Below are 72,089 nucleotides of genomic sequence, written 5' to 3' on the forward strand. Positions count from 1 at the left end.
GTTTGCTTCCAGAACTCTATCTCCCAGTGAAAGGAATTATTCTGTCATTGAGAGAGAAGCATTGGCAGCTGCTTGGGCGTTGGAGTACTTTCGCACCTTTATTTGGGGAACAACAATTGTACTACACACAGAACATAAACCATTATTTAAGGTGTTAGCACCTGGTGGTGCATGAAAAGGTTCAGCTAGGTTAGCTAGATTGGCCTCAAGGTTACAAGAATACATGTATGTGGTGGAACACCTTTCTGGTTGGTAGAACGTGCAAGCTGATTCTTTGTCTCGTTTGCCAGTTCAGGATTGGAGTGAAACGGATTTGGAGAGTGTTGGAGTAGATATTGTTGTCGCGAGTGTTGAAGATGCTTTTGAGAGTATGCGAGGGGCCATTTCTAAGGATAAGTGGTTGACAAGTTTGAAGGATGATGTTAATTTGGGTGAGGTGGTTGATTTAGTGAAGTGGGGTGCCAAAAGGGAGAGTTGTGTGAGCACATCTACGTGGTTGTATTTGAAGGTTTTGGATGAGCTAACTTTGTGTGAAGATGAGATATTAATGAGAGGCGATAAATTTATTCCACCGTTGTGTTTGCGTTTTGACTTGTTCAGGTTAACGCATGAGGGACATTTGGGTCAGACATTAACTAAGAAAAGGCGGAGAGTACATTTTTGGTGGCCAGGCATGGATAGTGACGTTGAAGCGTGGGTGGAGAAGTGCATTGTGTGCAAGGACAGTGAGAAAAGGTTGAAGGTTGCCAATCAATCCTTTGGTGGTGTTATTGAGAATCCTGGTATGGTGTGGTATAGTGTGTGTGCTGATTTTATAGGACCATTAGCACAAGTTGGTGGTCCGTTGAGGTTTTCAATGGTATTGGTGGATGTTCATTCCAAGTGGTTGGTGGTGAAATTTATGAAGGAGATAACCACAAGATATACTATCAAAGTTTTGGAAATAATTTTTAGGGAAGAGGGCTATCCTTCCAAGATTATCAAGGATAATGGTACCCAGTTGGTTTCAACAGAAATGAAAGATTTCTTGTTGAGGGCAGGAATCAAGCACTCTCGCACAAGTTTGTATAATCCCCGAGCCAATGACATTGTAGAGAGGGCTAATCGTTTGGTGAAGGGGGCAATTCAAATGGCTTTGGTTAGCGGCGACAGCGTTGAATCAATGGTATCGGACATGGTTTGGGCTTATCGCACCACAAGGAACAGTGTGATGGGTGAAGTCCCTTTTGAGTTAATGAGAGGAAGAAGGGCTGGGACTAGAGTGTTTCCGGCAAGGATGAGGACTATGTTGGATAATTGTCTACTTGATGGAAAGGATGGTGTTGAATATTGGGACGTGGAAAGGAAGTATAACGAAAGCAAGAATGGTTGGTCTGGTGTGAGTAGTCCTAACAGGATCCGTAAAGGCGATTGGGTGAAAATTAAAGTCAAAGTAGGTATGTGGAAGAAGTTTTGTGGTCCGTTCAAAGTAAGAGAGGTGCATTGTTTCTTTGTAGTGTTGGAGAATGGTGAAAGGTGGAACTTGAGGAAGGTGGCTAAATATGGTGATGCACATTCTGTACAGGTGGGAGAGAAAGATTGTTTTGCAAATGTTCAGAGCAGTAGTGAGGAGAATGGCTGTAGTAGTTATATGTTGATAGATGATGATTCGTTGATTCATAATAATGTGGATGGTAGTGTTGATGAAGGGTGTGCTTGTCGTGTAAGAGAGAGAGAAGATGAAAACTATATGGTATTACAAAGAACTCAAAGGAATCACAGAACTCCTGCCTATTTAAAGGACTATGTAAGATGAAATTTCTCTATATATTGTGTTTTAGTCGTTATTAGTGCTAAGTTCCTAATGTTCATCTCACATTATTTAGGTTTTTTTTTTCTTTCTTTTGAGGTGGTGTTTTCCTTTTTGCTGTTTAAAGGGGAAAGATGTGTTGTATTGGTTTGTACTGAGGGAATGTGGAATTCAGAGTGTCAGTGGGTGCGGTGTTCCTTTTCGAGGCAGTTGCTCGACTGGCTGGTGAAGGGAAGCCGCACGCAGCCCTACCTCCTTCAGTAAACCGTTTCTCGTACAGTTATTTATGCTGGGTGAGCTTTTTTTCCAGTAGTCACAGCATACTCCCACTTACTTGTTCTCATTTTTGCTTTCAATTTAGTCTCAGTCTACATCTCACTAATTATTTTCACTCACACTGACTCAATTATTCTTACTCACAATTTCAATCATTCATACTCACTTTCCTATCACTTACTCTCTTCTACTCACACTCTATCTCATTTAAATTCACTGATTCACATTCTTACCATCTCCATCAGTCTAACTTATAGTCCCTCATGCCAGCTCACTCATTTTCATTGCAAACAATTTCCTGACACTCTCTCCCTCACAAATACACACTATCATTCTCTCTTACTTTCACTAAATTACATTCATTCTAACACCCAGTGACTCCCTCACACACATACATTTTCACTCACTTATATACACTCACTCTTATTTTCACTCAGTCTAGCTCAGTTTCACTTAGTTTCACTCGCTCTGACGTATTCTCACTCAGTTTGCTCTTGCCCACTTTAGTGTCACTCACTTTCAATCACACACTCTCACTCAAGTTCACGTACATTCACTCCCTCAAACTCAGTTTGTTTCACACCCACTGACTCCTTCACACCCGTTTGTTTTCTCTCAATGACTCTCACTCACACTCACTTGAACTTTACTATTACTTACAACTCACTCAAAGCCTCACAATCTTAGACTCACTTATTCTCACTCACTCTGACTCATTCACAGCCACAGTTTCGGTCACACTCATTTGTTCTAACTCACTTCACTGTCTCACATTTCTATTGATGCACACCACTCACAAATTCTCAGAAATGCACAACATGATCATATGCTCTCTCTCACTCACACATCCACACAATCTCACATGCACATATTATTCCACAGAATGATTTAACTTACCTGAATCAGCGCCTGCTGCTGGTCCATGGCCCATCAGGCAAGCTTATGGATCCTTCGTGTCTTAGTCTCTGAAGGAGAAAACTGAAAGCTGATTTCTGGTCAGTGAATGCACTAAACATTTTTTAGCTTCTTGCTTTTTCACCTCACCCTCTTCCATCTCATTGCGGAGTGAGGTAGAGCCACTGAGGCCCCTGACCAAACTCCACTGTGTGAAGAGATGGGAGAGGAGGGGGAGACATCCTGATTGAAGACAGTCTAAGATGCTGAAGCACGGATGCCTAAAGCACCTTGGGCTATCTGCACGTCATGCTGCAAAGCATCAATTATCAATAATGGGGTGGCACTGAGGTGTGCTGAATGACTGAGACCAGAGCTGGGTCAGCCCTGGACAATATGTCTGATGGTAGTTGCTGATGCTTCTGTACACTTGCACCAGTAATCAGTTAGATTCACTGTTTGCTTGACCCTGCTGCTTGCCTCCTGCAGTGAGGATACACTATTTGTAGTGTATCAGTTGTCATCAAGAGGATAAGATTTATGACCGGTATAATAAAATAGGGTCATAAATCAAGAAACAGATTACTTCAAAAGCCAGAAGTGTGAGTTTCCTCTCCATAAGTATCAGCAATATGGCACAGAGAAAAAAACACCTGACTTTCTGGGTTATTTAAAGTAAAATGCCAAGAAAACCCTCCACTTCAATACTTATGCCTCTAACATCTGTTCTAACGTATGGCTGAATAATATAGACTGAGGTAACTTATGGATCTCCGAAAAGTGTTAACACAATTAACACTAACAACTAACATTTGCACAACTAATTGCTTTCTGTAGATTTAAAGAGTGTCATAAAGCCTTTAAAGATGTAAGACATATTTAAGCCGAGACACACCATTTGCATTATTTGTAGGCTCTTACATTTAACCAAAAACAAAATATAAGGACTTTGTTGACTTCCTATTTTGTATCAGTATATCACGGTCATTGGATATATCATAAGCATCTCAGCTAAATCATGAAATCAACTGTGGCTGCAACCCCTCCAAACCTAAATTCTGGTGTCTTTTCAACCTGTGGTGTTGACAGCATTCTTCACTCCCAGAGTCACAAGTGCAGAGGGATCATTTCATGCAAATGAAAGTTCTATCTTCCACCATCCTAGCAAGAAGAGCAGTGGTTCATCTCCATGGAGAATCAAATTTTGGCAGGTGACTTTAATACAGTTCTGTCCCCTCCCTGGACAGAGCCAAAGCGGACTCAGCACCTTCATTGCCTCTCCTTTAACTCATCCAAGCCTTGAATCACCTTGGACTGGTCAACATCAACATCCTACAGAGAGGATTTACATGGTCCAACAGAATGCACATAGGACCCATTCTAGAACATAATTTTTCCTACTCTCAAACAAACTTCAACCCAGTGTCCTTGACTTCAAGACAGATGTCTGAGCCCTGTCTGACTGTGTCCCAATGTGGCTTCATATTTCCACTATCATATTGCTCAAGTCGACCCTGGAGTCCTGAATACTTAAAGAAATTGTGTTCCAGAACCAGCTCTATGTGAAACCATCAAAGAAACTATTGAACATTACTTTAAATTGAACAATAATGGGGCGGTCGAAGAGGCAACTTTGTGGGATGCAAGAAAGTGGCTATCCCAGGTGAACTGCTCTCCCAGTCTGCATTGCTCAAAGACCGGCAAAAAAGAAACAAGCATTTACAATGCAATCGGTTTCGAGTTTGCTCGAGTTAGAGCTATTAGCATTGTAAATTCCTAAATGGAATTTTCTTGCAACTTAAATTGAAAATGAAAAGTAAAACAGTTGATATAAGCAAGCCGATTCAAAGCACCATGGCCGCCATGAGCATGAGCGGGAAGGAGAGACACAGAAAGAAAAAAAAGTTTGCTCACAGCAAACATATCGGCAATCGTGCAATTATCCATGTAACAGGGGCAGTCTGCAAGGTGGTAACACCACCTCCTCAAGACGTGACAAATGTAAAGCATTTACCAATGATAACAGAGGACTTTTGAAAGGCAACCCCAAGAACGAGTGAAAGTGATGGGTGTGTGTTGGGCGTGGTTAAAAGCCCACAATACTTACAACAGGTCATAGCGCTTGCACGCTCGACCTGAAAAGGGGTCCTGGTGACATCTCTTTGCTGAGCAGAACAAACACTAAAGCAGTGGGAATCCCTCCGGGTAAGACAAGAGATACAAAATCTTCTTGAGGAGCTCCAACAAATTTTAATGAATGAGGTGGAACACAAGTTGCTATATATTGATCAACACTACTATGAAAATGTGATAAGGCTGATAGGCTGCTGTCCTATAATAAAAAATAACATAAATCTAGAAACCGCATTAAACAAATGGATAACAACACTGCTAAACACACCACCACTTACTACATTCTAAAAGTCTTTACAACTTGTAATAAAGCTCTCTTCCAAGGCCAGCAGCTAGATGACTAGAACCAAGGCAAATACTTGAAAAACTGCACCCCACACACCCAACAAGAGGATTTCAGTTCATTCAGGGAAGAGATCATGCATTAAGAGGTGAGAGAAGCCATTAAAGTAATATCAGATTGGAAGGCCCCGGGGCTTGATGGCCTCATAGCTTCTTTTTATAAGGCCTAAGCCGACATCCTCACTGAACCCTTGCCTAAAGTATTAAACTCATTCTTAACAATGTCAGTGACAGATTTAATGTTACAGTCCCATCTTACACTCCTGCTAAAAGAGGACAAGAATCTGAGTGGCTGTCGATCCTCCAGGCCATTAGCCCTCCTCAATTGTGACATGAAAAGCTTTGCTTCCATCCTACCTGCCAAACTCCTCCCCATCTGGCCTGTTATGATCTCCCCACAAAAGGCCAGCTTCCTGAAGAGCCGTCAAGCAGGTAACAACACCACAATGGTCTGTAATATGATTGAAACAGTCTAAAGGACAAAACACCCAAAAGTCTTTCTCAAACAGAGAAGGTTTTTGACTGGGTCATTTAGGAGTTCTTGATGAAGGTTCCAGATCACACAGCAGTAGGGGGAAAGATGACATCCTTCATCCACACCCTCTAGGCTGAATCATGTGGAGAATCAAAATCACTGGTGAGACGTCGGATCGATTCCCAGCTCCAGGGACACATGCAAGGTCTGCCCCTCTCATCCCGTTTGCCTTCTTTATGGAGCCACTGGTTCACTGTATCATGCACAATCGGAACCTCCGAGAAATTTGGGTGAAGATGACTGAACCAAAATGTGCATTATTTGCCAATGACATCCTGTGCTCCATTATTAACCCTGAATTGTCCCCTAATGGGCCCTTCCCACAGGGTCAAATAAGGGTATGGTGGTGGGCTCTGCCTGGTCTGGGCCTCCAATAAAATATCTGGCCATTTTCCTCCCACCAAGGATTACATATTGCTATAGTAGCAATATTCACCCAACACTTTTCAAGGACCTTTACTGATGGGGAAGGCTCAATCTCTCCTGGATGGAAAGGAGAACAGGCTTGAAGATACATCTGTGATGCTGTTCCAATTATGAAACAGGACTGCTCTTGTGGGATTGCAGAATTTTATAATGTGGGGAACTGAGTCCTTCCACACAATCAGAAACTGTCTGTCAGGTTCCTGGCTAGCTTGCATTGCCTCATGTGAGTCCCTACCTTTACAGCTAGAAGGTGATTTGTGGCAACCTGGAACATCACACTCTGACTCCCCAGGGAAGCAGTGCATGCTAAGGCGAAAGCACAAAGAAGATACATTATGAGTTTTTAATACTGTTATACTTGACATCATTGGTATGGTCTCACCTAACTTCCCAGGTTGGTTCTGTGTGCTGGACTCAGGTTTTGCTGTTTTATTTGCTCTGGACACTTTACCACTGCTGACCAGTGCTAAAGTGTAAGTGTTCCCTGTATAAATTATGTGTACATTGGCTTATCCATGATTGGCATGTTTGATTTACTATAAAGTCCCTAGTAAAGTGCACTAGAAGTGCCTAGGGCCTGTAAATCAAATGCTACTAGTGGGCCTGTAGCACCGGGTTTGCCACCCACCTTTGTAGCCCTGTAAACATGGCTCAGACCTGCCACTGCAGTGTCTGTGAATGCAGTTTTAAACTGTCACTTCAATTTGGCAAGTGTACCCACTTGCCAGGCCTAAACCTTCCCTTTTCTTACATGTAAGACACCCCTAAGATAGGCCTTATGTAGCCCCATGGGCAGGGTGCAGTGCATGTTTAAGGTGGGACATATACTAATGTGTTTTATATGTCCTGACAGTGAAATACTGCCAAATTCGGTTTTCACTGTTGCAAGGCCTATCTCTCTCTTAGGTTAACATGGGGGCTGCCTTTAAATATTCTTAAAACGCCGATTCCCTTTGGTAGCAGATAGACATGTGGAGTTTGGGGTCTCTAAACTCACAATTTAAAAATACATCTTTTAGTGAAGTTGGTTTTTAAATTGGGCGTTTGAAAATGCCACTTTTAGAAAGTAGGCATTTTCTTGCTTAAAGCATTCTGTGACTCTGCTTTTTTGTGGATTCCCTGTCTGGGTCAGTTTGACAGTTGGGCTGTTTGCACTTCTGCTCTAGACAGTAACACAAAGGGAGCTGGGGTGTAGCCTGCATATCCTGATGGGCCATCTGGGCTGAGGTGAGGTGAGGGGAGGAGTGGTCACTTACACCTGAAAGGGCTGTGCCTGCCCTCACACAATGCAGTCTCCAACCCCCTGGTGTGTGTCTGGGGCCTGGCCTGGGCAAGGCAGGATCTTGAAAACAACAGAGACTTCTCCTTGAAGTAGACCTACTTCAAAGGCAGAAAGGGGTATTAGAAGAGCACCCAAAGCCCCTGAAGATCACATTACATCTGAAACCAAGAGGAACCTCTGCCAAGGAGAAGACCTGGAAAAGCAGGAGCAGTAGTACTGCCCCTTTGCCTGTGATTGTGCTTTTCTGGGTTTGCCTGCAGTAGCTGCTTCTACCTGAGAGAGGACAAAGACTGATTTTTGTGTGACTTCCCACTGGCGAAGAATCTCCAAGGGCTTGAAGCTGAGCTTGACTCAACTGTTGTTGAAGTCTCAGGGACAGCAAAGACTTCTCTCTGCCAGCACTTGGGCTTTCTGCTGAGAGTCCAGCCTGCCAAGTGGTGTCCTAACCTGTCTCTGGGCCCTAGAAAGGTGCAGCTGGTGGATGAGGACAGAAATCCACGCAAAGACCGCTGTGCGGTGAAACATTCAATGCACCACCTGCTTTGTGGCTGAAAAAGGACATGCTGCTGGCATCGCGGCTAAAATCGATCGTCGACCTGCATCGCGATGGGAGATCGATGCAACGCGGCTGAAGAAATGACACGCAACACCAGCCACGGCTGCTATTAATGATGCAAGCCCCATGCAGAGCAGTTTCTTGACACCGTGCGAATGGATTGCGATGCAACATCGCTGGGTGCAGAAAAATCAACGCAAAGCCTGCCCGGACCTGAGGTGCCTGTCCAAATCAACACATCACTCTCTTGCGGAGAGAAAAACGATGCGCACCGACCCGACCGGAGGAGGATCAATGCACAGTCTCACTTGCAAGTGAGAAATCAACACCTCGCTGGCCTTTTCCAACACACACTCGCCCGTGCAGTGTTATTTTGACGCAACCCAGGTACTTTTTCATGCCAACAGTGTTCTCACTGTTTTCTAAAGGGTTTAAGACTCTCATGCCTTCATTACAACCCTGGCGGTCGGTGATAAAGCAGTGGTAATACTGCCAACAGACTGGTGGTAAAAAAAAATGGAATTTTGACCACGGCGGAAAACGCCAACACAGACAGCCACTTTAATACACCGACCGCCATGGCGGTAGCAACAAGCACTGCAGCGGTAACCGCCAACAGCCAGACGGAAGACAATGTACCGCCCACTGTATAATGAGAGGCCAATCCGCCACCTTTTCTGGGGAAGTACCAGCGCCATCAAAAGCATGGCAGAAACAGTACACAGAAGGGAAACGTCTCACCTCTCGACATTCAAGGAAGAACCACGACGCCACGGAGCCTGAGTTGCACATATTTCCCATGCTGGTCTACCTTCTCCTACACCATGAACATGAACAACGGCGAAGACGACCATGGTGAGTACTGCATCTAGCACACAACATGCAACACCCCCACCCCAACACAATACAGACAAATAGATGCAACAACATTACATATCCATTTAGGTAAATACGTCCATAAAGCACAAAACAGTATCTACAATATATACAAATGGAGGGACAATGCCCAGTCCAAAATGTCCGTGACCATACACATAGGCAAAGGCCACACTTGACTCTTGCCTCAATACGGAGAGAACACTGCTGGGGCATCAGGCCGAAGATACACAGGCACCTCAGGGGGAAGGAGAATCCCCAGCCAGAAGATGGTACAACACCACTGCTCCTGGAGGGGGCTACATGCCCTCTGAGATGACATGGGGAGTGCAAAGCCGCAGTCTCTCTAGTGGGTGGTTTGCCCACTGCTTGGTCCTGGGGAGTGCAAAGCCACAGTCTCTCAAGTGGGTGGTTTGCCTGCTTCTTGGTCCTGGGGAGTGCAAAGCCAAAGTCTCTCTAGTGGGTGGTTTGCAGACTGCTTGTGCATGAGGAGTGCAAAGCCACAATCTCTCAAGTGGATGGTTTTCTCACTGCTTGGTCCTGGGGAGTGCAAAGCCACAGTCTCTCTAGTGGGTGGTTTGCCCACTGCTTGGTCCTGGAGAGTGCTAAGCCACAGTCTCTCAAGTGGGTGGTTTGCCCAATGCTTGGTCCTGGGGAGTGCAAAGCCACAGTCTCTCAAGTGGGTGGGTTGCCCACTGCTTGGTCCTGGGGAGTGCAAAGCCACAGTCTCTCAAGTGGATGCCTTCTTCTACCGCTTCTGGACGGGGCCTTGTGCTTCATCCTGGCAAGGAGGGGGTGAGTGGATGTCTTCTTCCACTGGTTCTGGATGGGGCCTTGTGCCCAGTGTGCTTCATCTTGGCAAGGAGGGGGTGAGTGGATGCCTTCTTTCACTGGTTCTGGAGGGGGCCTTGTGCCCAGTGTGCTTCATCCTTGCAAGGAGGGGGTGAGTGGATGCCTTCTTCCACTGGTTCTGGAGGGGCTTTGTGCCCTGTGATGAAGATCCTGGATAGTGCAAAGTCACAGTCTCTCACCTGGGTGTCACACCTACAGTTGTTGCAGGTGCCAGGGCGCACTACAGCCCATGTAGTCACAACTACACACTGCTCACCGGCAGTAACGGCTGCTCAGTGGTGGCAGTTGCAGGGCTGGCGGAGGTGCTGTCAGTGGTGGGGGGAGGCTCCAGCCCTTCCCCTGCAGCCTCGGATGGCTGCCCACTGGGGCTGCTGCTGCTGGCAATGGTGCAGGTGGCTGTGCTGGCGGTGGTGCAGGTTGCGGTGCTGCCAGTGGTGGTGGGAGGCTCCAGCCCTTCCCCTGCAGGCTTGGATGGCTGCCCACTGGGGCTGCTGCTGATGGCAGTGGTGCTGCTGGCAGTGGTGCAGGTGGCGGTGCAGGTGGCGGTGCTGTCGGCAGTGCTGGTGATGGTGCTGCCAGCGGAGCCCTTCCCCTGCAGCCTAGGGTGGCTGAAGTGCCATGGCTAGTGTTTTTGCCCAGATATTGCTGCTCCAGCCCCAGGCTCCAGATCCATCCTGCCTGTGAAGTCTGTGCCTTTTACACTGGCCTTGACAGCTGTTGTTCCCTTCCTGCCCTTGGCAGCTGGTGGTGCATCCTTGCTTCTGCCAGCTGGTGTTCCCTTCCTGCCCTTGCCAGCTAGTGGTGCCTCCTTGCTTCTGCCAGCTGGTGGTGCCTCCTTGCCCTTGCTATCTGGTGGTGTCTCCTTGCCCCTGCTAGCTGGTGGTGCATCCTTGCCCTTGCTAGCTGGTGGTGCCTCCTTGCCCTTGCTAGCTGGCGGTGCCTCCTTGCCCTTGCTGGCAGGTGTTCCCTGCCTGCCCTTGCTCGGTGGTGGCCCTTTCTTGCCCTTGGAAGGTGGTGCAGGCACACTGGCAGTGCTGACGGGTGCCTCCTTGGAGCCTCTCACACATGCAGTACCTGCAGAAACTACAGTGGCAGTGGACTGGGTGGCTGAGGTGCTGGCCTGGGTTCTGTCCACCCTGGCCCGAAGTGAAGGGTGGAGAGGAAAAGCCTTTTAGAGACACTGGGGCTGCAAAAGGGTGAAGGTTTGGGAGTGGAGGAAGAGGGAGTGGTTGTAGGAGGTTGAAGGAGGTGTCTGTCTGCTGTGTTTGGGTGTAGGTGCATGGGCTGGATGCTGTTGTGAAGTGGATGGCTGTTGGGTGTCTGAGTGCTTGCCTTTGTGTACTTTGGGAGGAGAGGGCACAGACACAGTGGAGAGGACACAGGGGACATGTGCATGGATGTGGGGGTGGTGACTGCCAGTGAGGGGCGTGTAGTGATAGGCGTGCTGATGATGGAGGTAGTGGATGAGGATGTAGTGCATGCAGGTGTGAGTGGAGATGCTACTGGGAGGGAGGTGGACGATGACGAGGAGGGGGACACAGTGGAGGCAGTGGATGCTGTACTGTCTGCATCTGGATGGTGCTTGAGTGAGTGCCTGTGGGATGAAGTGTGGTGCTTGTGTTTGCCTGAGCCACTTCTGTGTGTTGATTTGGGCGCATGCTGGTCTGAAAGTGTGCTTGGGATAGGCTGGGGTTGAAGGAAATGGGACTGGGTAGAGGAAGTTGGAGCTGGGAGGCTAGAGATAGGGACAATGGCTGAGTTGGCCAGAGCCTGGAATGCTCTCTGTTGGGCCGCCACGCCAGAGTGAATGCCCTCCAGGAATGCATTTGTTTGTTGAAAATGCCCTGCTAGACCCTGGATGGCATTCAATATGGTTGACTGCCCAACAGCGATGGATCTCAGGAGGTCAATAGCCTACTCACTGAGGGCAGCAGGGCTGACTGGGGCAGGGCCTGATGTGCCTGGGGCAAAGGAGATGCCCACCCTCCTTGGTAAGCGGGCACAGGCAACTCACTGAGGGGCTGCTGGTAGGGCAGTGCTGGTCCAGGGGTGGCGGCTGTACCTGTAGTCGGGGTGGCCACAGAGGTGTCTGTCACCACCAGGGAGCTTCCATCGGAAGAGGTGTTGCTGTCAGAACTGTCCCCTCCAGTCTCTGTCGTGGCGCTCCCCTCGCCCTCCGTCCCATTGGGGCCCTCAACCTCGGTGGAGTCTGCCTCAAGGCCCATGTGGGATGCAGCTCCCTCTGTCACCGGTGCCTCTGCTCCTCCGCCACATTATGCTAATGAACACAAGGAAAGGGCGGCAAAACAAAAAGGGGAGGCGAAGATACAGAGGATACACTTGGTCAATGCCAGCAACAACACCACCGTTGGCGTACACAACTCACAGGAAACAGCCCTATGCACTAGGCCATGAAATACCAGTTACAATGCTAGTCACCAGGCCATGGGGTACAATGCCTAACGCCATTAGCAGCACACTTGAAACCCACAGGACCTTGCCCAGCAGTAGATACCCACTAGCATTATTGGGGTTGGAGTGCATCTGAGCCTGCCCATCATGGAATCTACCCTGCCATGTTCGTCGTGGCCTAGGGGCACCCACAGACCCACATCCCCCACCCAGGAAACACCTCAACATGTGGCTGCTGTGATGCCTTCAAGCACCCATCCAACTCACGATAGGTCACCACCTTGATGCGGCGCATCAGGGGGGTCAGGGTATGACGGCACCCCTTCCTTGTTGGGAGGCCATCCCCAGCTTGGCCTCCGCCATCTTCCTTGCCCATCGGTGGAGGTCCTCCCACCGTTTGCGACAGTGGGTGCTTCGCCTGTCAAAGACCCCCAGGGTCCGCACCTCCTTGGCGGTGGCACACCAAATACCCTTTTTCTGATGGGCGCTGAGCTGCAGAAAAAGATACATAAGAAAAGGCATTAGTCATACGTCTGGACTGTTACACTCATGGCCCACCATATCCCTCCCATCCCCTTACGCACAGACATTGCCCACCAAACAAGCAGCACTCTGCTGCCTAGGACCCCTCAGCCCCCCCCTCCACATGAGGCTTACACACACAGCACTCCATACATTCATGCCCCACGCATCATGCTCACAGTGTACTCACCTGTTTGTCTGGAGGACCATAAAGTAAAGGGTACTGGGGTAGGACCCCATGCACTAGTCTCTCCAACTCCTCCGAAGTGAAGGCAGGGGCCCTTTCCCCAAACACTCGAGCCATGGTCGCTTCTAGACACAGGTCTCAGCAGCACTTGCAGTGTAGATCCTATCCTGTTGAAGGTCAGGTAGCAAGTGAGTGAACAGATAGAAAATGGCGGTCACATCTGCGGCGGTGCGTACCGTCACCGATGGCGTGCATCACCATTGGCTCCTGGAACCCTTAGGTCCCAATGATAACCAACGATGTGTTGCACGGCGGTCACTCTCTGAGTGTGCGTGGCGGACCAGTACATCTCCCATGTCAATGCAAAGTATCCTGGGTCTGTGCATGATGTCTTCATTTTGAGGAATAGCAGCATTCCATATGTGATGCCTCAACTCCAGAGGCACAGGGTGTGGCTAATAGGTGAGCCCATGGTCCCCACCCAGTGTTTGTTGGCATATGGGTGTGGTTTGGCCCTAAGGGTGAGTGTCTGGCTAACAGGTATCCCTCGATATTTACAGGTGACTCTGGTTATCCCAACCTCTCATGGCTACTGACCCCAGTGAGGAATGCCAGGACAAGGGAAGAGGAATGTTACAATGAGGCACATGGGCGAACAAGGAGGATCATTGAGCGCACCTTTGGCCTCCTGAAGGCCAGATTCCTGTGCCTCCATCTGACAGGTGGATCTCTGTGCTACTCACCCAAGAAGGTCTGCCAGATCATCGTTGCATGTTCAATCAATCAATCACAGACATTTATAAAGCGCGCTACTTACCCGTTAGGAACAACCAGGCCTTGAGACACCAAGTGCCTTTTCTGCAGGAGGATGAGGCTGGAGATGGTCGTGTGGCAGCGGTGGAGCCTGTGGACAGTGACGAAGAGGAGGCAGATGAAGAGGATGTGGACAACAGAACAACTATAATTCAACAGTAGTTCCAGTGACACACAGGTAAGACACTGTAATTTCACCTTCCTTTGCAGTTTTGTGTTGGACATTGTCCATGGCAGCCTGATTTTCCAAATTCTATGGCCACTTACTGTACCATTTGGTATCTCTATTTTCAGATATCTGTGCCCCACTCTGGCTTCTGGTGAGTTTACTGCTGCCCACTACAGGTCATACCTATGTATATATAACTGTACATTTGAATTGCAATGTTTACAGCTTGTTACACTAATACATATTTCAATCAATTGACAGACTCCATGCTTGTATTAGTTCCAAGGGTGTTTATTTATGTGATAATAAGTGTAAGGGGTATTGCAATGGGCTGGATTGATGATGGAGGAATGTCCAGGAGAGAGTCCAGTCTATTGGTATCACAGGTGCATTGTCCAAGGGGGCACAGGGAGTGGGGCAATGGCGGTTCAAGTGGACAGGGTAACAGAGTGGGACACAAGGGTGACATTCAGGGGAGTCTTATTTCCTGGCCGGGGTCTTGGTAATGTTCTCTGGCTTCTGCCTGGATCGCAGGGACCTTTTGCGTGGTGGTTCTCCTTCTGCAGGGGGAAGGGTACTGGTGGCCTGTTGTTCCTTTGGCAGGGCCTCCTGCTCACTAGCGTCAGCGGAGGTGGAAGGCTGTTCATCGGTGTGGCTAGTGTCAGGGGCCCGTTGGTGTGCCACTGCCTCCCACATGGTGTTGGCCATGTCTGCCAGCACCCCTGCAATGGTGACCAGGGTGGTGTGGATGTCCCTCAGGTCCTCCCTGATCCCCAGCTACTGTCCCTCCTGCAGCTGCTGGGTCTCCTGCAACTTGGCCAGTATCTGGCCCATTGTTTCCTGGGAATGGTGGTATGCTCCCAGGATGTTGGTGCGTGCCTCGTGGAGAGTCGGTTCCCTTGGCCTGTCCTCCCCCTGTCGCACAGCAGTCCTCCCAGCTTCCCTATTGTCCTGTGCCTCTGTTCCCTGACCCATGTGCCCACTGCCACTGACCCCAGGTCCCTTATCATCCTGTGTTCGTGGGGTTGCCTGAGGTCCCTGTAGTGGTGGACACACTGCTGATTGACGTGTCCTAGGGACAGAGGGATGGGCCCGCTGGGTGGGTGCTGTGCTGGTGTTTCCTGTGGGGGGAGGCTCTGTGGTGGTATGGGACTGTGCCTGGGTCACCGACTGTCCAGAGGTCCCTGATGGGCCAGGTGGGTCATCCTGATCCAGGCGTGCTGAGCTGCTGTCATCACTGTGGGCCTTTCCGGGGGGGGGGGACTGGATGTTGCTGGCACCTCCTCTCCGGTGCCGTTATGTGGGGGTCCTGTGGGGATGTAAATGCAGTGTTATTGTTACACCATGTGACATCTTGTGCGTGGTATGTTTACCCCTATGGTTGTTATTACCAGGGCAGCTTTGGCTTGTGTGAGTTGTGATTTGGTTGGCTAAGTGATTGTCACTAGTGTGCATGCTGTGGTGATGGGTGTCCATGCAGGGCTGTGAGTGGTGTCCATGCATTGGTGGTGCATGCAGTGCTGATTGCTGGGATGGGTGGGTTCTGATGGTGGGGTGTATGTGAGGTGGTGGGGTGATGGGGTGAGAGGAAGGGTAGGGGTATGTGATGGTATGCAGGTAGAGGGGTGATAATAGTATAGAATAGACTTACCAGAGTCCAGTCATCCTGCTACTCTTGCCAGGCCCTCAGGATGCATGATTGCCCAGACTTGCTCCTCCCATGTTGTTAGTTGTGGGGGAGGAGGTGGGGGTCCACCGCCAGTCCTCTGTACAGCTATCTGGTGTCTTGCAACCACGGGACGCACCTTCCCCCGTAGGTCGTTCCACCTCTTCCTGATGTCATCCCTTGTTCTGGCATGCTGTCCCACGGCGTTGACCCTGTCCACGACTCTCTCCCATAGTTCCATCTTCCTAGCAATGGATGTCTACTGCAACTATGATCCGAATAGCTGTGGTTCTACCCGGATGATTTCCTCCACCATGATCCTTAGCTCCTCCTCTGAGAACCAGGAGTGTCTTTGTGGTGTCATGGGTGTAGTGTGAGTGGTGTGTGTGAATGTGTGTGGGGTGATGCGTTGGGGTGTGTGCTGTGAGGTGTGTGGATGGTGTATGGGTGATGGTGTTCTGTGGCTCTGGATCTGTGGGTGCTCCTGGCGTGTCTCTCTCTCAGTTGTAAATTGTTTGTAGTGGTAAAGGGTTGTGGGTAATATGTGCGTGTGTTTTATAGTGGTGTGGGTGCGTGGGTGTGGTGTGTGTATATGTGTCAGGTGTGTGTAGTTTGAATTGTCCAATGTGGTGTAGTTTTGTATGTGTGTGTATTTTGAGCGCAGTGGTATGTACCACCAATGGTTTACCGCGGTTGAATGTCCACTGCAGCGATTCGTGGATCATAATGCTGTGGGCGTATTTCTGTTGGCTTAACTGTGTGGGTTTTGGTACCACCAGTTTATCACTGACCTTTGGTGTGGCGGACTTGTGTGTGTGTCTGTATAGTGGCAGATTTCTATGTGTGGGTCATAATACGCGTAGCGGTATGTTGGCGGCAGTCAGCATGGCAGTAAGCGGCACTTACTGCCAATGTCATAATGAGGGCCTTATTTCAGTAATTCATAACTTGACTTTTATATGTTGGATTTTTGTTGTTTAGGTCTTGTTTTGTTTAGTTAAATATTAACTATGTTTTCTAAACCTGTGTTGTGTCATTTTGTAGTGTTTTCACTGAATTACTGTGTGTGTTGGTGCAAATAGTTTACACCTTGCTTCTGAAGTTAAGCCTGCCTGCTCGTGCCAAGCTACCAAGGGGGTGAGTGGGGGTTAACTGAGGGTGATTCTCCTTACCCTGACTAGAGTGAGGGTTCTTGCTTGAAGAGGGGGTAACCTGACTGCCAACCCAAGCCCCCATTTCTAACAAATACATTTATTGAAACTATTGTAATCTTATTTAAAGAAATGAGCTGCGATAATTAGGCAGGTGAAACAGAACAAAATAAACAGCATTATTGACAGGGTGATACCAATTAACGTCCCGACCATTGTTAGCTGGTTCTAGACATTCAAGGGATTCCTACTCGATTCCTACTCGACCCTACTACTCTAAAGAGAGCATATCTGGGTGTACTCTTCTGCCTGCCCAATCCAAGGGATTATCCTTAGCCTCATACCTGAAACGTGTGTCAAGAGTCATCCTGTGTGATAAATGGCAGTCCTCGTAGGAAGGCTTGTGGATTAGCATGAGTGGAGCTGCATTTTTGAGCACAGCGGTCCCAAGATGGTTCCGGTTAGAATGCCCCTCTAACCAATCTGATCGGTGCATTGCTAATATAATAAAACTGCACTGTGTTGGAAGATGCGTATCTGACATGATGCTTTGCCTTGGTGTTAGAAGCTGTCGCCGAAACTGGCCACGCGGCATCCAGAGTATCTTTTTCTAAATGTAGCTTTCTACTGAGTGTTCCTGATTGTGTGTCAAGAAAGCAAACTAAAAACAAGCGTCTTGTAAACTGCCATCTCAGAATAATATCATCTAAGCTTGTACATAAAAAATTATACTGCTAAAAATGCAATCTCACTAAAATGTCCAACATGTAAAATGTAAAATACGAAATAAAGCTAAGAAACAGGGACATCACTACGAACCTACTCTCTCACCTACTGTGTTTAGTACAGACTCTACCTTTGTTGATTGTGGACCCTATTCTAATCCAGACCCAAAACAAAATGACTGACTTTGTTCAGAAGCGGAAGAAGCCTAGAAACCCAAAGTCGCCTCTCAGTTGGTCCATGACTGAGGGAGGCCTTGGTATCCCTGACATACGCTCCTACATGGAAATTCACTGGGCATTAGACTGGAACTATGATCCAAACGACAAATGGGGTCATTCTGACCTCAGCGGTAAAAATCGCTTACCGCCGGTCAGAAGGCCGCCATAACACCGCTGCGGTCGCGGTAAACCGCCACGGTCATTCTGACCCGCAACTGGCAAACCGCCAAAAACCCGACATCCACAAAAGTCCGCCACACCAAAGGTCAGCGGGAAACTGGCGATGAGCAAACCTCCACTGTCACGCCAACAGAAATACGCCCATACCATTCCGACCCACAAATCCCTGCAGCGGTCTTACAACCGCGGTATTCCATTGGCGGTACACACCGCCGCGGTCAAAATACACACACCTTTACAAAACACTACCACATTGGATAATTCAAAATACACACACCTGAGACACATACACACACCACTCCCACAAACCCAATTAAATATAAAACACACACCCACATCACCCACAAACCCTTACGACCACAATTGTGAGTGAAGGACAGAGAGAGAGAGCACAGCATAGAGTAGACCATCACACAGAGGCAAATCACAACATCACCCACACAATTTCCACGCACAAAACACCATACACCACCACACTCACCACACTCTACAACACATACACCACCCCTCACCTCATCCACACCACCCCATGGCACCCCAAAGACACCCCAGGTTCTCTGACGCAGAACTCAGGGTCATGGTGGAAGAAATAGTTCGTGTAGAGCCCCAGCTCTTCGGGGCACAGGTGCAGCACACCACCATTGCCAGGAAGATGGAGCTATGGCAAAGAATAGTGGACAGGGTCAACGCAGTGGGACAGCATCCACGCAATCGGGACGACATCAGGAAGCGGTGGAACGACCTACGGGGGAAGGTGCGTTCCATGGTATCAAGGCACAACATTGCGGTGCAGAAGACTGGCGGCGGACCCCCACCTACTCCCCCAGAATTCGCAGCATGGGAGGAGGAAGTCTTGCACATCCTGCATCCTGAGGGCCTCGCAGGAGTAGGCGGAGGAATGGACTCTGGTATGTCAAATCTTCACTACTTCATTCCCCCCACCCCACCTGCATGCCAAATCATACCCCCACCCTCACCCCCACCCCCATCACACCACCTCCTTGCAAATGGCTCACCATCACATCCCACCCATCTCAAAACCTAGCCCTGCGTGCGTCCCCAAAGCATGGACACCCATCCCCAAAGCATGCCCACTGCACACACCCATCACCCCCACAAGCCACCGTCACAAAAGCCCCCACAAGGGAATGCCAGCACTGGGGGACACGGCCACCCACCCATTACACGAAATGCCACACACAGAAGCAATAACCATACTCTTATACACCTGCAGGATCCGAACGCCACCACACCGCCACGGAGGGTCCAGAGATGTCCATCCCACCCCCAGAAGAGGCCCCCAGTGATGACAGCAGCTCTGTCTCCCTGGACCCTGATGACCAGCCCGGCCCATCGGGGACCTCGGGACAGTCGGTTCCCCACAGACAGCCACAGGCTACACCAGACCTAACCCCCTCTGGGAACACCAGCACAGCTCCCACCCAGCGGGCCCATGCCTCTGTCTCCAGGACACGTCAATCAGCGGTGTGTCCACCACTACAGGGCACCCAGGTTGACCCACCACCCCAACAACAACAGGGACCTGGGGGCAGTGGTAGTGGGCACACCGTCCAGGGGACAGAGGCCCAGGAACACAGGGGAGCTGGGAGGGCTGCTGTGCGACGGGGGGGGACAGGCCCAGGGAACCGACTCTCCAAGAGGCCCTCTCCTCCATCATGGGAGCATACCACCGCTTCCAGGAGACGAAGGCTACGGTACTGGCCAGGTTCCAGGAGATCCAGGTACTGCAGGAGGAACAGTACATGGGGTTCAGAGAGGAACTGAGGAGCATTAGTTCCGCAATGGGGACCATCGTAGTGGCCCTCAACCAGATAGTCACCACATTGCGGGACCATGTGGCACCACAAAGGGCCCCTGTCACTAGCCTGGACCAGGAACAGCCTACCACCTCTGCCGGCGCTAGTGGACAGGAGGCCCCCACACAACGACGGGCCACCAGAACCCCACCTCCTGCAGAAGAAGAACCACCCCGCAAGCGGAACCTGAGATCTCACAAGAAGACAGAGTAGGATGCCAAGACCCCCGCCAGCAAATGATACCCCCTGATGTCATCCCACTGTCCCACATTGTCACCCTGTCCAACCTTGAACTGCCCCTGCTCCATCCTTCCACAGGCATATGGACAATGCACCTGTGAGACTGAGAACTGGACTCTGCCATGGACATTACTCCACCATCACCCATCCCCGTTTTACAATCATGTTCCTTAAATTTAGCACTTTAATTAAATCACTTTTTGCACTAAAAAAATCTGGAGTCTGTTTGTATTTTGAAAAAATGTATTAGACATAACGGTGCCAAAATGTTCAGTTACATTGTGATGACAACATACCACTGTCACAAAGCTGTAGTCCATGGGCAAACAAAGCAGAGGTCACGCAGTGGGGCCCACAGCTCTGAAAACGGAAGGGAAAGTCACAACTCAGTTAACAGGAACTGGGGGGGAACTCAGACAGTAGAGAGGCAGGAGACTTTAAGTAAATGTAAAATGGCGTGGTTGATTCGTACCTGTGTGCTACTGAAAATACTGTTGTATCACTGTGTCCCTGTTGTCTGTGTCGTCCCCGTCGTCCTCCTCCTCTTCACTCTCCACAGGCTCCACAGCTGCTACAACACCACCATCTGGACCATCCTCCTGCAGGAAAGGCACCTGGCGTCGCAAAGCCAGGTTGTGAAGCATACAGCAGGCCACGATGATATGGCACACCTTCTTTGGTGAGTACATTAGGGATCCCCCTGTCACATGCAGGCACCTAAACCTGGCCTTCAGGAGGCCGAAGGTTCTTTCTATAATCCTCCTAGTTCACCCATGGGCCTCATTGTAGCGTTCCTCTGCCCTTGTCCTGGGATTCCTCACTGGGGTAAGTAGCCACGATTGGTTGGGGTAACCAGAGTCACCTATTAGCCACACACGTTGTCTCTGTAGCTATTCCATCACATAAGGGATGCTGCTATTTCGCATGATGTACGCGTCATGCACTGACCCAGGGAACTTGGCATTTACATGGGAGATGTACTGGTCAGCCAAACAGACCACCTGGACATTCCTAGAATGATAACTTTTTCTGTTCCTATACACCTGCTCACTTCCACTGGGGGGAACCAAGGCCACATGGGTCCCATCAATGGCACCAATGATGTTGGGGATATGTCCAAGGGCATAGAAATCACCCTTCACTGTAGCCAAATCGGCCACCTCAGGGAAAACAATGTAGCTCCGCATGTATTTCATCAGGGCAGACAACACTCTGGACAAAACCTTAGAAAACATAGGCTGAGACATCCCTGATGATATGGCCACTGTTGTTTGGAATGATCCACTTGCCAAAAAATGGAGTACTGACAGAACCTGCACCAGACGGGGAATCCCTGTGGGTTGGCGAATGGGGGACATCAGGTCTGGCTCCAGCTGGGCACACAGTTCCTGTATAGTGGCTCGGTCAAGTCTGTATGTAAGTATGACATGTCTTTCTTCCATTGTTGACAGGTCCACCAGCGGTCTGTACACGGGAGGATTCCTCCATCTCCTCGCAAGTCCCAGCGGACGGTGCCTAGGAAGGACAACATGGAGCACAGAGTCAAGCAACCCACAGGTACGTAACCACAGCTTGCACAGTACACGATTCGCTATGCATTGAATGGCTTGTATGAGTGGCAATGCAAGGCCTAGGCCTGTGTGACGCAGTAGAAATTCAGCCATGTGGGCCCTTGAAATGGTGGCTGCCTGACCTGTGAAGTGTGAAAATGGGATGTGAGGTCAATGCGCTGGCGTGGCACACCGTGGCGGTAGGCGGTCGAAGACCGCGGCGCAAAGCAGCATTGGTTAACATTGAACCCTATGGGTCTCAGGAGCCAATGACGATGTGCGCCGGCGGTCGCGGTACGCACCGCTGCGGGCGTGACCACCATTTTCTAACTGCTTAATCACTCGAGACCTGATCATCCACAGGAGAGGACCTATACTGCAAGTGCTGCTGTGAACTCGGTCTGGAAGAGACAATGGCTGCTGCGACTGGGGAAAGGGCCCCTGCCTTCACATCTGAGGAATTGGATAAACTTGTTGATGGGGTCCTCCCCCAGTATGCGCTACTCTACGGTCCTCCAGACCAACAGGTAAGTACACTGGGAGCACGTAGTATGGGCTATGCCTGTGTTGAGTGGGGTGGATGTAAGATGGTGGGGAGGGGAGCGAATGAGGAGTGCAACGCACGACAGATGAGAGCATGTGCCACATGGCAAGGTTGGGGAGGGGGGGCCACTCACATCGACCATGCAGAAAAGTGATGATATTTATTTTTCAACCCTGTACATGTCACATAGGTCAGCGCCCATCAGAAGATCGACATTTGGCGTGCCATCGCCAAGGACGTCCGGGCCCTGGGGGTCCACACCAGACGGGGCACCCACTGCCGCAAGAGGTGGGAGGACATCCACCGCGGGAGCAGAAAGACCGCCGAGGCTCTGCTGGGGATGGCCTCCCAACGTAGGAGGGGTGCCAGTCGTCAATTGACCCCCCTGATGTCCCGGATCCTGCCGATGGCCTACCCCGATTTGGATGGGCGCGTGAGAACATCACAGCAGACACAAGGGGGTGAGTATCAGCACATTCCGCTAAATTAGCGCACAGTGGAGGCATCTGGGTGGGGGAGGAGGGCTGTGGCTATCTCTAGGCCAGGGCGGTTTCTGTAGGCTAGGCCCCTCCGTTAGACATGGCCCTGTGCCCCCGCCACCCACCTCTGTAGGGTGCTAAGTACAGCTATCCATGGCCCGGGCTCACCTATGTGTGCATTTGTCGTCCATAGACTTGTAGGCCAAGTCACTATAATTGAGTAGTGTACCCCGAGTGCGCGGCGTAGTGCAGGGGGCTTCTGTGTCTGTCCTCTCCGCCAACCGTGCCGCCAATGCATGCACTCAACATGTCTTTCTTTCTTCCCCCCCCCTTTTTTTCGGTTTTCCTGTTCATGTGTGCATTAGCATCATCAGGCGGAGGAGAAGTGGCATCGGCGCACGAGGGAGCTGCATCTCACATGGCCCCGGAGGGCCCTGCAACCGACTCGGAGTTAACCAGTGAGACGGAGGGCGAGGGGGGCTCCACAACGGGGACCCGTGGAGACGTCAGCGACACCGACACGTCCTCGGAAGGGAGCTCCCTTGTGGTGGCGGCAACATCCATGCCCACCGCAACAACAGGTACAGCCGCCACCCAGCGCACCAGCTCCGCCCTCCCAGCAGCCCCTCAGCTTCCGCCCCGTGCCCGCTCGGGTAGGAAGCCGGCCATCTCCTTCGCCCCTGGCACCTCAGGTCCTGCCCCAGTTACCCCTGCTGCCCACAGTGCGGAGATCATTGACCTCCTCCAGACGCTCATTGTTGGGCAGTCTACCCTTTTGAATGCCATCCAGGGGGTAGAAAGGGAGGTGCATCGGAGCAATGCATACCTGGAGGGCATTCATTCGGGTCAGGCTGCCCATCAGCGATTGTTCAACGCTCTGGCCTCAGCACTGACGGCAGCCATTGTCCCTGTCCCCAGCCTCCCCCCTCCAACTTCCTCAACCCAGTCCCACTCCCCTGTTCCTCGGCCTATCCCAGACACACCTACAGACCAGCCTGCACACACCTCAACACCCAAGGGCAGCTCATCCAGACATAAGCACCACAGATCACACAAGCATTCACCCAAGCAACATCCACATGCAGACATGCCAACAGCCACTGCCTCCTCTGTGTCCCCCTCCTCCTCGTCTCCCCCCTCCCTCCCTGTGACGTCTCCACTCACACCTGCATGCACACCACCATTAGCCAGTACGTCCATCACCACCACACCCACCAGAACAGTCCGCACACGTGCAGTCACCACCCCCACTGCCATTTACAAGTCCCCTGTGTCCTCGCCCAGTGTGTCTGTCACTCTCTCTTCCAAGCCACACAAACGCCGGCAGCCACCCACCCAACAGCCATCCACCTGACCACAGCCTCCAGCACAAGCACCTGCACCCAAAGACAGCACACTTGACTCTCCTACAACCACATCCTCTTCCTCCACTCCCATACCCACTGCACCTACCCTTCCCATTGCTCCTAAAAAGTTGTTCCTCTCCAAAATTAACCTCTTTGCATCACCTGACCCAGCCCCTCCATCTCGTAAGAGTCCAAACAGCACCTCAGCCACCACAAGCCCTGCACCTACTAGGACCATCGTACAGGGCTATTGGAGTCCACCAGCTCCTAGGGCAGGAACATCGGCCAGCAGCAAGGGGACAGCCAGCCCACCCCCTGGGAAAAGAACCAAAAAAGGGAAGGGCCGGCGCGACAGGCCTGAGACGGCTGCCCCCAAGGACACCACCCTTGCACCGTCACCTGGCACATCCACAAAGGGAGGCAAGGGCCCCAGAGATTCGGCCAAGGGGGGCAAGGGCAGCAGGGCGGACAAGTCCAGCAGCAGGCGAGCTGCCCAGGAGGGCCCCACCAGCCCCATTTGGGGTGTGACGGAGGACACCCACGGGCCCAGGAGTCCAGCACAGGAGGGCCCCGAAAGCGATAGGTCGGATGGCGACTGAGCGGGAATAATTGCCCAGATCTGGTTCCCTAGGAACACAAGACAAGCACCGCTAAACAGGGCCCCGCCGTGAGAAGCACCGCTGAACAGGGCCCCGCCAAGAGAAGCACCGCTGAACAGGGCCCCGCCGTGAGAAGCACCGCTGAACAGAGCCCCGCCGTGAGAAGCACCGCTGAACAGGGCCCGCCAAGAGAAGCACCGCTGAACAGGGCCCCGCCGTGAGAAGCACCGCTGAACAGGGCCCCGCCGTGAGAAGCACTGCTGAACAGGGCCCCGCCAAGAGAAGCACCGCTGAACAGGGCCCCGCCGTGAGAAGCACCGCTGAACAGGGCCCCGCTGTGAGAAGCACCGCTCCGCTGGGCCCCTCCTGTCAAGCACCGCTCCGCTGGGCCCTTCATCTCAAGCACTGCTCCGCTGGGCCCCTCCTGTCAAGCACCGCTCTGCTGGGCCCTTCATCTCAAGCACCGCTCTGCTGGGCCCTTCATCTCAAGCACCGCTCCGCTGGGGCCCTCCTGTCAAGCACCGCTCCACTGGGCCCTTCATCTCAAGCACCGCTACGCTGGGCCCCGCCGTCTCTGCACCGCTCCGCTGGGCCCTTCATCTCAAGCAACGCTCCGCTGGGCCCCGCCGTCTCTGCACCGCTCCGCTGGGCCCTTCCTGTCAAGCACCGCTCTGCTGGGCCCTTCATCTCAAGCACCGCTCCGCTGGGCCCCTCCTGTCAAGCACCGCTCCGCTGGGCCCTTCATCTCAAGCACCGCTCCGCTGGGCCCCGCCGTCTCTGCACCGCTCCGCTGGGCCCTTCATCTCAAGCAACGCTCCGCTGGGCCCCGCCGTCTCTGCACCGCTCCGCTGGGCCCTTCCTGTCAAGCACCGCTCTGCTGGGCCCTTCATCTCAAGCAACGCTCCCCTGGGCCCCTCCTGTCAAGCACCGCTACGCTGGGCCCCTCCTGTTAAGCACCGCTCCGCTGGGCCCTTCATCTCAAGCACCGCTCTGCTGGGCCCCGCCGTCTCTGCACCGCTCCGCTGGGCCCTTCATCTCAAGCACCGCTCCGCTGGGCCCCGCCGTCTCTGCACCGCTCCGCTGGGCCCTTCCTGTCAAGCACCGCTCCGCTGGGCCCCTCCTGTCAAGCACCGCTCCTCTGGGCCCCTCCTGTCAAGCACCGCTCCGCTGGGCCCTTCATCTCAAGCACCGCTCCGCTGGGCCCCGCCGTCTCTGCACCGCTCCGCTGGGCCCTTCCTGTCAAGCACCGCTCCGCTGGGCCCTTCATCTCAAGCACCGCTCCGCTGGGCCCTTCCTGTCAAGCACCGCTCCGCTGGGCCCTTCATCTCAAGCACCGCTCCGCTGGGCCCTTCCTGTCAAGCACCGCTCCACTGGGCCCTTCATCTCAAGCACCGCTCCGCTGGGCCCCTCCTGTCAAGCACCGCTCCGCTGGGCCCTTCATCTCAAGCACCGCTCCGCTGGGCCCCGCCGTCTCTGCACCGCTCCGCTGGGCCCTTCCTGTCAAGCACCGCTCCGCTGGGCCCTTCATCTCAAGCACCGCTGGCCCATTGGCAGGGCCGGATCTGTGTCGGGCAGGGCTTCAGGAAGCACTCTGGGCACCATGCCTCCTCCATAACCAGTGGAGTCTGTAATCCACCTGATGGACTGTGGCTTTTCACTCCCCAGGATGGTACAGTGGGCAATCCACCCACTGTAGAGACTTGAGAGACTGTGGCTTTGCACTCCCCAGGATGGTACAGTGGGCATGGAGGCCCCTCGTGGATCTGGCGTCGTGGACTCATGTGGCTGAGGTGCCCCCCCTTCCCTTCCCCCTGACGTGCCTGTGGTTTTACTATCGGATGCCCCAGCAGTGTTCTCTCCAATGGAATCGGGTCTCGTGTGTGGGCTTTGCCCATGTGTTTATGCACATTGGCCCACGAACAATGGCATGTAGCCAATATGTGCCGGACTTTTGGACTATGTATACATTGTTCATGTTGTAATTTATTTATTGTATAAAGTTCATATTTCACTTAAGTTCAAATATGCTTTAATATAATTCTATTTTAATGATCATTTTATTTTGTCTTTGAATTATTCCGGGGGTTTTGGGGGGTGTCACTCTGACTTGTTGCTCTGCATTGGTGTATGGGGATTTGGGGGGGGGGGTCGCGTATGTGTGTGCCCGTAATCTTTTCTCCTCCCCCCTCCCCTGTGTCGTAGGTGCAGTACTCACCGTTGTCTCCTGCGGCGGCGTTCGTGCTCCTGGTAGAGGAGCAGGTAGACAATAGCTGGTAGGATGTTTAATTCGGGTTCCATGCTGTCCAGATTCCTCGCGGAGTGTATAGAGGTGAGCGTTTTCCAGTTCGTGGTCTGTTTCCGCCGTGTTTTTATCGGCGGGGTTCCCGCCCCGGAAAAGGTGGCGGATTGGTGGGTCGTGATAGGGTGGGCGGTACATTGTCTCCCGCCTGTCTGTTGGCGGTGACCGCCGCGCTGTTTGTTTGCCCGCCGTGGCGGTCGGAGTGTTAAAGTGGCGGGCCGTGTTGGCGGTTCCCGCCAGGGTCAGAATTCCATTTTTTGGACCGCCTGCCTGTTGCCGGGTTGGCCGCCGCTTTAACACCGACCGCCAGGGTTGGAATGACCCCCAAAGTCTGGATTCAGATAGAACAGTAGTTTTCCCTGATTCCCCTCTCAGTCTTACTCTTTCTTCCACGAAGATTCTATCCACAAAAAAATTCACTCTTATCATCAACGACTGTACTGTTAAAGTATTAAGAATTTAAAAATACACTACAAGGGCTCTACTTCCTACCGTTAACTTAGGACACCTATTATCCGCAACCCAGACTTCCTGCCAGGGCTGACAGACCCTACATTCTGGACCTGGAACTCTGGGGACCCTGCTTGGGATGGTTAAGCCTTCAAGGATGGTGAACTACTAACTCTTGAGGAAATGCTTTAATATCTCTTCCCCTCAGACAGCTATAGATTAACATAAGTGAAGCATTGAACATCCAAGAGAGTCATGGAAGAGCCACTTTTTAACTCGCCCATGGCTCTAAAAGCCCTATTCACAAATAGACATCATCATAAGGGCATCTTGTGGTTTTACAGGAGCATTCAACAGCTTCCGTGCGAGCCCAAACACAAATATGTGCGGTTATGGAAAAGGGACCTGGGGTTAGAGATTACAAAGGACATGTGGTCGGCGATTTGACAGAGAGCCAAAAAGCCCCCACTTTGTGTACAATACAGAGAAAATGCTTATAAATGAATGTTCCACTGGTATCTTCCACCGGGTAATGTTTGGGGGTTCAGAATTGTGTTGGAACGGTTCTGGGGGAGAGGGACATGCTTCTTTATGCCTGGTGAGTGTGCATGCACATCAAACAGTCTAGGGTTAAGATTCTATCTCACATTAAATCAATTACTGGAGCAGATCTACCCCTTAAGCCTTTGATGCTACTAATGGGCAACATATGAGAGGACAGTATCCTCCCCCCTACCACACCCCTGGGGTTATTTACCACCCGCTGCTGGCAGCTTTCCTTTTGATTGCACAGATGTAGTAGCAGCCGGCGGTGCTCCCCATTACCCTGTGATGTAGTAAAGCTGGGTATATCATTGCAATGGAAAAACTATTCTCTATCGACCACAACAGGGTTTACAGATTTAATAGAACACGGACCCCATTCACAACACCTGTAACACGCTCTTTGATTTTGGAGGGTAACCCAATAGTTATGTGTGAAGTTTCTGGTTAAAAGGGCATAGATTAATAACCAACCATGCTGCTTGCCTTTTGAAAAAGGCCCACTGTTGTGTAGTTGGGATAAGAGACTGTGTGATGTTTACACATGAGCACATATACAAACAAGTGCATATATATATATATATATATATATATATATATATATATATATATATATCTATCACATATACACAAGTCCCGGAATGCAGGAGCTCAGCACAGCGGTCCTGGCTGGGCTCCGAGACGCCCCAAATGTCCTCCAAAACTCCCTTCATATATTAGGAGAACCAGGACACCTCCGATGTGAGAGATCACTTTATTTCAGCAAAAAGATCCAACCCGTTTGGGCAGCAGCCTTTGTCACGGATGTTTTTGCTGAAATAAATTGATCTCTCACATCAGAGGTGTCCTGGTTCTCCTGATATATGAAGGGATTGTTGGAGGATATATATATATATATATATATATATATATATATATATATATAAGTATATATACATATATATATATATATATATAAGTATATATACAGGCATAGGAGGAGAACATAGAATTGTTGTCTATGTCAGCCAAAGCTTGAATAGATTGGCTCTGGCTTGTGCAGATCTTCTAAATTAGTTTGCAATCTAGAAAGAAATATCCTAATTTACTTTTTACTATAGTGTAAGTTTGTAGTGTTGTTTTGTACGTTTCTGGTGCTTTACACTATTCATACTGTAGATGAACTTGTGTAAACTATTAGTTTGGATTCACTCAACACAGTGAGATGTTTGATCTAACAATATTAATTTGACTATATTTGCTCTCTTTCACATAGTTTTGGCTTTAAACATATTCTCCTGTGTAAGCCCTTAATCATATTCAGTTTTCATCTTCTCTGCAGGGCCAGGTTTAGTATTGTGTTTGCCAGAACGCAGAGCAAAGCCACTCCTAAACAATAGACCCATTTGGATGTGAATGGGGGAAGGGGGAAAATGCTTAGGCTGGTTAACTGAGACTTCCATGACAAGCCTGCACATGCCCTTCTCACAGGAACAAACGGGAAGCAGGCAGACCTTTTATATCAGCCTCTCCAAGGGTTCCTTTAAAGACCTGAGGGAAGGAACCACTTCTGTAGTGTCAGTTAGAGATGGACCTAAGCCCAGGAAGAGATCTTTCAGACAAACACTTGATTTCACCATCTTTAGAATTATCCATCATACTGTCCAAGAGAGTGAAAGGATGATGTGGTATATCTAAGTTGTGCACCTTCTAGACCTTGCGACCTCACTTTTAAAGTCCTGCACAAGGGAGAAACTTAGGGGCATATTTAAGAGCCACTAGCGTCACCAGAGGGTCACTTTTTTAATGCTCTGGTGGGGAAACACCTAGAGCTGTATTTACAAGGTGGTGTTAAGGCACTTTTTGTGGCTTAACGCCACCTTGTAAATATGGCCCCTTAACACACAGCACTTTGCATGTAAGGGGCGTGCACTGGGTGTTGTTGTGGTCATGCCACAACAACACTATTGCATTTTGACACTGCCTTAGATTTATGAGTTTTCATGAACCTGAGGCAGTGCCAAAATCTAATGCCGCCCCAGAGGTGGCGTTAGCATGGTGCAACGAGAAGAAATGCTTTCATTTCTCCTCGTTTTTTGCTCTTTCCATGTGTGCTGCATTCTGCAGCACACAAAAAAAGAGCAAATCGCCATTTAAGATTATTTTTGTGCAGGAAGGTGTTCCTCAATGCAGCCATCCTTGCAGTATGGCGCAAAAGTTGCTGAGTTTGGCGCAGGTCAGCAAATTTAGCACTGGCGCAGGGGGAAACACAGGGGTGCACCATATTCTAGTAAATAGGGCACATCCTTGTGTTTTGAAAATGACGGTGCATGATGCTGCCATCATTTTCTGTTAAATATGGCCCTTAGAGAGAAAAGATAGGAGAGAGCTATACAGGAGAAAGGAAGGACCATCTAAATGGATGAACTCCTTTCTGGTGTGGAGATATACTCTGGATCTATACTATATGGGACTTTAATGGACCTTATCTTCAGTGCCAGACCAATGGCACCATTCCTAGTGAAGGACAGTAGAAGGTGCAACTTGCTTAGAAGAGGGTTCTCTGGCACTGTGGTTCTGATGTAGGTACACATCTAGGGGACCCCAATAACTAATGAGGTACACACAGACACAAGTGGCCAGGAGACTTTGGGGTCTGGGGAATGTAGGCAATAGGTGTCATCTGCATTTAGGACCATGCCACTGCGGCTGAGGGAGCTGGATCAGGAGGCTACAAGGTGATGGAGGCAGGAGGATAGGTCCCTGACAGAAAACTTCAAAAAATCTTTAAATGTTGTATAAAATTATGCTGAAAACTTAGAAGAAAGAAAGCCTTAATCTGCCAAGCCTGATGGCCGCAGCACGCCACCAGGAGTAAAACACAGAAAACATGGTACTCACCTGTGTGGTTCTGTGGTAACGGATTCTGCCAGGCTGAGACAATTTTGATTATGTTCCAATCAATCAATCAATCATAGCATTTGTAAAGCACAGCACATAACCCCTAGGGGGATCTGGGTGCTGAGGGTGCTGTGCCTCTGTCAAAAAGCCACGTCTTGAATCTCCTTCTGAAGTCCATCAGGGAGGGAGCTGTTCAGAGGTGGAGGTGCAGGCTGTTCCAGGGCTTGGCTGCTGTGTAGGAAAAGAAGCGGCCTCCACTGCACCTGTGATGGATGCAGGGTGTGTGTGCACGGTTTAGCGAGGTGGAGCGTAGTTTTCTTGCTGGGATGTAGAAGCTCAGTCGGTGGTTAATGTAGAATGGCCCTACGTTGTGGATATCCTTGTATGCGAGTGTTATGGTTTTGAGTTGACATCTCTTCTGGGCACCACATTGTTGTGGCCCAGGGAGCCCCAGGACTAAACGAACCGGTGAAGTGAGGGGTCACCCTCAGAATAGATGCTCACTGCAGGGTTTACACTCCTCGCGCTCTGATATCGGGAGGAATCAGGAGACAAGGAAAGTGGCTTGTTCCCTGCCAGGGGAGACGCAGAGAGTGCGGCTGGCATCACAGACCAGATGAACACAAGTAATAATGAGTGGAGTGAGAAGCATGCCTCATCGAGTAGGCCTCTTCCTCCCACATAGTCTTGGGAGACAGTGCAGGTGTCTATAGATAGCAGGAAGACCAACACACCAAGCAAGAATTTCAGCTGGTGCTTTAATTTATTCATTAAAATATTCATGGGCACTGCTGGTTGATAGTAAAATATTGATGAGGTTATGGGGCACTGGGGTCATCCTAATTTTCATATTTGATGCTGTGCATAAGAAGGCATGGGCACCAAAGGAAAGGTTAAGTTGTTTTTGAGGAGCTTCCTATGAACAGCATAGGATATTTTTTGTGGGAGCCCAGAGTCTCACAGGGCATTGAATCCATTATCCTGGGAGATGTGTTCTAGAAAATGAAACTCTTATGCATCTATGACTTTTGTTCAGAGGCTTTTAGGTGTATTGATATTTGTTGTCAGGTGTTTTGAGGTAGTTTGGTAACTATAGTTGAAATTAGAAAAAAGAATGACACTGAGATTTTCCAAACTGAAAATTTCCCCACTGAAATGATTAATCTATATGTACTGTATGAAAGATAATATCACTGCATGGTTCAAAGGTCAATGAATGGTGTAGTGATATTTGCTATTGTTGAAGTGCATTAAGGTTAAAGGATTAATGCTGTAAATTGACTGTTATAGTGACACCAGGACAAAGCCAGTAGGCCTGACTTTTTATTTTCGTATCCTCTAATCTTGAGTTAGGCACATAGGAAGGGTGTCGTGTTCTACAGCACACACAGAAAGAGGAAAAATCCTCAGATGATTGTTTTGTGCAGGAAGGTGTCTCTTCCTCTACAAAAACAATCAGCCTGTAACACAGGTACCCTTGCGCCAGTCTGCCAGGGCAGGGCGAGGGCAGGAATGCCTATATCTTCATAGATATGACTTATTCCTGCTCTCTCCCTGTCACACAACCCAGCACAGCGATTTATCTTTCTAAGTTGCATGACTTGTTAGTAAATCTACCCCCAAGTATGTTTTCAAAATATCCAGTTTTCTCCAGACCACGAAATCCCAGGGACCTAATATTGCATTTCATTTCATACACTGGATAGCTGTATATTCACTGTAGCATACAGAACAATTGCAATAGGATTATGTAGAATTTACTCGTTGGGATAACATATTTTTTTAATGGGCCCAGCTCATTCAGAAAACTAATTGTAATCAATAATAAATTGTTGCCCTGTGATACACTTTAATGTTTAAAGCAGTGTAACGTTGCTTCTGCTTTTGGTGCCAGCAAACAATAACAACCGACCAGTGCGTTGCACTTGTCTGCCTCCATTAACATTAGTTCACTCTGCTAAAAAAAGAACTAAAAATTATCACTAAACCCGCAGAGCCCCAGATTGAAGAAGCAAAATGAAGGCAATGTATCTTCGAGAAAGCATCCTTCAGCTTTAGAAGCTCTACAGCGTCATGAGAAAGTTTTTCCAGCTTATTGTTCGTGAAAATTTTGCATTGAGATACATTGTGATTTCTCTTGTTAATATACAAAAACACTTTCTAACCTTGAAGCTCAAAATGCTACAAAGATTGTTGCCTTTTTTAAGATAAACAGCAGAGCAAAGCCATGGTTCTTAACTTTTCCAGAGTTGTGTGGGACGTAACGTTGTAACACAAATATGTTGGTTTAACTGAAACTTTGCATTAGTTGGCCTGAATGCGCTGCTGGTTAATCGCTGCTAAGTGGCATTTTTAAATCAGACATTTCACCGATAAGAAAGCCAGACTCTCCTATGACAACTCCTTCAGAGATGCGCTGTAGACATTTTCTTTATAAACTGTAAATCGTAGAGGCGGAGGTACAGAACGTGTGATAGAAATGATTTGCTTTCCGTCTGCCTGCGACTTGGTATAATGGCAGAAGGCAATGAATACTCAGCTTCCGCATCAGATAGTGCTGACTCTCGCTCTGCTTCTGATGGGGGAAGGCAGGAAAGCAGTGTGGCGCTGCCTGGGCACTGCTGGGGTCTCCGATCAGAAAACCATATGTTAAAGCCCCTGTTCCAGCTAGTTCAGGGCAGAGCAGTGTTACCAGCTACAAGTAAACGATAACTCGCATATTGAATTCATGAAGTTTATGAAGAAAGAGTTGGAGACGGTGAACTGACTTGTTCTCTTTAAGGTTCATGCATTAACTGGGAGTTATAGTATGAACTTTAGATGCCTCAGAAGCAAAAATCAGGCATTCGGCTAATTATTATACAGCCCCAGATGAGATTGTGTATCATATTACCATAAACCATATTAATAGTATTATTTATTGGTTTGTCTACATGCTCTTATTTAATGATGTTGTGCTTTTAGATGTTCATAAGTGCCATGAATTTGTGAGGTCGAGGGATTTGCATTTTATGTGTGAGTTATGGTTTTCTTAGCTGTTGTGCAAATTATGGTTGTGAGCTAGCCATAACTAGTGAATATCCTTGATGTTCAGTTTTAATTTGTAAACATAACTGTATATTAATTGTGGTTTTATTTAATTATTGCAGACTTTTTTTTCTAGCATATGCTTATTTGTTATGGTCAAGCCTGGATTTTTATATAATTTCTCTCTCGATTGGTTGCACTCTGGATTAAGAAACTTCAACCCCCATGGACGCCCAATCTTCATTGTGTATTGCAGAACGTCATGTGCAGTGTAACTTGGCTGCAGGGCCTACCCATTACCAGGCCCAGCTCCCAACCTGTTGGGGAACCAAGCACTGCTGTACATGATTGAAGACCAGTTAAAGGTGGATTGGCTGCAGGGCCTTGCCTTCAGGCCTGGGAAGCACCATGGGGTCAATAGAGGGTCAGGCATCCATGACTCTTGCAACAACAATCATATTTTTAAACTTTATTTATATTGGAGGTGAATTGGGGACCCCAAAACGGGCCATGGAGGGGATAATGATATGCTCAGTGTAAACCCTATTACAATTTTTTTCTTACACAATGCTCCGTGCATTGTGTTGAGTAATAGAGATTGCAGTAGAAATTGTTCAGTGATGGCCCGTCAATAAGAGTGCATGGATTTGTAAATCAGCAGCCACATTCATGGATTTGTAATGCACAACAGAAGACAAACTCTCTCCTTTGATGGTGTACCTTTATTTTTTTGTAAACCGATTGGAGGAACCTTCAAGAATTTGTTAATCTGCAAAATATCAACAAATTAATGTCCGGGCTATTGATATAATTTTACACTTCAAATCCTAACCAACACTTTTTGTAACATTTTCTGTTCAGTATTGCCAGTATGGTGAAGTCGGATTTGAAATCCAATACTCAGCAGTAGAGTTGGTTGAAATTGAGGTTTATTTAATAAGGCCCCTGTCACACAGCAGAACCAACATCCAGTCTAGCTAACAGTCTCTTCACTGCGGGAAGATGCCTAACATTCCCTTTTACATCATTATAATCTACTCCGAGAGTTTAGACTATGTGCCCATGCTTGATGACATTTTCCTATGCCCAGCAGTACACGCTTGACTTTTAAGATTTAAACCCCTACATAGAATGAAAAGTTACAAATACTATTAAAGTCAAACATAAACTGCAACCAACTGGAACTAACAATTAAAAAAAAAATGAAATAATGATGGTGAAGTAACCTCACATTGTATGCAATGTTTGAGATATACAATAGTGAGGAAATTTCACATCTTACATAATCATTGAGATATGCAGAAGGTACTGCCTTTGTGACTGGCTGTCTCATTTCCATTTGACTACCTGATCTGCAACACTCCTCTTTTCACCAGTTTCCTACGTTTTACCAAAAGCACTCTATTTAAATAGCAAATCCTAGAGTCCTCGGTTTTTATGGAGTTTCTAAACACTTTATTCACACACCTCACTTACTGCAGTTGTTGGTAGGATGTTTGACTCTCACCATGTCACCCACATATTTATTTTGCAACCTTTTTGAAATCAAATCACTTATTGCAAACTAATCTGAATTCAATCGTTTTTCTCCTCCAATCACGATTAGAATTAGTTTTTCCCACACCCTTATTTACCATCCATTCAGGGCATGGCATGGTATTCAGTTTCATGGCCCATGAACTGAGCAAAAAGCATACATCCCATAATAGTGTGAGGAGAGTTATGTGGTATAACTCTAACCTCTTGCATAATTCTTTCTTCTAGTTCTTTACTACCAATTTGGCTATTTGTATTGCCTCTTCCAATACCCCGGTGAATCTTTCAAACATGCCATTTGTTTCAAGGTGATATGAAGCACATGTTTTGTGAGATATCCCTCTCGTCTGCAAAATCTCAATTTCCTTGTATACTAGTTGGATTCCATTATCGGTCAACAATAACTTCGGAAGTCCCTCCCTACAAATTAGATAATTCCAAAATGTAACAACAGTCCTACTTTCTCTATTATTTGTAATTATAATCAGGTCACCTAGAGTACATGTCAAAGAGCACAATGTAAATGTGGCACTAAGCTCATATGAATGGGCCTTATTATGTCGAACAAGATAACTTTCTCACGTTTCGCAGGTAACCGTTTCAAAATCTTTGGCTGCTCTCTGGGTTAATATATTTTGTTGCTAATAATGCACTCAACACACTCATACTCTACTCTTCCCATTTATCCGGCCACCAAAAATAAGCCTGTAAACTCTCGTTGGTCTTACAAATACCAAGATGACTTCATGTGCCCCATCAATCAGGACCGACAATAAACAAGAGGGTGGTATTAACCAGGTTCCTATAAACAAAGTATCTCCAGCCTACCTAAGTTCTCCTGTGACATTTAAATGCTTTCTGCAACTTTCAGTGCATGAACTTCCTGAGCCCTATTCAGTACTGATGCTTTAAATCACCTCTTGTAACTCAGACTCTCCCAACAGTCCCTCTTTCTATTGCTCTTCACTTTTCACCTCCCATCACTTCACATACTTTGCACTCATCCAACGCATTATCAAAATCCAAATCTGGTTCTCTGAAATTGACATCAACCAGTCTTGATAAACATTCTGCTGTCTTATCATTGGCTTCAAGATTATATTGAATGTTAAAATAAAACTCATGTAATGAAACCACCCATTTGCATATCTGATTTGAAACAAAAACAATACCTTTATTTAAAACAGCCTCCTTCAGAAGTTGGTGATCAGTATGTTTTTCAAATGGAACACCAAACAACCATTTTTTCAATTTCTTGACTGACACAATACAGCAAGGGCCTTATTTTCAATTACTGAATCCTTCAATTCCACACCTCTTAAAACCCTAACAATGAACATGATGTTTTTCTCATGACCTACTACTTGCATTATGACCACATCCAAAACTTTATGGCTAGATACAGTGACTAAAATAAATGTAATTCCAGGGTCAAAAGATTTTTTCAGCAATATTTAAACACTCCATTTCCTTGAACTCCTTATCACACTCAACTGACCTTTGGTATTTAATTAAGGGCTCCTCGTATTAATAGTGAGATCAACAAATCACTCAATGAATTTATTTTAATACCCTGCTGTTCCAAAGAAACTCATCAACTCATCTATGTGTGATGGAGAGGACAAATTACAAATCAATTTTATTAGATCCTCCTTTGGTTTCACACCCTCACCTGTTATTGTATGGCCAAAATAAGTGACTACTTTCATTACAAATTTCATGTCATTTATGTTGTTTTAAAGTTAAGCCATTTGCTCTGAGTCTACTAAGTATTTGTGTCACTCTCTTCCCGTGGTCATCAATATTTGGACTAAATATCAAGATGCCATCCTGATAAATCTTAATACCAATGAGACCTCTCAAAACCCTTTCTATTGCTTTTTGGAAAAAAAGAGATGCTGCGATTATGAGCCCAAATGGCATGCAAAGATATAAAAAAATCAAATGGAGCCACAAACTCAATAAGATCTTTTGAATCCTTGTGAAGCTTGATCTTGTGATATGCAAAACTCAGATCGAGCATAGTAAATACCTTATCAGAACCCAGTGACAACAATATTTATGAAATATTTTGTCAATTATGAGTTCTTTTTTAAGTTACCTCAAGTCAAGGCAGAGTCTCACTTCCCCTCTGGGTTTGTGAGCCACGACCACCAGAGACAGTCACTCAATGGCCTCCAGTTCTTCAAAACCCCACTCCCTTTAAGTCTTTCTATTTCATTTCGAATGGCTTACTTCACAGACAGTGGCACACTTGTTACCTAACCAATTTTGGGTATAGCATCATTTTTTTACCTTAATTTTGTGAACATAATTTTTTGAACAACCCATACTTTTAGAAAACACTATAGGATACACCATGGCCAGTTCCTGGCAAAATTCAGTTACATTCTAAGTTGTTCCAGCACTATTCAACTCACCGTATTTTTCTTTCATTCTTATAGGTGGAACACTATTGGAATCTAATATCAACCTAAGAATTCGTTGATGAAATCAGCTTATTATGCTATTCCCTTTGTTAGAAAGATACATTTTACCTGAGGTAAATCTTCCCTTATAATCAGTCATATCTGAGAAATAACCCAACAAAAACAACTTAATGGGCTTACTGTTAGAAATGGGGTCTTTGGTTGGCAGTAAGGTTACCCCCGTCCAAGCAAGGACCCTCACTCTAGTCAGGGTAAAAGAGAATCACCCTCAGCTAACCCCTGCTTACACCCTTGGTAGCTTGGCATGAGCAGTAGGCTTAACTTCAGAGCGCTAGGTGTAAAGTATTTGTACCAACACACACAGTAACTTAATGAAAACACTACAAAATGACACAACACAGGCTAGAAAAATAGAGAATATTTATCTAACCAAAACAAGACCAAGCAAGACCAAAACGACAAACATCCACAATACACAAGTCAAGTTATCACTAAAAATGCAAAAAGAGTCTTCATGTAATTTTAAACACACACTAACACTGTTAGCATAAAAATGTACCTTGGGTGCATCAAAAATAACCCTGCACGGGCAAGTGTGCATCAAAAAGGGCTTGTGATGCGTCCATTTTACTCATGAGAGAGACCTTGCGTTGTTTCTCCTTTAGTCGGGTTGTCGTGCGTCATTTCTTCTCTCCCCAGGACAGCGATGTGTAGATCCGGTCAGCACTCTCGGGTTCGGGCAGGCCTTGCATTGTTTTTACATGCCCAGCTGTGTTTGCGTCGGAAATCCAGCCGCACGATGATCTGAAAACCACACACTACGGGTTGCGATCTCACCAAACTCAGTCAATGATGCTGTGCGTCGTTTCTCCAGCCCTGGGTGTCGATCTTTGGGTCGCGTTGCAGGGAAGTGTCGATTTTCAGCCGCAAAGCCGGCGCACTCGATTTTTCAGCCGCAGATCGGAGTTGCTTTGATCTTTTCCCCGCACTGCATTCTGTGAGTGGATTTCTTACTCTTGGGCTGCTAGATTTTCCTTTCAGGGTCCCAGGAACTGGATGGGCACCACTTGGCAGAGTAGGAGTCTCTCCAGAGACTCCAGGTGCTGGCAGAGAGAAGTCTTTGCTGTCCCTAAGACTTCAAACAACTGGAGGCAAGCTCTAAATCAAGCCCTTGGAGATCTTCACAAGAAGAAAGGCAACACAAAGTCCAGTCTTTGTCCTCTAGTACAGGCAGAAGTAGCAATTGCAGGATAGCTCCACAAAGCACAGTCACAGGCAGGGCAGCTCTTCTTCCTCAGCTCTTCAGCTATTCTCCAGGCTGAGGTTCCTCTTGGTTTCCAGAAGTGTTCTAAAGTCCGTGGTTTTAGGTGCCCTTCTTATACCCATTTTCTCCTTCAAAGGAAACTCTCTCTTGTTTGTGAAATCCTGCCTTGCCCAGGCCAGACCCTAGACACACTTCAGGGGGTTGGAGACTGCATTGTGTGAGGGCAGGCACAGCCCTTTCAGGTGTGAGTGACCACTCCTCCCCTCCCTCCTAGCACAGATGGCTCATCAGGATATGCAGACTACATCCGAGCTCCCTTTGTGTCACTGTCTAGTGAGAGGTGCAACCAGCCCAACTGTCAAACTGACCTAGACAGGGAATCCACAAACAGGCAGTGTCACAGAAATGATTTAAGCAAGAAAATGCTCACTTTCTAAAAGTGGCTTTTTCAAACACACAATCTTAAAATCAACTTTACTGAAAGATGTATTTGTAAATTGTGAGCTCACAGACCCCAAACTCCACATGTCCATCCGCTCCAAAAGGGAATCTACACTTTAATCAGATTTAAAGGTAGCCGTCATGTTAACCTATGAGAGGGACAGGCCCTGCAACAGTAAAAACAAATTTAGCAATATTTCACTGTCAGGACATATAAAACACATTACTATATGTCCTACCTTAGTCATACACTGCACCCTGCCCTTGGGGCTACCTAGGGCCTACCTTAGGGGTGTCTTACATGCAAGAAAAGGGAAGGTTTATGCCTGGCAAGTGGGTACACTTGCCAAGTCAAACTTACAATTAAAACTGCACACACAGACACTGCAGTGGCAGGTCTGAGACATGATTACAGAGCTACTTATGTGGGTGGCACAACCAGTGCTGCAGGCCCACTAGTGCACTTTACTAGGGACTTACTAGTACATCAAATATGCCAATCATGGATAAGCCAATTACATACACATTTTGTAAAGGAGCACTTGCACTTTAGCACTGGTTAGCACACATCAACAACCTGGGAAACAGAGGCAAAAGTTTAAGGGAGACCACGCCAAGGATGAAAATTCTAACACTTACCATCATATGTTAAAAATGTTACATATGTTTTAAATAGTTTTGTGTTCCATCTCAAATTATTGTGGTCAAATACTTTTGATACAAACATTATTTTGGTACCCGAATCAAACAGCATCTGAGCACTTAAAAACTCATCAATGAGACTTAAGCTACTTTTCTCACACACTTGTAATAAAATCTCCTCACAATTTGTAGTATCATCTACACTTTACTAATCCAAAGATATTTCACATATTTTATTTTCCCTTTGGATCTGTAGCTCTGTAAAAAAGTGGCCTTTCCTTCGACACATTTTCCAAACAACTTTGAGAGTTAGACAATATTTTTTATTTACAAAGTATCCTAGGTTACCACATCTAAAACAATGTTTCCCTATTTCTTTGTTGCCTACTATATTTATACTTTCAGCTTGTCTGTTTCTCCTTTTTATAATGTCCACACATGCTTTAGATTGTTCAGCCTTCTTAACAGTAGCTAATTCATCTAACATTCATCGTGTCATAGAGCTTCCTTTGCTCATCTATGATGCAACCCAACATAAACTGGTCACAAATTCTTTCTTGCATACAAGCTCCAAATTTACAGGATGCAACCAATTTTCACAAATTAACAAAATCTTCTACATTCTCACCTTCCAGTTTCAATATTTTCTGATATTTTTCAAGTATCATATGCAGCTTTAGAAAATATTGTAATCAGGCAGATGAGGAATTGATCATACATTTGTTGACCTTCAAGGCCAAGACAATGCATCACAAGGGAAAGTTTCATCTCTATGTTAAGTGAAGTTTCACAAACCTGAACATACTGTCCAAAACCCTAACCCATTTTATACCTGGTTTGCCAGGAATTGACAGGAAAAATGGTGGCGCTGTGACATTCTGCATCGTGATAATGTGTAACGTATTATTATTGTACAATTATTGATCAATAGCCCAATCCATAATGTAAATGTAAGTAACAAAATGGCAGTCTAGTTTCTAATCCAGAAATTGCCCTGTTATCCAGTAGGAATTCAAGTATACTGTGACCTCAGACAGTCACTTGGTCATGAATCACAGATCAACTGGTCACAGAATCAATAAGATGGAGCAACAAGACAGTCCTTTAGGCATAAAAATTCCTCTCTGGTCTGTGCAAAGCATCAAGAAACAGAGCACCAAACAAACACCCTGATGTAGAGTACATTGGTCCTGCCCACTGCTAGACATGTGAATCCCAAGAGTGTCTGTGTAGAGAAATTCCATCACATGAACACTTCCAGACACCATTGTCTCTCAGGTAGGTTGCATGAATGAGAGCAACCATTTGCAGGACACTAATGCACGTTTGTGAATCTGATGCACGGTGCAACTCTCTTGTAATAAACATTAAAGATTAAAATAACAGCAGTCAGGTAGACTTGCTGAGTATTGGAGAAGACAAAAAGCACAAAAAGTTAAAACCTCAAATGTTCCTATGTCAGAAAGAAACTCTTGTTCTCAGTTGAAGACAAACTACCATTCAATTAAGGTCATGTAATTCCATGAAAGAATGGACGATAGAGGGCCAAGGGGTTGGTAAGATATTGTTTTGGTGAGGGAGGCCCCCAACCTGAGCCATCATATAGCATTGGGACTCCATCCCCGGGGGCCTGGTGGCAGCAGTGTTCTAGGGATGCCATCCTCCAGGATACTGCTTTGTTTCCTTCACAGGTAAGTGTGAGCAGGGAAAAGAAATGCATTTCCCTGCCTGCACTCTCCCAGGCAGGGAACTTGAAAAAACTGCTCCTGCCTGGGTTAAAGCAGGGTAACTGCTGGCTTCTGTTGGCACTCAGGATGGGTGCAGCCTGGGGAGTTGGCAGGGCTCCCTGTGTGGCCTCCAATAATATCTCTGTTGTGGGTGCCCCAGGTGGGCACTGGGGCACCCAAGGGAAAAATGATTGCCAGCTCTCGATGCTATGGGTGCTGGCTGGAGAGCAAGCAGGGCTTGCAGGGACAATGAGGCTCTCCATGGAGCCCCATTTAAAAAAAAAAAAAGAAATGTGAAAAGTGTGGGTGCTCCTGGTGGGTACTGGTGCACTCACTGTAAAAGTTAAATGTCCGGGTCCCATCCAGACCCACAATGGGTGCTGGCTGGACAGCCGGAAAAAGCCAAGGGGACCTTGGGGCTCTCCTTCTGGCCCCCAACTTCAAAAAATTGGGAGATACCGGGACACCTAAAACAATAGAAAAAAACACAATAAAAATAATTAGAAATGAGTGGCTTGAGCCACTCATTTATTATTCACTCCTCAAGACAAGAAGTTCCCCATTATATCACTCAAGGTCAGCACAGGTGCAGCTGCACAGGTAGAACCACCCTTAAGTCAGCCCTGTTTTAATGTTATGAAGGGCTGCAGGGAGCACAGCAGCCTCTGAGCAACATTACAAAAACACCAAGTAAGTATCCTGGGCCATTAAAACTGTGACCTCAGTAGAGATTACCAAATTTTTCGAAGCACTCTGAGCTGGAGCTGGATCTTTATGCTCTTCAGGTGGAATGCAAGCACCCTTTGTGGTTGGCTCTATAGCTGCACTTTGTGCATTGAAAAATGTTAAAAAAGACTCAAAGACATGTTTAATATTTTTTTGTTGGTTAAAAACTCTTTATTGAAAATAATTTATGGCAATCACTATTATGAAACATTGCTATATGTAATTTTGATTAAAGGTATTGATTACTTTTTGACAAGGGCAATAGGTCTGATTTATATATATTGAGGTGCTGACTCCTAGATAAAACCAATACCCCCGGTCTGTTTTTTATAGTTTGGTGTTCTGACCCTTTGACAAAGCCAGTAGGTCTACCTTTCTTAAAATGTCACCCTTTATATAGTCAGCTGTGCCTGCTAACACCGTTATGGAAATCTTAGGTTCAGTTAAAAAACAATAAAATTCAATGAAAAAACAAAGGTTAAAGTGACGTTATAGTTAAGAACTAAAAAAATATGTTACTTTGCATTTAAAAAGTAGAAATTCACTGAAAAAAACAAATGTTAAAATGATGTTACAATTAGGTAACAAGGTCAGTTAAAATACACTGTTTTAAGCTAACAAAGCTACTGAAAGTCTAAAGTTATAGTTACCTCAACTTGCTATAATTCGTGTCCTAAAATAACTATAACTCATAACCTCAGCATGCACTGCTAATTACCACATATATTACATCACTGAGGACATCTTCTATGACATTTTTGATAACAACACTGCAACATCTGAAATTACATCACTGATGTTTAGATACATCAGAGACATGAGTAAAATTCTTAAAATGGAGGAGGTGTGGAGAGATCCGCACAACTTGACCAAGGAAACAAAAGTGTGCATAAGCAGGTGCTACTGGGAGAACATTTTGGTGTAGATCTGGTCCAAAAACCTCAAGGCAGTCGGACCGTGCAGTTCTTGGACCATAAATGTAGCCCTAAATTCGAGGCCTATATGGATAATGTAAATCCTCCATACACCAAAACCCTCTTTATTAAATTCAGATTAGGGATTCTCCCGCTCAAGACATTTACCGCGAGATGGAGCGTGGAGGATTGCAACCTGATCTTTTGTCATTACTGCCAAGAGAAACCAGAGACACTTGCACATTTTATGTTTTTTTGCACTAGATACTTGGTCCCCAGGAAGAAGTGGATCATTCTGCTATGTAGGCTAATGGGGATAAGGGAATATAAGACATCATTACGTATCTTGACAACCGATACAACTGATAAGGTAGTATTTTCAGTTACGAGATACCTACAAAACGCATGGGCTATAAGAACCAGAAAACTGTTATAATTGTGTATTTTAACAAATGGATTTTAGAATTATTTAATGTAACAGCTGTTAAATGATTGGTCTTAAGATATAGTGGCACATTATATGTTAACATTTTAATACTTTAGGATTTTAAGACTTTTTAAGATTAATGTCTGCTTATGCTGTCTTAACAAAATTTGTGATTTTATAACTTATTCAGGGTCTCTTAATGTATTATCTGGCACATTTTGTCTATTTCTTCCCTGTAATATGGTATTGTATAATTATGATATAGTGCTCCTTGCATACTTTTATGTTTTTTTAGCCGAAATAAAGTTATTGGATTGGATACATCACTGATGACAACACTGTTCATGGCGGATGCTCGAGTTTTGAAAGCCTAATATTTATAGCAATTCTGACTGTTACAAAGGCATTTTTAAAAATTTGACAAATCTACAGTGAATTTGGTAGACATTTTGTACATATAGCTTACCCTTGATAGTTTGGTTTACAAGAAGATCATTTGGGGGTTAGGTTTGAGGGGAAGGCATTGTTTAAGAGATGTCACAAAAGTGTTAATTTTCAAATTAACTTACTTCCATTTTATCAGACTGTACAAAATTTGGCAAACAGCAAGTCTGTTCATACGTCAGTTTTATGCCAATCAAGTGCAAAAAGGCAAAAATGTTTTCATTTGTAATTACTCTTGTGTTACTTGATGAATCTGTAGGAGATTTAGCAGTCAGTTTCCAAGTTAAATCCGGTGTAGAAACCTCTGGTTTTAACCAGATCTGACAAGGAGGGGGCAAGGTTAAGGAGATAAAAAGGCTCTGAGCTGTTAAAAATGTTGAAGCCATTTAACGGATCTTCATGAATGGTGAAATGTCAGAACTGGCCTTTATTCATGTACAGCACAGGTTGACTGCCTGGAACAATGGACACTAGGCTTGATCTTTAGTTAACCGGTGTGCACTGATGGTTGGACGCACAGTGGTTTTGGTCGCGGACGTAGCCACAGGCCAAACTCTGCAGGCAATTGGTGTTGCACAAGGGCAAATGCTGGACACAGCTGGAGGTTGTCAACATGCTAAGCTTGTTGCAGGGCCAGACTCACCAGCCAATATCTGATGCAGATTGCCTAAAACTGTGTGCAATGAAAGTTGGCTACATAAACTGTTAGATGCAGGGCCTGACTACATGCGTGTGTAGGGAGTTAACACACTAATTTACTGATTCAGATAAACACTACAGCAAAAAAAATGACACTTCTAAATTTTGACTAACAAAAGTTATAGAATTATGTAAAAACAATCCTTAGGTGTACAGGGACAGTGGCGTAACACAAAACAAGGGGCTCCCTGCAGAATGTGATGAGGTGGCCCAATAGTGTAATATCATCACAAACATTCATTGAGCTGAATCGAGGTTCACCGAAGGGTTGGTGCCCCTCTACATCTCAGGGTCTAAAAGGGCCTGTGTTACCCCCTATAGCACGAATGTTCCATAGTCAGGAGTCTGTTGCTAAATACACAGATAGGTTAAAAAATATTTTAAAGTTTTTTCAGCACCATTTACTGGGATATTTACAATCGAAAATTGTTTACATTATCCCCCTTTCTAACTTTTGTTTTCCCTTATACCTAATGTGCCCGATTTCCTAGAGGATACAATGCACCTTCGCGGATCTGACACTTGACAATTTTTAGTACACTGTTTGTTTCTCTTCTCAGGATTGTATATTTAACTAGGACTATCTCTTCCTAACCGAATGCAATGCAGATCAGAATCAAAGCTTCAAGTTGTTTCTGTGGCTGTCTTCCTTCACCTTTCCCTTTACAGAGTCTTTGCTACATTCTTCCTTCATCCTGTGCCTCTCCTACACCCCTTGTCTATTTCTTAGAGTCCAATGGTCTCTTTTTTTTTATAGGAAATTAGAGTAATTTAAGTTTTAGAAAATTAACCAAAATCGATTCAAAACTTAATTTATCTAAAAATAGCAAATGTGAATTCGCCCTTTATAATTAGTATTTCACTGTAGAAGTTTAAAACATTATTAAAGTTCATCAAGTTGGCTTGCAAGTTGGCACAATATTTTTGAAACTGTAAAGTTTTGTTAATACCTGATGCAGAACCTTTTCTCGATTTGAGTAGCTATCTTAATTTGTTTTTACTAAATTTATTCCAGTAGGAAGGTCTTGTGATCCCGAATGCTGAGCGACCACCTTCAAACCAATCAAGCACAAAAAAGAAATAAATTCTCTGTGGCAGAATCCCAGCCTGGTTCCTGTTACCTGGCCAGCAGAGCCACACATGGGCCGCCATTCTGCAAGCAGCTGCTAATTTCCTCGAAAAAAGTATAAACTATAAAAACCCAGAAAATGTTATTATATATTTTATTGCATGCCCTTCACAAATATTAAAATTTAATAGTTTTTTCTGGAGCGAGATTGAATTTATAAAGAAAATACTACCGTATTTACCGAAGATCAGATCTAACCGATCTGCAGACAGTTTTATTAATTCCGGAACACCTTCACTAGATTACTTTGTCCCACAATAGTTAGAGATGTATGCCACCAACTTTCAAAAGATTTTTTATTTTTCTGAGGAATTATTGTATATCAGAATATGCAGAGATATCAGCTGACATTCCATGTTCTTAATATCATTTACAAACTATCATGGTATTCAGAGCATTTTTTATCATCACTCCAGTGAGCCAATATTTTTGTAAACAATATTTTATTATTTTTCTGATGATATTCTGGTATCACACTGAGCAATTTGTCATAGATAAAGCTATATATTTCTCCAACTTTTCCTGAAATATATATTACGGCCTCTGAAATTTTGTTACGAGTTCGTCAGTTTGGAGAGAGTCAAGTGTTACAATATAATTCCGTCACTTTTACGTATATGTTTGTCCTGATAGTTTAGTGGCAAAAACATTTTTTACAACCTTTGGCTATGCACTGCTCTATAAGTGGAATTACAACCATTTTTATGCCTTGGTCTTTGTATTTACAAGTACCCCCACCCCATGTCCTTACAGCTTACAACTGAGGTGGTGTTATGTGTGCACTTTTCCTGGTTGGATTGTTCTGTTTGGTGTGCATTGCAGGGCCCGATTCTGCAGCTGCATGTGGTGTGGAAATTTGCTCCAAAAAGCCCTACCCATGAGGCTAGGAGCTTTGCATTAATTATGGGCCTCATGGGGAAGCTTTTAGGACTGGCATCAGAATGCACACGACTCGGGCAAGTGATTTCCCTTGCTTCCATCTATCTATGTTTTTAATTTCTTTTTGTTGTTGTTTTTACAACGTGTGGCGATTAAATTGCAGTAGTTAGAATGCCCCTTTACAAGTCATTTTGCTCTATTCATTCTGTTGAAATAAGGAGTTCTTGGGTAGCAAGGAGAGTTGGAACTTTGTCCGTGTGGGCACTTCCTTGGTTTGGGTTTTCAAGGGAGGGCGGCCTGACTGCCAGAAGGAAAGAAAGTAACAGATACAGCCACCTGTGGAGATGCTATACATTTTTAGCACACACAGAGAAACAATGTAAATCGGAAACAAGAGGCAGTCGCGGTTTATGACGCGTATAAAAAGTAGCAGTTTCCACAATGTGCAATTACTCTTACAGTATCCCGTAGCGATCGCTCATTCAGAAAATAACCTTTGTTTTTGGCAGAAAGGTAAGAAGTATTTTTTTAGCAGCCTGGACCCACAAGCTGATAAACTGTTACTTTGAAGAAATCATAGCCGGAGGGGCAGGATATGACCATCTGAAACTGTTACAAACAAAGAAGGCTGAGCAGGAGTCTGACAGGCACATGGAGGAGAGATCCGAGAGAAGAAAGCTAATGACAAATGACGTTGATGTTACAGAGGCTGGACATGTTCCCTCAAGCCAGTGTGAAAAAAAACAGCCACATCCCTGGGGGCAGAGTATGGGAAACGATTCAGCTAGTCTGATGGTTACATTACAGTCTTTAAGATTTTTAAAGCGACGCATAATTGAGCAATTAAAAGCTGAAGTGTTGACGGGCCTGGATGAATTGCATCCATTCCTAGCACGGCGAAAATATCTGCAGGCTGTTGAGGGTTGATTATAGAGGCATGCTCGCAGTAATCGAACAGTTAACAACATTTGGTATTACTTTTTGCCACTACTAATGAACTTCAGTAAACAACACTGACTGTGGTAGAATGCTGTAAAAAATAAAACGTGTTCAGCTTTATCCGAACTTTCACAATCCTCAACTAGTTTCTGAATCAAAGATTGCTGTACCTGTTAAAAACTCATCATTCGCTGCTGTAGTAGTTCATCACAAATGCTCAACTGGCCTGAATTACATCGAAAAATCAATGTACATTTATTTCGGAATGTAACATTGTGTATTCATTTTTATGTAAATTGAACTACTTCTCATGCATAAAACAGAATGTTGGAAACTAGTGTCTAGGACTTCGTCCACTTTCCCTCACTTTCCCTCACATTGCAAACAATATTCAAATATGGATAGTGAATATTGCCTCCCCTTGCAAACAATATTCAGTCGTAGTTGTGAAAAACAATATTTAAAGTTTAAATAAAAGTAAGAATGCATAAAGTATGATTTCGTACGCTGAACTGTGCGTTAATAGTTGACAAAGTTCGTTAATATCAATTAAGTGATATTGTAAGAAAGGTAAACCCAATCAAGCACTGCTATGAGTAGAGCAAATGGAATTATACGAAAATAAACATGGTTTATACTAGTGGGGTGATGTCAGTTTTGTTGTTTGCAACCATGCCTTAAGGAAGGCAAGCCTGTAGACCTGTGTGTGAGGGGAATGCCCCGTTATTCTGCAAAAACCAAAGGCCTACAATTGTCATCGGGTCGTCCACTGCCTTCTGAGTTGCTGCTCAGTGATGGAAGCCCAGAAGGTTGCAACAAATCTAAATGCATTATACTTGTTATCAGGTAAGGCTGGCTCTGCAGTTCACTCCTGGATTTCCACCATGTGTCAACCTCAGATCACTTAGGGCCAGATTCACAAGAAAGTGGAGCATCAATACAGATGAGCCAGTTTTCTTGTGTCATCCCTGCTCCACCTAACGACACAATGTGTGTGCCGTATTTATATAACTGCACACCACGGCACATGTTAGGCCAATAGCATAAGAATGTTGACGCTATTGTAGCACTTTGCTCCGCTAGCATAATTGTTTGTTACTCTAGTGGAGCAAAGTGCAAGGAGGCCCATAGGTTAACATGGGTGTGGCATTTTAATGCCTGCTCTGAGCAGGCGTTAAAAATGATGCCAAAAATGGCACAGTGAAATCTTGTAGATTTCACTGCAACATTTTTGCAGGCCTCCTAACGCCGGAACACCCCCTTGCATATATTAAGCCTGACACAGGCATGATGTGGCTCAAGGGGTTGCAAAGTGGCGCAATGCGTGCATTGCGCCTCTTTGTGAATATGGCGCAGCAAAAAGTGAGTCTTTGAGCCGCATTAGTGTAAAAAATATCACGCTAGTGTGGCGCAAGGAGGTGCTGGGGTCTGGCAAATCTGGCCCTTACTTCCTCAAACAGCACATGAGGAGGTACCCTTGAGTCTCACATATCTCACAGATATTAATTGGCTTTTAGCTGAATAGGGTCCCCCTAAAGGACTGTTCCTCCCACGCATCACATGGGCAGCAGTGGTATGTGATTCATCCCTGCATCCATTGCAAGAATTTGATCTTGCTCCCATTGTCACAGGTCCAAATCCCTGTAGGGGTGCACTCTGTCTTTAATTCTCCAGATGTTTACAAAATGAGTACTATGAGAACACCATTTATTCAGAGACAAGATGCCCCTTGTGGTGAACATGCACTTTACAAATACACAGTACTGTGTTATGGTTCATCAGGTATGCAAGTCTGACAAAAGGAATCTCAAAATGACTGTGATCTGTTGGTTCTCATCACTTCTCCAAGCACCAAAGATTTTCTCCTTTGTTTCTCACTCTTCTGTGGTCACGGTATTTACCTTTTGTGTCAGTTTAAGTAGCATTCCTCACTCCTCTGAGTGATATATGGGTATGCTACTCAGGTTGTGTGCCAGGCTTTGCTCAGTGATGATCTGACCCCCCTTGCTTATTGAGTCTGTCACTTGGGTTTTTATTAGTCTGTATGGTAAGTATGCACACATATTGCTTGAACGCACATTTGGTAAGGTTTCATCAATGTGACATTGTGTTGTAATTGACTGTGTTATTGGACTCATCATTTTTACTACTATCAATGTAACCTGCGTTCCTGTGATGCAGATATGACCATGCTATGAACAATATGCAATAAAAATGGTTCAAAAAAAGTTTCTTTCCAACAATGTGTTTAAAACTTCTATCTTCCATGACCTTTATGAACAATAGTGCAGTCTACTATAATACAACACATTGAGAGTGACAGTTGCATTAAAATAGCTTTAACTAAATGTGCATTACTTCCCCAAAGTCTGTATTGAATGGAGGAAGTTTGATTGTATTACTCTAACACTTAAATCCTTCCATTCGTTTCCACTGATGGTCCTTAATTAGTTTAAAAAGATCTGGAGCCTATTTTATCTGAAATACTTCGGTTAATTTGTGTTTCACATTGGTTTGTTTTGTTACTGATGGGATGGAAAAGTCCCATGCATGGTGCTGGAAGTGCACGCGTGCCCTGAGCGCCCCTCTGTAATGATGTCTGGATCCTTGATTCAGATTTTTGTTGTCATGGGCGAACACAGAGCATGCGTGTCTGTGCGATTACATAGGCCAGTCACACAAACTGGAGTCCTTTTTGGACTGGGAGGCATGCCCAAATCACTGTCCTCATTGTAGTGTAAGGCTACTGCCTTTGCCAGGTATGAAGCAGCACGCATGCACTGGTGGCAGCACACCGTGCAGTGATCACCAGGAGTGAACTGGCTTTTTTACCTCTTTCACCGGAGTGAAGCCTACGGGTTCACTCATTTAAAGTTCTGCTGCAGTGTGCTTAATTCACTCTTGGCATTCATCAGGTTGGTGTGTGTGCTCCTCAGTATGTGTGTGTTGTATACATGTATTTGGGTGTATGTGTCCCTTTATACGGTACAATACAGGGATGATGCAGTGCTCGACGTGTGTCATCTGCATGTGCTAGAAGTATGTGTGCTTGTGAATAGTACAATACATGGAGGATGTAGTGCACTGCAGTGTGTGTGTATATTATATGCATGTGCTGGGTGGTGTGTATGTGTGACTGTGAATGGTGCAATACATGGAATATTCTGGGTTCCATTTTGGGAGACCTAGGGACAACTGTAGGAGCATGAGGAGGTAGAAGAATCCCCAACATATTTGTGGATAGCTGCATTTCTGAGAGCAGGGTCAGACACATAGGAGGAAGAGAGAGCCAGGCTCTTCATCGTACTTTAAATGGTGCTCTTTGATTCACAGACAGGTCACTGTGAAGGTGCCTGCAGACATATCAGGAGCTCATAAGGGAATCGTAAAGAGTAGGGCTGAGGCCCTGGGGTACTGTTGTGATACAGATATCACCGTGGCTGACAGCCAGGTACTAACCTCTAAGCACTCCCATGCCTCTCTTGTGGGGCTATCAGATTAGGAGTGGCTCCTGCTGCAACGGACTGCTTTCTGGAGAAAGGGCTGGGCAGAGTAGAAGACACTTCAAGAGGAAGCAGACCCCCAACAAAATCTTCAAAGACCCAACTCTAAATCACATTTGATGTCTGCAAATTGATTGTAAGAAGGGGAGGTCAAGGCCCCCAAAATTGGCAGCTGTCAAGCAAACAGTCAGGCTTTGTGAGGAAAAGATCTGAAATATTAATGCCTGTGATCAGGACCAGGGGAAAGTTCTGCCAGTTTCTCAGCTGGGTGAGGGAACATCACCCAGGTAATCCCAGGTCACCGGATCCTGGAGCCTGGAGCACCATTGCCTACCTGCTTGCCAAGACAAGTGTCCTGTGAGGAAGAGGAGAGCATTGGAGAGAGCAAGGTCCAATGGAGGATCATTAGTGATTGAGGCCCATATTTATACTTTTTTAGCGCCGCTTTTTAACGCAAAAGCGGCGCAAATTTCAAAATACGATTGTATTTTGTAAGTTTGTGCTGCTTTTGCGTCAAAAAAATGACGCAAATGTGGGGCTAAAAAAGTAAAAATATGGGCCTGAATCTCTGTAGCAAGGTGTGAGGAGACTTGATCAGGGTTGCCTGTGTGCAGGGTAAAGTCGGTGACCCTGTATGCCAGGGGGCCGCCGTGAAGTGAGCAGTGAATGTTGCTGCTCTGATTGGGTCATTGCACATGTGCAAGTATGAAGTCATACTATAAAAGATTACTGCTTTGCTGATCAGTCCATAGCCCATGTGGAGACCCCCATATGCCAGGTGGGACTGCCATGAAGATTATTGCTGTATTGATTAAGCCGTAGTTCATGGGCGGAGTAAAGTTTGCGACCCGGTATGCCAGGTGGAACATCCATGAAGATTGCAGCTGTGCTGATTGGGCTGTAGCCCATGTACATAATGGGGACTGTGACCGTATATGCTGAGGAGACACTGAGAAAAGCAAGAAGCGTGATCTGGTTGAGACCATCCTCAAAAGAATGAGAAGGGTGCCATGGTTACCTGTGCGGGCCCCAAGCCCTTACTGAGGACCAGCATCAAGAGGTTGCACCCCCCATACCTGTGGGGAGGATCCCAGGAAATGTCTTAGCATCAGAGGAGCATTGAGGCCCCTCAGGCCATTGCCTCCACAGGACTGCATAGGAGGAACTCAAGATCCCCTGACCATTGCCCGTTCACAGCCCCATGTGAAGTGCTCACTGAAGCCAACTGCACCCAAAGGGGCGTGCTCGGAGACTCACGTCTAGGAGGCCCTGCTTGTGTGGGTAAGATGGATTTGTGGGCTGTTTGATCTGGAGAAATGTTCCTTTCATATAGTGCTTCAGCACTGGAACACTTTTGACTTTAATAGGTGTCGGAGGGGGACTGCAGAGACTGAGACTACTAGTGGAGCTTAATCTGAATGTTGCCAATGAAGAAGGGAAAATAACCACTACCACTAGTAAGTGGGCAGTGGACTCAGGATCCCACCTGTTAAAACACTTGAGCCCTGACCTCAGGGGACTGTCTATACTGTTTGTGAATGCTGTATTTTACTTTGTGTTGATATATAAACGGTTTTCTTTGCATAAAAGCAAGTATTTGACTAGACAATAAATAAATCCAGGGTTTGTAAAGCACTGAAACTCACCAGTGAGGGTGTCAAGGTGGTGCATTGTAGGCATGGGGGGATAAAGTAATTTACCTGGAATCAAAGGAATTTGAGCCAGTGACAAGACTCGAACCAGGTTCCCCCAGCTCCAAAGTCAGCAGGTCAGGCTGTTATGCCACATCCTCTCACTTCACAGGACTTGATGTGACGTAACAGCCTGCTGCTGCTGAATGTGAACCTGTTGTGAACCTGTATTCAACTCTGTGTCTACCACCATCTGAGAATCCTTGAACTCCAGACCTGCGCTAGCACTGAGAGTCAAGTGCTGAAGTAGTACTTAGCCCACTCGCTCAGGAACCATAGAAGGTCAGGCCCCGGGACATCAGAGTAAAAGGCCACACCCCTGTGGTTCGACCCAGTAGCCCAGTCCCTCCTGCTTGCCCGTGGCCCCCTGAACAGGTTTCTGACAGTTACAGTTTGAGTTTATGTCTGTAGTAGGGTATCATTTCTACATGTATTGTAACTCTTTGTATTCCACTGTTGTTGTCTGATTTAATGACCTTTGATGACCAAGTCAACAAGATTCATGAATTAGTAAATAATAAATAAGTGATATAAGTAGTTAAAACTTTACCATCCTATACAGGACCTTTCAAACTTCAACATAAACAGGATGTCCATTGCGAGATTGTCCAGGCTACGGTCAGCCATAGAGCCTAAGTCCGCTTTCTCACCTTACAGGACATTGCCAAGAAAAGTGTGCCTTAAAGATTCCTGGGAATGCCAGGCAAGCAACTCCTCACATTAGGCAGCATGGAGGGATTCATCTTTCCACTCCGACCTCTACTAACACGAGGGCAACCACCTGAGACTGGACTTTCATATCAAGGCTGAACACTTGCCTGGCAGTCCATGTCATCCAGTGTGGACACAGAGGGTGATATAATCTGTTTGGGGCATACATAGGCCTGCCTCGTTTAAGTCTCTGTCTCTCCATCAGTGTAGACCCCTTTTTCAAGATAGAAGTGACTTTACTAGTGCAATTTTTTTGATCCTCTCCTATCAGAGCATGTAACCTCTATCCTACTGGTCTTTCCACTGTAACTGGCATTCACCTGTCACCTGTGGTATCTCAATACCCACGATGCCCCCTATAGGTAAGCCACGGCATGCAGCTACTTTCATTTTGGCAACCACTCTCTTCCACCATAAGGATTCCATGACCTTAGGGCATTGATTTTGTATCTCATAGACATTTCTCAATGTTTTTCTTTCAGGTAATGGTCTGGAGAGCTCTGTCGTTACAGGACAAGTATTTGGCTAGCCCAGGTATCCGGTGGAGAAATCAGAGGGACCCTGTTCACCGATACCCACTTAAATATTTCCTGCCACTCTCAGTGACCACCAGCTTACTTTCTGGGCCAACCTAAAACTAAGTGAGCCTAGAGAATGTTCTACCTCTCCTCTTGGAAACTACCTCCACCAGTGCTGCACTAAGCACCCATTTGGAATGCCCGCAAGTGGGTACATTCTTGGGGCATGAGGAGTCTCCTCTCTTTTGCCAGGACTGAAACCATTAAAAACACAGGCAATTCTAAAGTGGCTTCTTTCCTTCTCTCCATAATGTCCACCTTCCTTTTTCCTAAAGTGGGTTAGGTCTCCCCTCCCTTCTCTGTATTTTGGAACCATGAGGGATTAGTATTTCTATTCTTCTTTTGGCGAACTGACCTGTCCTTCTTGTGGTCTCCCCCTTGCACATTCTTTGATACTCTGGTGCTGACGCAGGCATCAGACTTTCACTCAAGCTCAAGGGTTGGTTGAGGATAGAGTCCACTATGTGCTGTCACAACTCCGTAGAAGATCAGCTCAATAAATATGTTTGTTAAGACGATTGTCATAAAACAAATACATAATCAGATAAAAAAAAAATCCCCATCACAGTGTATCGTAATTATTCAAATTTATCACATATCTTAAAGAAGGTCTCAATGCCACAACAACATAAAAAACACATATTGGAGAACGAACCAATAGCATTGTATCTCATGTAAATTCCATATGCAAAAAAATACTTTAAAAATGTATGACACAACATTGTAAAGGACGATCTATTATAACATGTGAATTAGTACATTTCATTTTCTGATCACATATGCAGACTCCACCCCTTTAATTTTTACAGCCATACATATCATTAAATTTCCCCAGGCAATCTGACTGTAAAAGTGCTCTATGTTTCATAACTGTAACATGTTTGTTCCAACTTAGATCATGGGAAAAGAGCAGACCTACATTTGTGCCCTAAAGTTTTGTAGGTTTTAATTAAAATAGGGTACTTTTTCCAAAGACTAATAATATTGTTTTTTCCCTATTTATCTTTAGAGAGTTTACTGTACAACAGTTACTAAGTAAATAAATTGCATTCTGAAGACCACTTGGAGTATAATTTAGTCATACAAGGTTGTCTGCACAAAATAGGCATGGTTTATGGTTGGATCCTATTTTTGGAGTGAAGGACCTAGAGATATTAAATGAACTTGTTGAATCAGCCACATATAGGCTAGGATACACTCCCTGGCACAGACCGTTACCAATGTATTTCTTTTCTCTAAGGCAACCAGAGAGGCCATTTCTACTTGAGTCCAATTTGAGGTATGTAATGCTTCTTTTAAGGTTAACAGACCCCCATAGTACATTCTAAGCTAAGAGTTTCCCCCATAATCTACCTCTATCAACAGTATCAAATGCTGTTTGGAAGTCCAGGAATCAACAGCACAACCTATGATTTATCTCAATGGATTTTCTCACAATTGTCCACAGTGCAAAACAATTATCAGTTGTGAAGTGGCCTGCTGAAAATGTACCATGTTTCTATTCTGTATGTTTGAGAGGTATGGAAAGTAAAAGCAGCATGTTTTGAACACCTGCAAGCTTCACCGGGGCATATTTATAATCCCTTAGTGCCACTTTGCATCACATTAGCGTCATTATTTTTTACGTTAATGTGGCCAATGAGGCCGAAATCCCTGCACCATATTTACAGAGTGGTGCAATGCATGCATTCTGCCACTCTGTAACCCTTTGCACTACATTATGCCTGTGCCAGGCATAATGTATGCAAAGGGGCGTTCCCCAGTTAAGGAGCAGAAAAAAATACGCAAGGAAATCTCTGAGATTTCCTTGTGCCATTTTTTACAGCACTTTTAACGCCTGCTCAGAGTAGGTGTTAAAAGGGGGCTTCAGTTATTTATAATGGGCCCCTATGTACTCTGCAGGAGTAGCACCAACATTTTGGCGATACTCCTGCAGAGTATATCAATAGTGTCACATTGAATGGCGCTATTGTCCCCTACCCTGCGCCATGGTTCGCCATATTTTAAATACAGCACAAACACTGTGGTGGTAAGGGGCGCTAAGGGTGCATGGAAAGTGGCCCTGCTTTCCATAAATCTGCCCCTTAGTGTTTTAAAAAGGCCTCTTGCCCACAATGTCACTGTAGCATGCTTCATCATTGAGTCCTCTTCTGAATGTAAGTACATTTGGGTGGGTTCAATCTCCATACTAGAGGCAGCCCTTTAGATATTGATCTTGAACGGGATCTAGGAGGTCAGTGGCTAAAAATTGCCTTAAGGGTAACCCAGGGCCATATTTATACTTTTCAACGCACAACTGCGCCAACGCAGTTGTGCATCAAAAAATGTAACACCGGCTAACGACATTCTGAAGCGCCATGCGGGCGCCGTATTTATTCAATGACGTTAGCCGGCGTTAGCCGGCGGAGCTGCCTGGTGTGCGTAAAAAAAAATGAGTTACACCAGGCAGCGCCGGCGTAGGGGAAAATGGAGCTTGGGCGTCAAAAAATGGGGCAAGTCAGGCTGAGGCAAAATCTTCGCCTCAACCCGATTTGCGCCATTTTTTTTTACTCCCAACCCCCATTGAAATGACTCCTGTCTTAGCAAAGACAGGAGTCATGCCCCCTTGCCCAATGGCCATGCCCAGGGGACTTATGTCCCCTGGGCATGGTCATTGGGCAGAGTGGCATGTAGGGGGGCACAAATCAGGCCCCCCTATGCCAAAAAATAAAAATAAAAATACTTACAAGAACTTACCTTAAGTTCCCTGGGATGGGTCCCTCCATCCTTGGGCGTCCTCCTGGGGAGGGCAAGGGTGGCAGGGGGTGTCCCTGGGGGCATGGGAGGGCACCTCTGGGCTCCTTCCGAGCCCACAGGTCCCTTAACGCCTGCCCCGACCAGGCGCTAAAAAATTACGCAAAAGCGGCTGGACGTCATTTTTTTTGACCCGCCCACTCCCGGGCGTCATTTTTGCCTGGGAGTATAAATACGGCGCACATGCCTCGGAGTCATTTTTTAGACGGGAACGCCTACCTTGCATATCATTAACGCAAGGAAGGTGTCCACGCTAAAAAATGACGCAAACTCCATGAACTTTGGCGCTAGATGCGTCTAACGCCAAAGTATAAATATGGAGTTCGTTTTGCGTCGAATTTGCGTAAAAAAAAACGACGCAAATCCGGCACAAACAGAGTATAAATATGGCCCCCAGTATCTGAAATTTTATTCTGATGGTCCTTTGCTAAGGATGAAAACAAGCAGTAGAAGCTAGTGGAATTAATTAGTACTCCCACATTTAAGGGTATGGTCTACATTAGAGAAAGCGGGAAAGAGAGAGAGAGAAAGAGAGAGAGAGACGGAATGTGTGTGATGCTACTTTAAATGAGTGCACAATAATGCTGGATGTGAAATTAAGCAGGTGTTTTTTTATTTTATTTGTATTTTAGCAATTTTCTAAATGCATCTTTAATGCTTACATTTTAATCATGTGATTTGCATATGTGCCTGCAATGTATAAAGTAATATGACCATTTTCTGTTCTATTTATTTTTGTATTAGATGTGGAGCTGTTAGTCCTATTTCCTGACTTCATTGAAATTCTATTTGATTCCCTGAAATGCCTGTGATTGGCCAAGGGTAGTGTGTATCTTTCTCCATTCCTGGACCACTCCTTTAATTTCCAAGTTCTTCTCCAGCGTTTTAGTAGATATTTCCATGTTCTAGTCACTTTTAATCGGTTCTCCCACATTTACACCTAAAAGGTAAAACTACTTGTGGCAGAAAACTCCTCTCATAAGCAATTGTACCAACGTAGATCTCCACTCACATTTTTCTGAATTGCATTTATGATTTTGTGAAGTAGTGCTAGGGTTTTTCAACTACATACACCTGTAAAAGCTTTTCTGAAGTAGCCCCAGTGTATCACAGTTACATTGTGAGTTAGAAATATTTTTGTAACTCCCAATGTCCTAATTAAGATTCCTTGTGATTTGCATAAAAAAAGTAGCAGTAAAATAGAGTTCCTGTTTCATTTGTGATTGACAAGTAAATATATCAAGGGCCTCTGAAAGGTTAGTAACTGTTATTACCAGTCTGTAACTGTTGATACAAGTGGATCTGTCACTGAGCGACAGCTTCAATTATAGCTTTGGGCATTCAGCTGACTTGGTAGATGATAGTTAATAATTCAAAATTTGATAGCCCTTTGTGGGTAATTAATATCTAAATGTTCAATTGCGTTTTACTTATAGAATGGCTATATACAGAGAATTTTGTTTTATTGCTGTATGCCTGTCATTTGATACAGTAGGAACGTTTTTCGTTTACCTCTATGTGAAATTTTATATCTGACATTTCGGAATGGCTGCAGGAAACGTGCTGTCAAAACTGCATGTTGATTCCTCACACAGTCCAAAATACAATATAGTTGATTTACTGAGGTGTCAGTTAAAACAGCTTTAGCATAAAATGGTTGTCTCTTTTTAAAGCAGAAGACACGTACCTGATGCCTGGACTGCAGCCCTTATTAATGCAGATGTCAAAATATCAGCTGTATGGAGCAAAAGGAAATGGGGGAATGATGTGGAAAGATTGATGTTCTGCTCTTGTGGCCAGCCTTTTTGCTCTTTGCTAGTGCAAACATAAATCTGGCACGGTGCAAAGAAATGGCCAGGTCGCGATGCACACACTGCCCAGACACACTGCTGTAAGGTGGCCGGATCAACCATGTATTCGTCCGACATAATTTACCTTTGTTTAAATAGGGAGCCTCGTATGAACAAGGAGAGCTTGGGAACTCATTCCAAAACTCTAGTTGGCTCAGTGAATTCTGTGGAGTACATCCAAGGAAAAAGACACAGGAAATTACATTAATATTCTGGCATGCTGAATGTGCATTTTTGGGTGAAAAGCGCTTCTAATAACTATCCTTGATGCCATGCTTTAGGACATCTACAATTTTGTGATTTGCTTAACGGTTTCTATGCTACCCAGGGAAGTATCCATGCTTTTATGTGTCATAACTTTAAATAGACTTTGTTGTGTAAGGTGCATGAGTTGTTGTAATGAGAGAGTGATTAACCTAGTCTGTCATCATAATGTAATTACCATTGAAACCGAGAGTCGCATATTGATGCGGATTCACTGTGGAAACTGTGTGCTAAAGTCACCCTAAGTGCAAAAACTGAGCACTTCACAAACATAAATTCTAAAATATAGTCACAGAATTTTGTTTTAAAGAATGTCTTGTTTGTAAGGCGTACTCACATGGCTGTCCTTTCTAAATGACAGAATTCCTGCACTTTAATTGAGGCTAGGGTTGGGATTCTGGGGTTTACATCGTGTGGCAGCCTACAAAGGTAGATTTCTGTTAATTCAAAGACCTCTTGTTGGTAACTTCTCATCCAAGCCACACATATATATTTATATATACATATTTGTTTCAGTAAAAAAAGAATAATTGATATGTAGCAAAAGAGTTTTCTACAGAAGGAAATAAATCCCTCATGGGGAAAACAGAATGCTTATTTGCATTATATACACAAAGAGAAATTCCCTCTGTCTAGAAATTCCATATGTGCAAATATTGAATATTACAGTACACCATACTTTCTTTCAAGTATTCTCATGTGAATAAACGCAGATACTTCGGTTACTAATATGTTATATTCCTTGAATTGTACGTGAAATCAAGTTGGAGATTGGAGATAATAACCACCACACATGTAAACTCTGTACTTTACTATTAGCAATTAGCATAACATAAGGTTCTACAAAAACAGAAATACAGCACTTAAGTAAATGACGCACGAAGTAAAATAATACTCCTGCTAGGTTAACAAATTAGCTGTATAACTGTAGAGACTTCTCTCGGGAAATATTACTAATCTCCTATTCTCTAACTAGAGTATTGTTACTCAAATTTGACCGAGGGGACAGCTTCTGTCTATTAAAGAAAAACAACCCAGCAGATAAAGGGGCATATTTACGGAAAAGTAAAAAAATTAAGCATTCATGATGCACCACTTTTCGAGCGTCCCATTGTGTCCCCCTAACGACACCATGTGTGCGCCATATTTACAATACGGTGCACCATGGAGGTTGTGTCCACCTTAGTGTCATAATTTATGGCGCTAATGTGGCGCTCTTCTGAATTAGCACCATAAATTATGGCACTAATGCAGCAAAGCACGGGAAGACCCTTTGTTTTCAATGGGAGCAACATCTTAACGCATGCCTCAGGCAGGCATTCATATTGACATCAAAAGTGGCGCAGTGAAATCTAATATATTTCACTGCACCATTTTTCTGGGCCTCCCTATGTGAGAACGCTCCCCTTGCATACATTATGCCTTGCACAGGCATAATGTGGCGCAAGGGTTTACAAAGTGGTTGCACCACTTTGTAGATATGGCATGTGGGAAATGCCACCTCAACACCATATTTGCATCAAAAAATGACTCAAATGTGGGGCAAAGTGGTGCTAGGGGCCTCCGAGAATTTATATAAGAATCCCAACTGGTGCATAGAATGTAGAATGATGTGGGTTGTCAATCATTACTCTTTTCTTTGGGGGAAAATGTGGTGTAGTGGTCTCTTTTTCTCCCCATCTCTTTCTCTGTCTCCCTCACCTCCCTTCTCTCTGGAAAGTAGCAGGTAGAAGTTCAAGTATGCCCTATCCCCATCCACCACCATGTTCTTTCTTGGACGAGGAGGAGAGGATGAGAAGATACGGACATGGGGGAGCAAGATAGATAATGTAAGGGAAAGAGAAAGAGAAAACCAGTACATAGATGAGGAGAGTGTTGGTAAGAAGCTAAGAACAACAGAGATAGAAAAAAGAGAATATGGAGGAAGTGAAATTGAATGAAAGAGTAAAGGATATGCAAGATTACCGGGTGTACCTATTTGAACATGGCGAAAAGGGAAAGCTAGAGAAAAATAGAGAACTAGGAGATAGATAGAGAGGAAAGAGAGAAGAAGAATATAACCAGGATTATCTTGTAGGGAATTATATCCCTATATTGGTGGCACAGCATCTAGTTGGTGGCACTGCATCTAGTGGGCTGAGAGTGTGCTGTAGTTACTTTGTTGGATTGGGAGCTCTGGCCATAGTTTTCAAGAGGCAGTACATAACATCAGTTCCTAAATGAGCTACCAATTTGATCTGGACCCATCCAATTATTCAGTAAACATGACTCCTATAGGGAAAAGGTCCAATGAGACAATTGTACCTCGGCAGGCTTAAGCAACGTCCTCCTTGCATGTACTGAATTACTCCTAAACTATATTAATGCATTAAAAATGCATTTTAGTAGAAATTTCTGATTCTTTAATGAGTGCTCCAATGAAGCAGCAGTCAAGAGATAACCTTGTCTTCTTGGGAGCCTAGTGGCATATGTATGTATGTATGTATGTATATGCATGCATGTATGTATGTATGTATCTATGTATGTATGTATATGGTATTTCAAAGTTTAAATGTGCTTTATTAAAGAAATATGTGATTAGTAATAGATACAACACATATTATGAGATTCAGTATGTAACCATTGAGATAGTCCATTGAAATATGCCATAACAGGTTTGGGATATTATGACTAAACTGTATCTGATGTATAATTATGTAGTATGGCATTTCTGAAAAAGAAAATAAGCATATTTTAATTTTTAGAGAAAGAAAAGGGGATAAGAAAGTGGAAGGGAAAGGAGGATGTGGGAAGTCCAGGATCAAGGTAGAAAACAGAGAGCATGAAAAGGAAGACATGCACGTAAATAAAGAAAGGGCAGGTATAAGAGTATTTATGGAAAAACAGAAAGATATGAAGAAATGATTAAGGGACATTAAAGATGACAACAACGTCACATGATATGGAAGCATGTTTGTCAAAAGCAGCAATACTAAATCCCTTTTTATGGCCATCTGAGTAGAAGTATAGCTGGCCCTGTCAAGCCAATGGTCATAACATAACATATTCCACCATTCAACAAAGGAAGGAAACATTTTGCAGATTTTTGCAACTGAAAGTAATGATCTGAAAAGCAGCTATCTGTGCTAGAAATGGCTCGAGCTTTGCAAGTGGTGACTTTTATCCCATATCTGTGTCCACATGCATTTACATGAGGGCAGTCATGTGTAAAATATCACTTCTGTCTTGATTGCTTGACCAGCGTTGACTATGCTAGGAAAGTTTAGTCTCGTGTAAGGAAGTAATGGTTAGAATAAGTCTGCTATAGAAAAAAACATAGCGTTTGAGTAGTACTGCCAGAGCAAAAGGTAGAATGTAATTTGGACCATATTTGATCTCATAAAGAAATAGGGAAAGTTGAATCTAGATACATATCCCATGCCATTCCTGCTTATGTTTTAGATCTAGTTTGATTATAGCCCATTAGTTGTCTGTAGATATAAGATACTTTAACATTGGAAGTAAAATCATAAAGTGGGAACTGAAGTGTGTTCACAGATAAATCAGAGGATAAAGTAATTGGCAGTGTACCTTTAATTGCACATATTAGGAGACTATGGGGGTCATTCTAAGTCTGGTGGGCGGCGGAGGCCGCCCGCCAGACTTCCCCCACCAAAATACCGCTCCGCGGTCGAAAGACCGCTGAGGGTATTTTGGGATTTGCCCTGGGCTGGCGGGCGACCGCCAAAAGGCCGCCCACCAGCCCAGGGCAAATCATCCTTCCCACGAGGACGCCGGCTCAGAATTGAGCCGGCGGAGTGGGAAGGTGCGACGGGTGCAGTGGCACCCGTCGCGTATTTCAGTGTCTGCATAGCAGACACTGAAATACAAAGTGGGGCCCTCTTACGGGGGCCCCTGCGGCACCCCCTACCGCCATCCTGTTCCTGGCGGGAGACCCGCCAGGAACAGGATGGCGGTAGGGGGTGTCAGAATCCCCATGGCGGCGGAGCGTGCTCCGCCGCCATGGAGGATTCACATGGGCAGCGGAAAACCGGCGGGAGACCGCCGGTTTTCCGCATCTGACCGCGGCCGAACCGCCGCGGTCAGAATGCCCTGCGGGGCACCGCCGGCCTGTCGGCGGTGCTCCCGCCGACCCTGGCCCCGGCGGTCTCTGACCGCCGGGGTCAGAATCACCCCCTATATTTGTCACAAAACAAATTAGGAATATTACATTTATTTTGTAGTGCCTCAAAAGGGTAAAATCAGTATTCGTTGATCAATTGTGTGTATGCCTTTGTTTAACCAATTATGCCAACAGATCATCTTATTGTTCAGTGTGACATTTACATTGTATCAAATAGAGAAATATTTAAAAATATGCAGTTGGGATTGTGAACATTGTAAAAGAGGGTTAGCTTATGTAGTAGAGTAACTGATTACAGGAGAGAAGAGAGAAGCAGGTTTTCTGAAAATATATGTAAATCCTTTAAAAGTAAAAGGGTGGGTTAGGGCATGCTGTAATTCATCTGACAGAAAAAAAAAGTTGTTTGAGTGTAAGTGCAGAGTGATCACTGCAAAAAGTCAAGAAATTTACACAACCTTGTTTAGGATGTTGCAACTCAGCCACAGTTTTTGTGTTCCAATGAAACTTAGTTAAAGAACTATCAATAATTTTGTAAAAGCGTTGTGGAAGTTTGACAGGAAAAACTGATAGTATGTAATTAATAATATGGTAAAAACGTCATCTTTGTAGTATCAAATCGGCCCCATCTGAGAAAACATAAAGGTTAAGATTTGTCCAGAAAGTGTGTCATTCTTACTTTAAAGCTCTATTAACATGGCATTGAGAGTTTCTGATTATATCTGCATAGTCCATCGTTGCGGGCTATACCGGCCATTAAAGGCCTGCTCCAGTGTTAAAGAAAAAGGAGCAAGCCTTTAAAGGCTGGTATAGCCCAGCTACGGTGGTTTATAAGGCTATTAAAACATTCTGCCCCTAGAGGGTAAAATATCCTAATGAGTAAAACAAAGGCCTCATGGAGCCCGGCGAGGTTGAAATCCCCTTGGGCTCCTCGAGCATTTGCTCAAAACAACAACTGTGAAAGACAAACATTGGAATGTTGGAGCTCTAGGCTTTTACCAGCCATTAGAAGCCCAGACCTACTCGATTGTCTTCAGTGGTCACTCAACATTCCCATGTTCTAAATAGAATTAGAATATAAAGTGCCTAAGCTTTTAAGTTTTGTTGATTTCCAAACAAAGCCAGCATTTAAAAACATTTGTTTATAACAGCACCTATTGAGTGGCATAACTTCAGATTTATTGTATATAATGCATCTATAGCGCAAATCTAGCCAAAAGGCAGCTGAGGGCTGTATTGGGTCAAAGACAAGCATAAAGTCAATGAGTAATTGAAAGAGAAGGTGGGTTGTGGATTCTTAATGCATTGTGATGTATTGATCTTTAAAGAGGTAATTCAGCAACTCTTTCTTAAAATGGAGCAGGATTGGGGTGGTCCTGATGGTTACAGGGATATTGTTCTAGATCATGGGAGCATAGATAGAAAACAACTGATGCCTTGTTTTTTTTCTTACACTTCCTGTTCTGCAGTCTAATGGTGTTCTGTCTGTGGTCATGGCAAGAACCACTAAAGATAGTAGGTTTGTCTGCAAGACAAGTGGGGCTGCTGGACGTGATTACTTTGTAAAAGATGCAGGTGGTTTTGAGGGTGGTGCAGACCGGCAAGAGGATCCAATGGAGTTCCATCTGGACAGGGGTGATATGATTATAATACTGGCCTTGGATGAGACATACTGCAGTGTATAGGATGACCATAAGGGGGTGTGACATTTAGGAAACCTTAGAGTATAGCATTACCCGCCATCCATGTACAAGAGTACAATGGTTTGAACAAAACTCTAAAATCACTTTTGGAAGAAATTATTTTACTTTCTTTAGAAGAGAGAACTGGTACTAATCAGTCTTTGTTTATTCTTGGCAATGTGACTAGAGAGGAGTGGTGGTGATCAGGGTGAATCCAAGTGACTTGGTATTTGGTGGAAGTTGGTATTCAAAGTTGTCAAGGTTCATGTTGTTGGGCTGGGGGGTTTGTACTGTATCTGTGTGTTGTTCTTGGCTCATAACAGAAATTCTGTCTTGGTTGGGTTTCAGGTAGGCGCTGGAATCTAGGTCTGGATGATGTGCAAGCAGTGTTTGAGTTGTTGATTGGAAGCAGAGGAGGGCTGTGAGGAAGTATATATATATATATATATATATATATATATATATATATATATATATATATATATATATATATATGTATATAGAGTTAGAGTTAGGGCATTGTTTCCATAGGAAGATTTTTTTTTGTTATTTTGCTAATAACTTTGGCACCATATGACACATCTTCACACAATTTTCAAAACTAGTTTGCCAGTCATTTCAGCTGCTGTCTGGAAAATTTCCAGGTGATCTGTCAAGCGAGGGATGAGAATAAGGGTTGGGGTTCACAAAACGTGTTTTCCCCGTGCACTTGGCTGTATGGATTTTAGACATAGCTACAGCCCGAACTACTATACAGAATTGCACCAACTTTGCTGGAACTCTAGATATTGGTCTAGGAGGAGTGCTTCTTGTAATTTGGTGTAAATCTGCCCACTAGATTTTGAGGGATTAAAGTAAAAAGATTTATGTTCATCTACAGTTGCAGATCCACACCAGATCCACAGTGGCAGATCCACGAATCCACACACCAACAGCAATGCTGTGATTGACTGGCCGCAACCTGAGATGAAAGTTGAGCAAGCATTTTGTACAATGAGATTTGGTTCCCAGTGGGAAAACTAATGTTTAAAGGTGATAGAAGGAGGTCAGGGTAGAAGTATCCTGAACACAAAGGACTGATGTAGGAGCATGTAAGGGACCCCTCACAGGCAAGAAATTGTCCAACCACTCACACACCCACTCACAGACCCACACACCCACTCATACACCCAATTATACAAACACACAACCACTCCTACACCCATACAGCCACTCACAAATCCACCCACAGACCCACAAAATCACTAACATACCCATTCACACACCCAGATAGCAAATCACACACCACACAGTCATTCACACAGCTACTCACACACACCCAAACACAGGCAGTCATATACTTATCGAAATTGAAATAGCATATGTTTGTATTAAATGTGTTGTTGTTTTAGTACTGAATGTGTGATTTTGGTTGGGAACAGATCTGTAGATCCGCTATGGATCATTGTACAATGTAACCAGCAGACCCCTTATTTCTCTGAGGATTTCTGACGGACCAAAAGAGCCATAAAATGAATAAAAAAAAGAAGCAGTTGGTGCATTGTATTTATAGAAAGGCTACATAAATTACCTTACCTTAATTTTTTGAGTTAAAATATTTAATAGGAATGAATGAATGAATAACATCTACTTATAAACTTGTGAAAAGCTATATTATTACAGCTTAAATTAAATAGCTTGTGAAATTCACTTTAAAAACAAAGATTACAGGGAAATTATAGTTAGGAAACACTATTTAAAAACAATATAAATTCACAGAAAACCCCCCCAAAAGTTAGAGGGGTGTTACAGTTAGGAAATAGAATACAAAAATCCTTAGAAGTTCACTATAAAAACTAAAAGGTTATGAGGCGTTATCGTTAGGTTCAGATTTTACACACACAAAACCACAGAAATTCAGCAGTTATAGTTACCTGAGGTAGATATAAATTACAGTCCACACAATGCACAGCTTATGACCTCGCATGTTCCATCATTCATGACATGGTCAGTGACATCACTGATGACATTTCAAATAATATCACTGAAATCTCTCCATTGGAGTGGTACTACCAACTAAATTGAATACGAACATTTAATTTGACCAACACTAAAATAATATTCCACGTTAGTTGGTGTATGTCAGGGTAGTTAATTAACAAACTGCAGTTGTTAATAAAGGTGTGTGAAAGCAAATAATGACTTGTAGGTGAAACACTCTTGAAAAAATACAGATTGCGTGCAAAAGAAGAATTTAAATGAATAAATATGTATTTCTATTGCTATTAAACTGATTCAGTGGAAGGTAACATAATTTGTGGAAAAGCTAAACTCTTTGGAAAATGAGGGCCATATTTTCAAGAAAGTGGTGCATTACTAGTGATGTGCCAGTTTTCTTGCTACCCCTTTAAGTTCCCTAACACCACCATGGTAGCGTTGTATTTACAATATGGCGCACCATGGCGCATGTTGGAGGCAAGAGTGTCATTTGTTTATGCTACTGTGATGCTATAATGGATTAGCGTAAAAATGATGCTAGAAATTGTGCAATGGAATCTTGTAGATTCCATTGCGCCATTTTTAGCGACCCTCTACTGAGGGAACGTCCCCTTTGCATACATCATGCATATAGAGTTTACAAGGTGGAGCAAACCTAGTTTGTCCAACCATCTAAATATGGTGCTGTGGTGGTAGTCCGTTAGTGTCATATTTGCAGCAAAAAAATTGCAGAAAATGTGGTGCTAAGAGGCGCATGGACCTTGTAAATCTGGCCCGGAATTCATGCAGTGAGTTGCATCTCCACTAATTGCATTTATATTGTTACTCATTGTTGTCCAGTTTCACAGTGGGACTCTTTTAAAATGTCTGAAGACAAAGACCCATGTGGAAAAATCATATACTTTTGAACATGTTATATAGAACTTGACCACAAAGTGGCAGGATTGCTCCACATATAGCAGAGTGGCGACGCGAACATTTTCAATTGAGTATAAGGATACGTATGTCTGTAATCAACTTCTTTTCGTGCGTGGTCATTGAACTATGCAAATAGTTCCCATTTCTCTTCACTAGTGTTCTTTTAACAATAGCTTACGTTATAAAAATAAATATATATGCCTCCAGCTTGATACGCGAACATCAGAGCTGTTCCACCTACACCCAGGATGGCCAAATCCATACCCTATATTCCACGATAACAACTACTTACATAAATACAACACATTTGGGCTAATTTTGTGTAAATTTGCTTTAATTAGATATCCCGAAATTCTGTCATGGCTCCAGCCACCTGGGTTCCACATCCCACATTTAGATTCATTAACCATGATTAAGTGAGGGAGTGACAGAAAACCTGGTTCAGGTGACATTGGTACTAATTTTATTAACGCAGATCGATAAGGATAATTATGTGGGTGAACTGTGCTTCTGAAGGTCCCCTTTCAAATGGAATCCAAAAGCATGTTCATGTATTCTGTATGAACAGCGCAGAGGGAGAAACTTTAAACAGACTGGTAGCCCATATTAGGGTGACTAGGGGCCATATTTATACTCCGTTTGCGCCGAAATTGCGTCGTTTTTTTTGACGCAATTTCGACGCAAAACTAACGCCAACTAACGCCATATTTATACTATGGCGTTAGAGGCGAATAGCGCCAAAGTTCCCGGAATGTGCGTCATTTTTTAGCGTGAACCCCTTCCTTGCGTTAATGATATGCAAGGGAGGCGTTCCCGTCTAAAAAATGACTCCCAGGCCTTTACGTGGTATTTATACTCCCGGGCAAAAGAGACGCCCGGGAGTTGGCGTGGCTAAAAACGGCACATTTGCGCCACTTTTTAACGCCTGCTCAGGGCAGGCGTTAAGGGGCCTGTGGGCTCAAAATGAGCCCACAGGTGCCCTCCCATGCCCCCAGGGACCCCCCCTGCCACCCTTGCCCACCCCAGGAGGACCCCCAAGGATGGAGGGACCCACCCCAGGGACATTCAGGTAAGTTCAGGTAAGTATAATTTTTTATTTTTTTATATTTTGTTTTGGTGGCATAGGGGGGCCTTATTTGTGCCCCCCTACATGCCACTATGCCCAATGACCATGCCCAGGGGACATAAGTCCCCTGGGCATGGCCATTGGGCAAGGGGGCATGACTCCTATCTTTACAATGATAGGAGTCATGTTGATGGGGGATGGGCGTCGTTAAAAAATGGCGCAAGTCGGGTTAAGACGATTTTTTCGACGTAACCTGACTTGCCCCATTTTAAGACGCCCATGCGCCATTTTCCCCCTACGCCGGCGCTGTCTGGTCTACGTGGTTTTTTCCCACGCAAACCAGGCAGCGCCGGTCTGATTGCGCCATCTAACGCCATTCCATAAATACGCCGCCCGCATGGCGCTTCAGAATGGCGTTAGACGGCGCAAAACTTTTTGACGCTAAACTGCGTTAGCGCAGTTTAGCGTCAAAAAGTATAAATATGGGCCTAGGCGCCTATGATGTGAGGGACGACAACTCTCTGTAAATTGCGCAAATGTCCCAGAGCAGGTCCACTGAACAAACAAGGAAGCAAACCTCCATGTGTTTCAGTGCAGATTTAGCAGCACCTAGCAGAAAACAAATTGGTTAAAAGGCAGCGGTAGCTGGAGACACCTGAAAGTCGTGGGGCATAAAAGTTTGTGATGAGTGCACTGTGGCAAGCAAAGGGAAGCTAGCAATCCCAACCGGCATTGGGCAGGCGCCCACCATTTGCCCACTATTGAAACAAGCATTTGCAATGCAACAGGTCTCGCATTTGCTCGAGTTAGAGCTATTGGCGTTGTAAATTTCTAACCGAACTTTTCTTGCCACACAAATAGAAAGAAAAAAAAAAGAGCGCAATTGCGCTAGGTAAAACGTAGCAAGATCGTGCTGAAATTGAAAAATAAAAAATGAGCACGATCGCGCTATGTAAAAACCAGCGCCATTGCGCTGTGTGGAAAAAATAAAGATAAAGTAGTGCAGAAACCAGGCTGAAAACATCAAGCCTCCTACGTTTTAGTAGCTGGCTGGTGCGAGGAGGGCTAAACACCAGAAAAGACATGACATATGCATGTCTTTCACTAATGAAAGCAAGCGGATTTTAAAAGGCAAGACCACAAACCAATGAAAACGACAGGCATAACATGGGCATGGTTACAAGCCCAAAGAGAGACTACAACAGGGAGAGAGCTGCTTGTGCGCTCGACCCTAAAAAGAGTGGGCAAATGGTGTATTTCCAGCAAATTTGAGGAAGCAAGAAGGTCAATAAAGCAATTGTGAAAGTGTAGTTGTGATCTCAATAAAGACATTTCGGCCCATATTTATACTTTTTGACGCTAAACTGCGCTAACGCAGTTTAGCGTCAAAAAGTTTTGCGCCGTCTAACGCCATTCTGAAGCGCCATGCGGGCGGCGTATTTATGGAATGGCGTTAGACGGCGCAATCAGACCGGCGCTGCCTGGTTTGCGTGGGAAAAAACCACGTAGACCAGACAGCGCCGGCGTAGGGGGAAAATGGCGCATGGGCGTCTTAAAATGGGGCAAGTCAGGTTACGTCGAAAAAATCGTCTTAACCCGACTTGCGCCATTTTTTAACGACGCCCATCCCCCATCAACATGACTCCTATCATTGTAAAGATAGGAGTCATGCCCCCTTGCCCAATGGCCATGCCCAGGGGACTTCTGTCCCCTGGGCATGGTCATTGCGCATAGTGGCATGTAGGGGGGCACAAATCAGGCCCCCCTATGCCACAAAAAATTATTAAAATAAAAAAAAAAAATACTTACCTGAACTTACCTGGGGTGGGTCCCTCCAGCCTTGGGTGTCCTCCTGGGGTGGGCAAGGGTGGCAGGGGGGGTCCCTGGGGGCAGGGGAGGGCACTGTGGGCTCATTTTGAGCCCACTTGTCCCTTAACGCCATGCCTGACCCAGGCGTTAAAAAGCGGCGCAAATGCGCCGTTTTTAGCAACGCCCACTCCCGGGCGTCTCTTTTGCCCGGGAGTATAAATACCACGTAAAGGCCTGGGAGTCATTTTTTAGACGGGAACGCCTCCCTTGCATATCATTAACGCAAGGAAGGGGTTCACGCTAAAAAATGACGCACATTCCGGGAACTTTGGCGCTATTCGCCTCTAACGCCATAGTATAAATATGGCGTTAGTTTGCGTTAGTTTTGCGTCGAAATTGCGTCAAAAAAAACGACGCAATTTCGGCGCAAACGGAGTATAAATATGCCCCTTCATATGATAGTGACATAGGGAGTGGAGGTTTTGTCAGAGAATCTTGATTCGATTCCCTCAGGAGCAGAAGACTAATCCTCAGTTCCCAACCCAAGCTACTCGCAAAGAATAGTTCCTCGTTTTGAGTACCCTGGAAGGGGAAAGGGGAATGGGATAAGAGAGACTGCCTCAGAGGTCTGCTTCTTCTTTTGTTCAGTCTGCTAGACTCTTCTATATTTATCTTGAAGCGACACCTGAAAAATTACAGTCACAATTACTAGTGACACATTGTTTTCTTTAACACCTATAACATTACCAACAATTAATTATGTTTTTTTCTTCTATTATATTCCACACTCTTTACTGGCACTTTCTGAGGAACTTGCCTCTCTCTTCCTCTCAACTGGTATATATTATTATTTACAATAAATAGATTACATGAAGGACTATCTGATATTCGATTGAGATAATAGTCAATTTGATGTTTTCTTGTTAAATATCATTGTCTCTGTAGGCATGTAGTATTAGTTCGTTCTTGCCTTAATTTCCTTTTGTAAATAGTAGTTGCTATATATATATATATATATATATATATATATATATATATATATATATATAAAACTACTGTCATATGACTTATGAAACTGGAATTCTTATTGACTGTCTTTTAAACGTTCCTTTGTAGGTAACAATGCCTTTTGTTTGAGATTCTTCTTATGAT

This window comes from Pleurodeles waltl, chromosome 7, assembly GCF_031143425.1.
Source record: "Pleurodeles waltl isolate 20211129_DDA chromosome 7, aPleWal1.hap1.20221129, whole genome shotgun sequence".
NCBI lineage: Eukaryota > Metazoa > Chordata > Amphibia > Caudata > Salamandridae > Pleurodeles > Pleurodeles waltl.